The following is a 71,431-nucleotide window of genomic DNA, read 5'->3' on the forward strand; positions in this document are numbered from 1 at the left end:
CAGCAAACTCAGCATTCCTCAAAATGCCCCCGCTTTCCCATCTCCCTCTTCCTTTTTTTTTTTTTTTTAACTTCTTTTTACGTACGGAGGCCACGAGTTAACCCCGAGACCTGGTATATGGGAAGCTGGCACTCAACCACCGAGCCGCTGGTTTTTTCACTTGTTTTGCTTGCTGCTTGTGTTTTGGCTTTTGGTTTTTCTTGGCAGCACTGGGGACTGAACCCAGGACCTCCCAAATGGGAAGCAGGTGCCCAGCAGCTCGAGGCACATCCGCTCCCCTCCTTTCAGGTTTAGTCCTCTTTCTCCAACTTAAACCCCGAGGACCTCCTCAAATCCCAGCTTCTTCACGAAGCCTTTGTGGTCTGGTGGTTCCACACCCTGCATCACTTATCAGCCACATCTGTTGTCTGCGCAGACGTGGGTCTGGCTCCCCAGGTGGGGGGGATAATGGGTGAGTCGCTTTGCACAAGCTGGTAGGCGCAAAGCAGGGCAGCGGGTGCTCAATAACTGCTGAAGCTCCTCCCCAACTCTCCCTTGTACCTTGCTTACAGGAGATATTAAACTTTGGACCTGACCCCAGCACACACACCTGTAAGCACAGCTGCGCTATGAATTTTAGAACATGAAAATGCATAGTATAGGAATGTGTTGGCATAAAGACAAATATATTGATATTATATGTTGATATTTTCTTTCAGCCTCAAAGTTCATTTTTCTGATTTTAGAAGAAGCAAAAACATTTTTAAGAGCCCCTACAAGTATTGTGGACCTGGGCACAGTGCATTTATACAAGGCTGCCACTTACTAGTTAAGTGGACTTGGGAAAGTGATTTAACATCTCGGGTTTAGTTTCCTCTTTTTTTTTTTTTACATTTTATTTTTTTAAAGATTTCTATTTCTTTCTTTCTTCCCCCTCCTCCATTGTCTATACTCTCTGCCCATTTGCTGTGTGTTCTTCTGTGTCTGCTCGTATTCTTATTAGGCAGCTCCAGGAACCGATCCTTCTGGACCTTCTGGAGTGGGGGAGAGGCGATCATTCTCTTGCACCAACTCAGCTCTGTGACCTATTGCATGTCTCTTGTCTCTCCTCTGTGTCTCTTTTTGTTGCGTCATCTTGTTGCACCAGCTCTCCGTGAGGGCCAGCTCCCCACACAGGCCAGCTTGCCTTCCCCAGGAGGCCCTGGGTATCAAACCCTGGACCTCCTATATGGTAGGCGGGAGCCCAGTTGTGTGAGCCACATCTGCTTCCTAGTTTCCTCTTTGCCAGACAGGGATGTCAAAGGGGCCTAACTCACAGGATTAAAGGTTAACCATTATTTCTTTGTATTGCTCATTTTAAAATAGGGAAACACAAAGGATAAAAACTTAATTTCTGTTCATGCTCAGATCCAACCTCAAATGTAGTTTTTTTGCTTAATTCTTGGCAAAAACGGACTTCCTACTTCAAAAGAAAGGCATGACAAAAAGCAAATGAAACGAAACCAAGTTCTCTTCCGAGACATCCGAGGACTCTTGCCAAACACCAACTTGATGAGTTCACAGTAAGTGAATCAGAGGCCTACGGGTTAGATTCTCCTCTTAGAACCTGGAGAGAGAAACAGGAAGGCTGGAGGGACTCCAGAGAGCCACTGAGCCACTGTGCCAGCCCCACCCCTTCAGCAGAGTGAGGGTTTAGGTTGTCCCAGAGCCCTTCAGCACCTCCTGTCTGTTCCTTCCACCTGGGCTCCATTCACGATTCTCCTTTGAATAAGTCCTCCCCAGAGAGTAAATGCCATCAAGGGGGTTCTGACTGGAAATCAGACTAGCCAGACCCAAATATTTTGTTATTGCTAATTTTTTTTTTTTTAGGCTCTGCGGCTGGGGTTTGAACCTGGGACCATGTATGTGGGAAGCTGGTGCTCAACCCCTGAGCCACAGTGGCTCCCCAGAGTTGGGTTTTCGTTTGGTTTACTGGTTGTTTGTTTGTTTAGGAGGCACAGGGGACTGAACCTGGGGCCTCCCATGTGGAAGGAGGGTGCTCGACTGCTTGAGCCACATCTGCTCCCCAGTTATTGCTAAATTCTTCATCTCCCTTCCATTCCCAGCTGCAGACAAGTGGGGTTTCTAAGAAACAGCTGCTGGCAGATTTGCTCTCCGTGGATGGTGTTTTCCAGGAACTCGGCTTGCTTCCTGAGAGACGACACACATAGAAAGTTGCAGGTGGCAGCAGGACTCTGGAATGACTCATGATGTCCTGAGCCCGGAAAGGGTGAGTTACGACCTAAGACCACACCCTCCCTTCACTTTTCCAAACTACATCCGTTTCAATGACAGCGTCAGCCTCCCACCCCGACTCCAGCCGGGAAGCCTTCTCAGATGAGCCAGAGGCACCTTCCGCCACTCCCCCTCCCCCCTCCATCGCTCTCACTTGCATGTGTGGTCGCTGTTGAACGCTCTCCTAGTGATCCGTGAACAGCTTTTGCAGGGTTTTTTGATCTAATCTCATGAGTTAGACCGCAACTTCATTAAGGATCTGACGGAGGTCTATCTCAGTACAACCCCAAAGCCAACGTGCCAGGCCTTTGGTCAACACATGGGGACTGACTGTGTGCCATGAGCAAGGATTTCTGCCAGGGGCTGGGTAGTGCCATACAGAGGGAGCTGTTGAGGGACAACCCGGCTCTTGGAGAGGGAAGAGTCAGAGCAGATATTAAGCCCCAAGGAACTCCAGAGGTACACATCTGCAAACTGACTTGTTGACCTGTGGCGCTGGGGGGCAGCAGAGGCAAGAACCCCCACCGTCTTAATCTGGTCAAGACTAATGTTCTACCCTTGAGTGAAATAAACCAGACAGAAAAGGACAAATATTGTATGATCTCGCTGATGTGAAATAATTAGAATAAAATTCGTTGAGTCAAAAACTGGAAGACAGCTTCCTAGCGGCCAGGTTCAGGGTAGGGGATGGGGAGTTAATGCTTCATGGGTAGTTTCTGCTTGGGGCGATGGAAAAGTTTTGGTAATGGATGGTGGCAGCACGACATTGTGAACGTAATTAACACACTGAATTGTGTATCTTAATGTGATTAAAAGGGGGAATTGTATATTTATTATTAAAATAAAATTTTAAAATGCTAATGAAGGAAAAAGGTTAAATTATACCATATTAAACTTTAGTCCTTCTATCCACAAGAAGCCACAGTTAGAGAGTACAAAGGCAAGCTGACCAGGAAAAGATATTTATACATACGGATCCAGAGAAGGGTTCAGGGAGCAGATGTAGCTCAAGTGGTTGAGTGCCTGCTGCTCATGAACGAGGTGCTGAGTTCTATCTCCGGTACCTCCTAAAAACAAAACCAAAGAAACACACGAAAAAAACAACTCAGGGGAGCCGGTGTAACTCAGTGGTTGAGCACCATCTTCCCACATATGAGGTCCCGGGTTCAATCCCTGGCCTCGGGACCTGAAAAAAAAAAAAGTTCATTCAGCTGTCAGAAGATTTCCACATATCTCTCTAAAAAAAAACATGGACGGTTCTGTAGAACCACAGGAGAAACTACTGAAGACCCTCCTTACAAAGAGGGTGTCCAAACGGCAAGCAAAAGGCTGCCAAGACAAAGAAAAGTAAAACTTCAGCAAGCTACCACTACAGGCTCACCAGACTGGCCACAATGAAAAAGACAGAGATGCCATGTGGTTGTGTGAATTGGCATAAGCACTGTGGAAAACTGACATGGGCAAACACGACACATGCCCATTGTTAGCTACATTCCCAACAGAAACGTGTACATTCGTGTCACCAGAAGACAATGTATCAGAACTTCATTCCTTTTTTATGGCATTTGAAGACTATTCCATTGCAAGGCTGTACCACATTTTGTTTATCCATTTATTCAGTGATGGACACTTGGATTGTTTCCACTTTGGGGCTATTGTGAAAAATGCTGCAGTGGACTGTTCTGAGCAGCATTATTCACAATAGCCCCAAATTGAACCCACTGATGTCCATCAACTAAATAATGGATACTTAAGTTGTGTATATTCAAACCATAGAATGCCAGAGCAGGGACACGAACCATCCACATGCTTGCAATAATTCAGGTAAACCTCACCTAACGTTGAGGGAGAGAATTCTTGTGCAAAAAGAGATCCCTGCTCCTCAGTTAGTTGAACATGGGGTGGGGGGGATAAGGGTCTCCCAGCCTAGAGAAGAATAAAAGACCACTCAAATCTGTGGAGAGAAGGGAGGGCGCCCTCAGCACTGTCACTAGCATGTCTGTGCAAGAACCCCCCACCTGAGAGAAGAGAAGCTGGAGGCAGAACTGAGGTCAGAGGCTGTGGTTCGTGGTGGCCCCTCTGGCCCAGTCTAGTTGCTCTGCTCCAGGTGATGGCCTGTGCTGGGTGCTGCTGAGGACAGAATATATAAGACCCAGTCCTTGGGCTGTCAGTCGTCCTTTAAGAGAAGGCAACCAAGATACAAGGCTGCCTGTGTCGAATGCCAAATGGCTGGTGCACACACTGTTAGGTTATTCCATGGAGGAGAAGAAATAATAATGGTAACATTTATCAAGCAATTTCTAGGTGTCAAAGCATTATTCTAGATGTTTTCTATGTATTTAATTTTTCCCACAACCCCAAAAGGTGGGTACTACTATTATTCCTATTTTACAGGTGAGAAATGTGAAGCTCAAGGAAGATAAAGAATGTGCTCAGTGTCACGTAAATTTTAAGTTCAGTTCAGGATATGAACTAAGAATTCTGCCTCTCCAAACACACACACGCATACATCTTTTTAAATTATTGGAGGAAGTGGCGGCAAAAGGAATAGGACTCTCCCTATTTGCAACTAATTTTTAAAATTTATTTTAAAAGTTGTAGTAATAGATATATCATAAAATTAGCCAATTTTACCATTTTAAGTATACAGTTCAGTGGCATTAATTGCATTTGCAATGTTGTGCTACCATTACCACTGTCCATTGTCAAAACTTATTCATCACCCAAAACAGAAACTCTGTGCCCATGGAGCAATGATTCCCCATTTCCCCAACCCCCCAGGTCCTGGTATCCTGTAATCTATTTCCTGTCTCTATGAATTTGCATATGAAAGGTATTTCATAGAAGAGGAATCTTATAATATTTGTTATTTTGTGCCTGGCATATTCCAATTAACAGGACGTGCAACTTATTTTGGGTACAAAAAAGGCACTGGGAGGACGGAGTTTTAAGGCACAAGCATGCCTTGGAGCCAAAAGTTCATTTCTGACGTCCAGTTTTGCAAAGTTTAAAGTCTTCAAATCGTGAGCGCGCTAAACCCTAACATGGGAGAGCAGTGGGCTGGGAAGGGCCGGCTGGCAGGGGTGGCACCTGCGGGGAAAGCGGGAGGGGAGGGAAGGGCAACTGCAGAAGTTCTCCCGGGGCGCAGCCAGGGGGTGCTGGGGAGGTCCAGCCCGCGGCGCCCGCGGCGCGCTTCCTTCTGCCTCCACCTCCACAAAGCCGCTGGGCGAGGGAGGAGAAGGAGCGATGAGGGATGCCGCTGGGGAGTGGGAGAGCGCCCTCGGGGTCGAGGCCTTTGCGGGCAGCTCTGTCCTTGGGGACCCTGTTCGACCGGGGTGCTGGGACCGAAAGGGTGTCCGAGGCCTCCTGGAGTCTCCTGGATCGCAGCGCCACCTTGTGGCCGCTGCTGGGTCTACCCTGTGCTCCTCTGCGCAGGTTAGAACCCGGCGCAGCCCAGCAGCGGCTCGCGCCCCCGCGTGCCCAACCGCCTGCCCAACCGATCCGAGTTTCCTTCTCCTGGGCAGGAGGCCCAGAGGGGAAGTGGGCACGGGGGCTGGTTTCCGCGGCCAGGACCCAACTGTCCCTGCCCTGAGATGCAGCAAAAGCTGTCTCGAGCTAATATCCGTTCACGTTAATGAGCGTTAATGGAAGGTCTTCTCTCCGTTTCTCCTTATGCTTGGTTGGATAGAGCGGCACTCACACGTCAAGAGCATCCTTCTGTGCTCTTGACAACCCCGAGGCGTATCATGATCAGTCCTGTTTTACAGATGTGCAGGAAGGGGCTCTCAGAAAGGTCGAGTGGGGTGGGACGGCGGGGCTGGGAGGGGCCGCGGTGGATGGGGCTGGACGCGGAAGCGGAGCAAACTGGAAGGGATCCACGAGGCAGGGAGGGAGACGCATCTGGACAGGGAGAGCATCTGGGAAGAAGCCCGTCTGAGGATGAGGGGCCATGTCTGGGACGAAAACACATATCTGGGGAGGATGGTGGCCCCTCCAGAACGGGGCCCCAGCTGCACCCATCTGGGGAGGGCGCCTCTAGGGAAGAGAGGGGTCACAGATGAAATGTTGGTGGCACTTTTGAGAATTGGCCACAAGTGGACGGGACACGCACCTGTGGGCAAAGGGGCCCTAACAATGTGGCAAGCACCCCCGGAGCGTCTCTGGGAAGCAGGAGCTGCAGCTGCAGTAGGGGTCGCAGGGGACAGGCACCAGCTGCACTTTGGCGGCTTGTCTGGGGAGGAAGCTACAGGTGCATGAGGAACCTGATTGGGAATAAGCGGTCCGTGGCCGGATGGGGGGCGCAGGTATATATGGATGTGGAATATCTTTAGAAGGGGGCATGGCTCAGTGTGAGGCACGGGAGTCAGAAGGGGGAGCCCCAGATGAATGGGGAACACCAAGTGTAGGAAACACACCTGCAGAGGAGGAGACCTTCGATGGTAGTTGGGAACATGCTTGAGCCATATTTTGAGAGAGGGAACCCACCTGGCCCCAGGGTTCACTTCTAGGAGGAAACTAGAGCTGGAATTAGGGTTCAGGATCACAGGCCCCACCCGTCCCGGGGTTAGCTGCAGGATGAGTGTATCACAGATGGCCCAAGACAGATCATATCAGGAGATAGACGGGCGTTTCCAGCCTGGTCCCCACTGGGGTCGAGGCACCAGCACCCAGGGGCAGGCCAAGAGTGGTGGATGTAGGATATCCCAGGTGGGCAATAAAAAAAAGGAAAGGTCAAGTGATAAGCTCACGAGGGTTCGGGCACAGACTTAGTTGGAGTCTACTGACTGATCGGGGCCCTTTTCACAGCAGCAAGCTACCTCTCAGACCCCTGAGCACATTTTGCACGTGGGAGTGGGCAGATGGCAGGTGGAAATCAGCCTGGGCCTTGCCAAGGGCTTTGAATTGCCTGCCAGTTGCACTCACTCAGCCTTTGGCATCAACCACTGAATGGTGTCACCTTGCTGGACTCCTGGCTCTGCACACACCTCTGGCACATTGGTCCATCCGGAGCACAGGTTGTGTCCTGACCTCCAGCTGTTTGCTATGAGACCTCAGCAAAGGAGGAGACCCACCCTAAGGGGCCAGACCCCACCCAGTCCCTCGTGGTCGCAGGCACAGGAGATTCCCCTGTCCTGGGCAGCTCGGAGGGTACAAACTGAGCGGTTTCAGAATTGGATCCCACCCCCAGCTCTGACCTTGACTGAGAGGCCACCAGCTGCCACTCAGTTCTACCCTCTGCCTCTTGCCCACTTCACCCCAGCCCTGGGGGGAAAGGGGCAGGGAAGTGATGAGGAGCACTAACTCCTTCCTCCATGCCCCAAATTTGGGTTTTTATGGTTGGTGGAGAGAACATGGCCTTTGGAGTAAGACGACCTATTTTGAACTGTGGGTCTCTATTACCAACAGCTGTGTGGCCTTTGGGACATCTCAAACCTTTTCACATTAGTTTCTTCACTTGTAAAAATAAGCAGAGGAGAACCCACTGCTCAGAACTGTGCAGCCTGAATGACCCTATGTGTTAAGGTTTCTGGCACCTGAAGAGCAGTTAATAACTCTAGTTTCCTTGCTTTGACATTTCCCAGGGTCACATCTTTTTCCATATTCATTTGCATTTGTTTTTGCATAAATTAGCATGGTAGCAAGTCCTTAGTTCTGAGTCAAACCAACCCAGGGAATGAATGCAAACAGTTTCAAGCTTTTGTGCCCCTGGAAAGTGGGGGACTGGAAGGCAGCTTCAGCCTCAGGAGAGCAGCCCTGACTAGTAGTCAGGAGATCTGGTCTTCTACTGGGTCTGCAGCCCCTCATCATCTCGGGCAGCCTGAAAATCTCTCAGGGTCCTCTTGTTTCCTGGACACTCAAGCTTCAGCCTCGGAGTCTATGCGTTGGGGCTTCAAGTCACGTCATGGGGGTGGGAGGTTGTGCTTGCTGGGACACGAGCTGGGGTGAGGAAGGGATCCTCAGATCTGAGAATAAAGGTCAGCAAAGAGCAAGGCAGGGCAGGGAATTGGAGGAAAGGGTGTGGGAGCGAATCTGGGAGAAAGGGAGTGATGCTGGGGACAGGGCAGGAGCAGCTGTGGAAGGCAGGAGAGAGAGAGAACAACTGGAGAATGGGACCGCCCTGGGGAGGGGTGAGTGGAGGGCAAGCATTGCATGCGGGGATTTGAGAAAGAAGAGGGGATGGGGTTATCTGGGAAGTTAATGATCAAAGTCCTTCAAGAGCGTGTGGCCAGGAGGCCAGCTCCTATCCTCTCTTGCCAGGCAGGGTTGGACTGGCATTTCTTGCAGAGTCCTGGAAAGTCAGACCTTTGGCAGTGCAAAGAGCCCCAAAGTGCCACTCACAGATTTTAAGGTGGTTCTGGGCGAGGCAGATGACAGCAGAGTGGGATTCTGGGTTGTTTTCCCAGAAGAAGGAACACGCCCTACCACCCACACAGGCAGCTCTTTCCTCCAGTGGCCAGGACTCTCCTGAACCTGACTGACGGTATAGCCTGTGGCCTAGGAGGAGAGGGAAAGGAAGGGATCCTCCCAGCGTGGGGAGTGGGCCCTGGCATGGTGCCCCGGTGCTGGGAGCCGTGGTGTCTGTTGACCTCTGGCTGGCAACTGGCCATTGTCAAGGTGGAGGGTCAGTTGCCTTTGAAGGCCACACATTCTACTGAGTCAGCCCACGGTGGGGTCAGGGGTGTGGGGGCTCCAGTCACAGCCTTGAGGATTGAATCCTGGCTCCACCCGTGTGGGCCTTGGGTATGTCATTTTACCACCTCTGTGCCTCAGTTTCCTAATCTTTAAAATGGGAGCAGCAATACCTACTTCTCAGAATTGTGGAGAAGGAACTAAGCACACTAATCCCCAAAGAGTTCTCAGAAGAGTGGCTGCCAGAAGCGAAACACTCAACAGAAGCTATGTCCTTACAAGAGGCAGCCTTGAGTTTTAAAGGCAGTGAAAAGACCACGGAGCTTGGCCCTGAGTGCAGAGAGGCCACGGCTCATACAGTTCCAGCTCACATTGCTGCTGCAACAGCAGCAGGCTGAGCGGACAGGGGACAGGCATGTGTGCTGGTCACTGACAGGTGGGAAATCACACTGCTAGCTCCTGATGTTTTTTTTGGTTTAGTGGTTTTTCTTTATTTCCCTTTCATTTTTTTTTTCTCCCCAGAAAGGGAATATTTGTTTGGCAGGAAGAAGCCAATGGCGGCAGGGAGGGACCCCAGCAAGAGCCACGGCCCGGGACCCTGCTCCGAGGGCAAGGAAGGGCTGGACTCAGCAGCAGCCTCTCCGTGTCCTAAGCCAGGCAGAGCCCCCCGAGGACTTGGGGACTGTGAGGGCTGCTGGAAGGAGCGGGGGAGGCGGGGCCTTAGGGACAGCTGGGGCACCTTGACCAGATGGCGCCTGGAGGCAGGGGAATGGCTTGTGACCATGGCCAGCCTTCATAAATGTCAAGGCAGCTCAAGAAGAAATGAAAAAAAATCATGTAGACCGGGGTTCTGGGGATCAGATTAAACGCCACTGACAAGTTTGTTGTACAAAATAGTATTTGTACAATTCCAAACAATGCTCTGTTTAGCAAAAAGGCCGTAGCAACACTTTAATTACACACTTGGCAGACGCTATGCACACTGATCTTAACATGTACCTACACAATGAGGAACAAGAAGTCACTGCCTCCTTTCACTGACTCCTTTCCAAGCCATTTATTTCCATGCCAACTGCAAACATTTCTGTTTAAAGTAGTCATGTCAAGTATCCCAGCATGCTTCATGCTGGCTAATACTCCAACAATAACGAACACTTACAGAGCTCCTGATACCTGCCATTATGTTCCACCTCTGTGCTAGGCCCCGGGACGGCCTTTCCCCTAACGGAGGAAGTAGGCTTTATCAACGCAATCATTTCTCAATCCCTTCTTATCAACCTGGTCCTCAGGTCCTCACAGATGCCCTTCCTGCCCCTGCCCCAGTCACACAGATGGCCTTAGGGACTCTCACTGTTGCTCCAAAGTGACCGCCCTGACAGCGCACCATGTCACAGCCTAAACGTATCACCAACTGGCAGAACTGCAATATCGGGGCCCAAAGCACTGAGCTGCTGGATTAAAAATATTCTGAGAGGATTCTTAGCAGGTTATTCCCCACATCCTTAATTATTCGGATCCCTGAACAATTGTGCCAGCACTGGCACTTTCTCTAGCCTGTGCTCTTCCCCCCAAGATCTAGCCCCTGATGCTCTGGAATGTCTGGTGGCCCAGCCTGGGAACCCCTCTCACAGTCCCCTCCTCTTTGGACCTTGTTTCTTGGGACTGGCTATCAAGTTGTGTCTTCTCAGCCTATGTCACCTCAGATGCATCCAACTTCAGTCATCAACAGCCTGAATTAAATTCACCACCCCCAGATGCCCAGAAACTTTCAAAATTGATCTTCGGGCAGCCGGTAGATACTAGAGCTCAGAGAATCCTTGGACTGCAGCATCAGAAAGAAGCTACTGGCTTCAGGGTTGCACTGGGGTTTCACCGATCCTGAGGTGCTCCACCTGCAGCCCCCATCCATCTCTGAAATTCGGGACCAGGGCCAGAGCCTGAGGTCATTGGTTTCACCCCTTGACCAAGCAGGTCAAGAGGAACTTGAAATGGTGAGGCAGTGAATGTGAAACAGAAACAAGTGGCATTCGTTTCAGACAGGCAGAACTGGAAAGCACACTGCTGGCATCGTTGAGAGCCCACCGCAAGCTCCGTTCCGGCCTGTGCTGAGCAGAACCCGGATGCTTACTCCAAGGAGGACCTTGGGAAAATCCCCTCTCCTCTCTGGGCCTCAAGTTCCTCATATGTAAAGTACACGAGGACTAGTCAAGACCCTTCCAGGCCGAGCTGTTAGGGTTTGAGGTGTCCAGTGACCTCTCACTCAGGAGCTGGAGTGTCTGAAGATGTGCGGGGAAGGGAGGGCAAGGAAGGGACTACGTAATGTCCAGTGGGAGCCCGTGTGAGTTTAGTCAGCTGAAAGGGGAGGAGAGAGGGGAGTAAGAAAGTAAAGTGGAAAGGGGGAGGAGGGAGGAGTGTAAGAATGGGAGATGAGGAGAGGGAAAGTAGGAAAGATCCATCTGTGGATACCACCACGACCACCTCAGCCCAAAGCGTGCCACCCCACATGCTCTGTTACAATGTGACCTTGCCATTTCTCTCCCTTTAAATCTGGGCTGGCCTGATGACTTGCTTGTAACCAACCAAATGTGATAGAAGTCACACTGGGTGACCTTGGAGGCTGGGTGAGAAGCAGTTTCCACTCGTTATCTTAGGACGCTTGCCCTGAGGCCAGTCTATATCATGTTGGAGAAGCCTCGTCTAGACATTAATGTAGGCCATCCCAGCTGAACCCTGCCTTCCAGCCATTCCCCCGGCTGGCAGCAGACAGGGCAATAAAGCTAACTCAGATCCCCCAGACCAGCCCAAGCTCCAGAGAAGTGTGACTGATCAACCTCAGTTGGCCTTTGAGGAGCAGAAGGACCCGGATGAGCCTGCCCAAATTCCTAACATAGAAGAATTTATGAGATAAAAGAAAATGGTTGTTTTAGGTCACAAAGTTTTGAGGTAGTTTGTTATAAAGCAAATGATTCTGGAATATGATAGCAGGAGAGGTTTAAGAAAATAATCTCTCTTACCTCAGAACCTATCTTTAATTTTTCCCGTTAAGGACATCACTACAAAACTGCCTTCTATAGGTCACCATGTTATAATTTTTAAAGTATATTTTATCAACTTAGAGAAAGAAAAGGCACTATATCTCAACAGAATGATTAAAATCAAAGAGATGAACAATATCAAATATCGGTACGGACATGGAACAACCAGAACTTTCATATTTTGCTGGTGGGAGTTTAAAATGGCAAAACCACTTCAGAAAAGAGCTTGATAATATCTGCTAAAGCTGAGCATATGCATATGTTCCATTCCGTTCTTAAATATATGTCCCCCATCCCAAATTTCTGTACATTTCACTAAGAGATCTGTATAAAAATGTTCAAAGCGGAAATATTCTTAACAGTTCCAAATTTTAAAAAAAACAAATATCCACCAACAGTAGAATGAATATTGTCATATAGTCACACAATGGCATGCTGTATAGTCATGAGGATGAATGGACTATGGCCACAAAATCGTGTACAAATCTCATAAACATGTTGAGTAAAAGAAACCAGGTTCAAAAGAACATGCCTTGTGGTTCCATTTACATAAGGTTGAAAAGGAGGCAAATGTCATCTGCGGTGTTAGAAGGCAGGGTAGGAGTTATTCCCATGAGGGCCCCTTCTAGGTGTGGTCCTAGTGACCTGATGTTCCTCATTTTATGAAATGTCATCAAGCAGTGTATTGATGATAGCATCAATTTTCTCCAAGCAGGTTACACTTCATAATAAAACATTAAAAACCGGAAAAAGGATCTGATCTTGGAACAAAGGACAGATCTCTAAACAGCTTACTATATTTTCCTTATCCTTCTTATTTTTCCTTGAAGCAGTGTAAACTGCATTCTGACAGGATTCTGGGGCTCCTGAACTACAGAGTGCGACTGGGACAATGTCGAGGGGAAAAGAGAGCAGTGGTGAGAGGGCCAGTATCAGCTGAAGCTGTGGGGAGCAGCCAGCTCTCCAAGGAAGGTGCTTCTCAGGTGCCTCTTTCTGGCTGCACTCATAGTCCTTGCCCTAACTGCATGACGTGCATGTGTGTGCATGTCCAGAATGATGCTTCCAACCATTTGTAGATTGTGGCACACTTAGAAAATGACATTGAAATGGCCGAGGGATACCAGGTGGCGCTCTGGCAGTCCAAGTCAGCTGGCCCCAACCTCCAGCCAGGCCCAGGCTGAGCAGCGGCGTCAGCACGTCAGGGCACCTCGGCACACCTGTGGAGGTCCTGTTTAGAGAGCATGTGGGAGGAAACCGGCAAAGGGGAAGAGTCTGGGCTCTCCTTGTGCTTTTGCTCCTGGAAAACCCAGCTCTGCCTATCCCTCAAACTCCTCGATTACAAGTCCCATGTGCAGTCATGAAGGTCATGGGGTTCGGGGGAGATATGCAGCATTCCAGATCTCTTCTCTAGCTCCCCAGATGCCTGGTTGTGCCCACACAGCTTCTACACAGTGCCCCGAAAGCCCCCCACCACACTCTTCGATTTACATTCCCATTGATCATGGCCCCTGACTTGCTTCTTGACCATAGTGGGTGCTCAACAACTGTTTCCCGAATGACTTCCAGGCCCCAGAGGGTCCCTGACACTAACGCCAAGTCCACCCCCATTCTTGGAGTCATTCATCCTCCCCTTGGAAAGGAAACTGCGGCCTCCCGGGGGACCTTTCTTGTGGCCACCCCACATTCTCCCCGCCAGGGGGCTGGAGCCATGGAGCCCCGACCCCCTACCCCCAACTGCTCACACCTCTGGCTGCTCTCAGCTGCAGGGACAGCTGCCCCTTGAGGGACTGGGCTGACTGCCAGGGAGGCAGCAGGAGGCTGATTGTGGTGTGACAAAGGGAAAAGGCAACTGTGACTCAGCCTCAGTCCGGGCTCCTCTTTCAAGTGCCGACCTGCAGTAACAGCGAGTGGCCACAAGGGGCTCTCCGGGGCAAGGTGGAGAAGTGGACCTGGGGGCGCATGGCGGAGAGATGGGGTGAAGAAGCATTCAAGCGGTCTCTCCTCTCAGAGATCTCGAGGTGCAGAAACCCCCAGTACCCCATGGCTGCCTTATCCCGGTGTTTTACCCGTTAGCAGTCTACAAGCTGCTGGTTTTTACCTAACACATTCTTCTTGCTTTCCCGTGAGCCTCTCTCCTTGCTTACATACCAGCAGTCCACCATAAGGGAAAAGCACCTCCACTTCCCTTAGCTCCCCTCCTTTAGTACTCGGCCTCAACCTTGAGCTCCCTGTCTCCCAGGATGTGGGAAAGAGTATTGTCCTGTTTCACCTCCAGTCTCCTGGCCTGCCCCCTCATGCTCCTGCCCCTACCCAGGGTCACGTGGAGCATCTCTTCCTGGAGCACCCCTTGCCCTTCAGGGCTCCACGCTGCAGCCAGAGAGAGCTCACTCCACCCGGCGCTGGCCGTCAGTGTTCCCAAAGTCCCAGCCTTTCGCACAGCACCCAGACGCCCCCAGATCCAGCCGCCTGATCCTCAGCCTCGTGGCCTTCCTTTTCTTTTGTCCTCTGACCAGCTCTACTGAAACACTTGTAACTGTCCTAAACAAGCCGTGATGTGTCAAGCCTTTGTGCTGTGGGCTGGGACCCTCCCCCCATCCCTCCCCCAGTACCTTTCAAACTTACCCCCTCCCCACACTTCCTTCACCTGGAAAAGCCCTATTCATCCTTGAAAACTGTCCTCCTGTGAAGCATTTCCTGACCCACAACTCCTTTTCCACGCCCCAGAATCTCTCCTCTGAGCGACTCCTTTTCCCTGAACATGCCCCTCTCATTGATATCCAGGAGTTTTAATAAGTGCTGGCACGCCTGTCCTATCTCCGCCACCAGCTCCGGCTCCCTGTGGTCCCAGGGCAGCCATGCAGGAAGTGCTTCCTGAGGGAAAGGTGTGGAACTGGAGTTGCTCCCTCTTGGGTTTCTTGGCCCAGAGGCGCCTCCTGAAGGCTTGCCCACCAGTGCATTTCTCTCATGCCTGTGCCTTGGGGCCATTGCTCCAGCTTCATCATCTGGTGAAGTTCTCTCCCCCAGAAAAGTACAAGGAGGTGAGCTGGGCAGGAGCGCTGACTCCAGTACCAGCGGGTTCTGTACCATCACCTCCCACCTTGGCTAAGTCCTTCCAAAGCTCTCAACTCCATTTGCTAATCTGCAAAATGGAGAGCTGTGGGAATCAGAAGTGAGCACATACATTAAAAAATGTCATAAACCGCCAAGAGCTATGCAGATGTTTTTATTGCATTTTTTTCTTCCAGACTAGGGTTTACTTACATTTACCTCTGTGGAAATCATAAGATCAAAGGAATACGATGTGGTCGTTTTGTAATTTCCCTACCTTGAGTCAAGGGAAAAACTGGTCAAGAGTAAACCATTAATTCTGTCTCCCAGCAGGCCCCCGACTTCTCCCAAGCCCTGGGTTAATGATTCTAAGGTTGTTTTCCTCCCAGGGCCAATTCCCATCTAATCTTTGGCATGTTGCCTCTTTATTAAGAGCTTGTCTCGCTCTGATAATTCTCCTTCTTAGGATCAGGTCTCAAGCCCTCTTATCTACAGTGCCCTTCCCATGCCCACAATTCCTTCCACCAGCAGGAGAGCATTCCCCAAACTCTCTTGAATTAGTCTGAGGCTTTACCCCAAAGTGGCTTTAGGAATTACTTGTGAAGGTCCAAGCAACAAGCATGTTGGACAAGATCCTACCTCAGAATCTTCTCCCTGACAGGGGCTATAAGGAATTGATGGAACCACAAAAGAAAGTTCCTGAAGCTTTGGTGTGGAGAAACCATTCTTAGCCTGGCTGTCAAAGGCTGAATTAGTGGCTGGGGGAGGACTGGGCTCTGTCAGGAGTGGTCCCTGGTGGGGAACAAGGCCCTGGAATTCCAGGTGGGAAGTTTGTTTATAACCGCAGTGTGCTCACACCTGTGGGAACTCCTTAGATAAGGTAGCTGAGGACTTTGTGCTCACCCAGGTTAGAAAACCAAGAGCAGTGGCTCACTGCCAGGAGTCTCCTCAGCTGCCCAGCTCCTCTCCATCCCGACAATATTAATAGCTGGCATTTTGGCATGCATTTCTCTGTAGTTTTCTGGATCATGGTGGTGAGAACACAGATGTCTGGTTCCTATGGTGCGCCCCGTCTCCTTAGTTTGCTTTGCCTACCCCAATGCCTTAGGCAGGGCTTTGCATAAGGCGATGGGCCGGTGCCTCACTGCTCTGCCGACATCCCTCTGTGTGACCCCAGCAAGGCACCTTCTCTGAGCCTCAGTGTCCTCATTTATGAAAAGAGATTGTAATCAAAAATGGTAAATATTATTTACCATTTTTCAAAACCTCAGTTTTTCTCATATATCCCTTCTACATATATAGTCACTGGTGCATACATAATGGTGAAAACATAGGGAAAGACTATATCTGAGATAATAGGACCTTGCTTAAGAAATGTCACAGGTCAGCCCCCTTGAGGTCCTTGTGTGCCCCTCTCCTTGGCCACATCTCCTGCCTTCCATCCTAGAGCGAACCACTGTCCTGAATTTTGTGTTTACTATTCCATTGTTTTGGCATATGGTTCTCCTAAACATGTTCCTTCTACTGTGAATGTCCAAGCAACAAGCATGCTGGACAAGATTTAAATGCTCCATAAGTGAAATATATTTTTTTAGGATGTACCAGGATTGAAACCAGGTCCTTGCACATGGGAAGCAGGTGCTTAGCCACTTGAGCAACATTTGCTCCCCACAAGTGAAATTACATCATTCAAAATGATATAACTTTTTCTTAAAATATCTGTTTTATTTATTTCTACTCCCCATGCCTCCCACCCCCGTTGCCTGCTCTCTTGTGTCCATTTGCTGTGTGTTCTCTGTGTCTGCTTGCATTCTCAGCGACACCGAGACTCTGTGTCTCTGTTGTGCCATCTTTTTTTTTTTAAAGATTTATTTATTTATTTATTTCTCTCCCCTTCCACCCACCCAGTTGTCTGTTCTCTGTGTCTATTTGCTGCGTCTTCTTTGTCCACTTCTGTTGTCAGCGGCACCAGAATCTGTGTTTCTTTTTGTTGCGTCATCTTCTTGTGTCAGCTCTCCTTCTGTGTGGTGCCATTCCTGGGCAGGCCGAACTTTCTTTCATGCTGGATGGCTCTCCCTATGGGGCGCACTCCCTGCACACAGCAGCACTGTGCATGGGCCAGCTCCACACAGGTCAAGGAGGCCTGGGGTTTGAACCGCGGACCTCCCATGTGGTAGACGGATGCCCTAACCACTGGGCCAAGTCCGCTTCCTCTGTTGTGTCATGCTGCGTCAGCTCTCCGTGTGTGCGGCACCACTCCAGGGTGGGCTGCACTTGAGCATGAGGTGGCTCTCCTTGGGGGGCAGCACTGCACATAGGCCAGCTCACCACATGGGTCAGGAGGTCCTGGATTTGAACCTGGACCTCCTATATGGTAGATGAACTTTCTATCAGTTGTGCCACATCCACTTTGCACCACATCCACTTCCCTGACTTGCTGATTTTTAAACTCAACATTTGGGAATTCATCTATGCTAAATGTGTGTAGCTGTGATTTTCCACTGTTGTATTATAATATCTCACTATTCACATCCCACTGTCTTATCGATTCTGTTGATGGACAGTAACACAGTCCAACACATCCTTTTGTCACAACCACTCTCATAGTCATCTCCTAGGACACGTGTGTGACAGTTTCTCCATGGTATATACCTAGAAGTGGAATTGCTAGTCTTCCCTTCTGATTGCAACAAATGCTGCTGCCCAGCCCCCCACCCCGGAATATCTGAGGAAGTCTGAGGGCTGCTGTTGCCTTGCTGTGGACCTACCTTCAGGAGGAACAAAAGCTTGTATCAAGGAGAGGGAGACAGTGGTGGAGCTTGCCAGCCCCCAGCCTGACTTTCAGCCATAGCCTTGAGCAGCCAATACCAGAAAGGGGGTGGCAATCTGGAGAACTCCCAAGTGCACCCCGTGGTTCTGCTGAACCTGGGCCAAGCGGGGCTCCTGGACGCTGCTGCAGCACAGGGGACATCACCGCCCACTGCAAGGTCACCCCCGGGCCGCGGGGCATGGGCGATCAATCCCACAGCACACAGCAGGCCATTCTGAGATCGTATGGCTCTTTATTTAAAGTGCACTAAGGAAAGGTGGCATAGGCTCTCTGGGGCTACCCCCCAGAGCCCCAGTCTTCTTTACAGCTTCTGGCTCTTAGTTAATGGGCTTCAAAGGTCACCGACTCCACTGTCGCCGACGTCACAGCTCCAATAATCGCCTCCTGGTCACACTCCGCCGCCTCCAGGATGGCCTTCCTGCTGCTCCTCTCCACCCTCCTGGACGCGATGTCCACATCCCTGGGGCAGAGTTCGGCTGCTGACTTGGAACTAAGGCTGGCTTTTACTTTCCTCAGGAAAAAGCTAATTCTGCTGAGCCTCTTGCTGGTGGAGCTCGAACTGACCGTGGACAGGCTCCTGCCCGACCTGGGAGACGCGCGATGGGTGAGCGGCTGACGCCTTTGTGCGCCGAGCTGCGCCTGCTGTTCCCTCGGGTGCTGCGGCCTTTTTCCTTTTTCTCCCCTTTTGGGGATCTGCAACTGGTTAAGGAGGGGCGCGAGGATTTTTCTCCGACCTTGCGGGGCCCTGACTTGCTACTACTCTCCCCTGTCCGCGTCGGCGCGAGCTCCTCCGGCTGGGAGCACAATCTTGCCCCGCGTTCCCGCCTCTCCCTCCTCTCCTTCCGGGCCTCCTGCTGGGTCTTGCGGTCCTCGGGCGGCCCCGCCGCCCAGTCCTGAGCGGTCCCTGCCGCAGGCTGGTCGGCCGCTGCTGCGCCCGCGAGCGCCATGCTCAGGCTGCTCTCTGGAGAGGGAGCGGTGGCGCCCCCGGTGCGGGCAGTGCGCGCCGTGGTCTGGCTGGCAGCGCCTGCCACCGCCACCTTGATGTTCTTCCAGGGCACGTTGGTGACACCGACTGCCAGGCTGCTTTTGCTGTCCCCTTGGTGGCCGCTCCTACCACGGCTGTGCTGTGCTCGGTGTCTGCCATGCTTATGGCGCCTGCCAGGTGCCCTTGGCCGCTGCCCCCCAGCTATGGCCCCAGCCGCAGCCCCTTTGGCAGGAGGTGTGGGTTTGGCGGTGTCCGGCTTGGTCGTGGGTTTGTGGGGGGGCATATTTGATCCCCTTCCCCCTAGCATAAGCGGAAGAGGAGGCCCCGGACACCTCGGAGACGATGTGGAGGCTCCTGATGCTCACCCGGTCCTGGTCCCCCTGGGCCCTGGCAGGCGGCAGTGACTGGGCTCGTCCCGGCCTCTTCCTCCAACCTGGGCATGCACAGCATGTTCCCAGTGGGAATGGCGTGAGTGCTGCTGATACTGTCCACCAGCGCGCACGGGAAACAAATGCACTTTTCCCAGTAGGATAGGAGGCCTTCCTTGGCATCGATGGGAGGACACAGCTGCAGGTAGCAAGATCGGCCGGTGGCAAACTTCAGGTGCAGCTGCTGTTTCTCGCAGTCGTGAACAGAGATCCTTACAAACTTCAAGGGCAGGAGCCTGGTGAGCTCCAAGGTCTTGGTAGCCTTGTGGCCTCTTCCCTTGGTGGCCTGGCCCCATCTGATGTGGTCCTCACAGCCGGTGGCCGGGCGGGCCAGCAGCATGATGTCGGGGAACAGGAGGATGGGGCTGGTGCAGGCGATGCCCACAGTCACCACGCACACGCCGCTGTGCACGTCAATCACCTCCCCCCTTTTGAAGATCTGGATAAAGTCGCTCTCAAAGATGGGCGCGTACTTGAAGATGTCGTATTCTCCCTTGTACAGCTGGCACTGCAGCTTCCCCGTGGTGGTGCTGAACATGCCCATGGCAGAGCCGCTCTGCGCCATGTAATACGGTAATAAGCAGTCAGTGCCCATAGCCAGCTGGGGTTGCGACGACGGCGGCGCCGGCAAGGCGGGTCGCTGGGTCTTCCCCGGTCAGCTGGCAGGTGAGGGAGCAGCAGTGCTGGGTCACTGAGGTGGCTCCCCAGCGGCTCGACACTGCTCCACTCCACAAGCCCCCATATGCCTCAGAGCCTCCCAGAGAGGAGGGCAGCCGCCAGCAGGGGGTATGCCTGGGGAGTCTGGACCCCAGACCAAACCTCTTCCAAGTTGTAGAGATGGAGGTTGAGCTCCTGACAGGCCTTCAACAGTCCCAGCAGAGGAGTAACCACTCTGAGCCCACACCCCCTGCGCAGCCCTATTTATCCTCTGCTGCCCTTTGAGAGCTGTCAGCGTCACAAATCCCTTTGTCCTCCTCCCCCAGCTGCCCCCTCAGGGCAGGGCCACCGTCCTCCCCGACCCCCCAGACACCCCATTGCCTCCACAGGGGGCAGGCTCACCCTGCCGGGGATAGGTGCAGGTTGGTGCCAAAACAAAATGGGAAAATTTTGTGTGGGTGCTTTTTTCTTTTCTCCCAAATTCAAAAGATTCAGCAACTAAACAAAGGCTTTAGGAACACAAGATGAGGGGACACATTTGAAGCATTCGAGCTCATGGTTTCTTTTATTGAAGAACCTAGAGTTGGCAGGCTTGGCCCCTAGCCCGTCCTTACATAAAATCTCAATGATGACCTCAAATAAAAATAACATGAAAAGTTGCTTCTCCCAGGCACCACTATCTAGGGTCTTCACTATATAAAAACCCATTGGGTTTGACGCTGTCATCACTGCCCCCACTTTACAGGTAAAGAAACTGAGGGGCTATCACTTGCCTAGAGTCACAGAACTAACAGGGGGTGCAGGCAGTGTGTGAATTCCGGCCTAGGGGCTCTAAAGCCCGTGCTCTAAACCGGTGTAGTGCTTGGCCTGGCAAAGACTTGGGCCATCCGAATGTTCTCAAACTGGACTGAGGGTGAACTGTCTTCAAGAAAACCAACTCGACGTATTACGGGGAGTCATATAATGAATTCTCTCCCTGTGTGTCTGAGGACCCAGGACAACCCCTTCAGACAGCCTCTCTCCTCAGTGGCTGGGCTGAATTAGGATTAAATTTTCCTGGCAACCACCTCTGATTCCTCCGTTCTATTTTGCTTGTACAAAGAGCGTGTGTGTGTGACACTAGTTAGTGTTGTACAAGGCCCCAGTTTTCAGTGGAATCGGAGGACACCTGTCAAATGCCCCCCCCTCCAGGCAGCAGTGGTATGGGAGCCATTTACATTTGGGGGGGCATGTGCAAGTACACCTCCTGCTTGTCCCTCCCACAACCACAGAATAAATGATTTTCAAATAGTTGCTTGAAAGTTCTGAGGAGGCCCCCCTGTTCCCAAGTCTTGCTTCTTTCAGTTTTGGTGTTATACCTAAAATCGCACCTGAGAGATTCATTCCTTGAGGGTAAACACTGTCAAAATACACATACCTGTTCATCAACAGGTGAATAGATAACAAGATGGGTAACCATACAATGGAATATCATTCAACCATGAAAAAGAACGAGGTATTGATATATACAACAACGTGGATGAACCTAGAAGCCAACATGCTAAGTGGAAGAAGACAGTCACAGAAGACCTCATATTGTGTGATTCCATTTATATGAAATATGCAGAGTAGGCAAATCCATACAGACAGCAGGCCAGTGGTTGCCAGGGGCTACAGGATGTGGGGATTAGGGAGTGACTGCTGACAGGGGATCTCATTTGGGGTCATGAAAATGTTCTCGAACCAGACGGTGGTGATGGTTGCCCAAAATTGTGAATGTATTTAATGCACTGAATGGTCCTTTAAAATGATTTAAATGGTAACTTTAATGTTAAGTATATTTACTTAACACACAAAGTATGCACACCTGCTTGGAAATATTTTGGTTAAAAAACATCTTCAAAAAAATACAACTGACAAAAATGATGGGAGTGTGTGTGGGGGGGTGGGGAGTGGGTTATATTGATGTGGGCTATGGGTGGGAGGCTGTTGGTCTCTTTGTGTCCTGACTTATGGGTGTGGGACAGTAAGAGGCTGCAGTCCTGCCCTTGGTGACCATGGCAATGACCCCAGTCCCAGGAGGCAATTTAGCAATGCAAACTCTATATTCATACCAGTCAGTCCAGGGAAACTCTGATGGTGGTGATGCCGAAGCTTAAGGGAACTTGGACTTGGCCTCGAATGGGAAATATAATACAGCCTGTACATAAATTCAAAATCATCTAATTCTGTATCCAAGTGTGCCTAGTCTCTAGGAATCCAGTCAAGTGATACAGGCCCCTTCAGCTCCTACACTTTGATTTATTGGACTTACCCCACTCAGCTAACATGGAGTTGAAGAAGGTCAACCACCACACCATGGAGCCTAGAGTGTCTACAACTGAAAGCAGGAGGAGTGCATCCAGTATCCATGTGGAATCTAAGCCCCCACTTGACATAGATGTGCAATGGACACAACCAATCCAATGTCCACAGAGAAAATGTGGAATGGGTGTGGGAAGGGTAGCCATGGTGGCTGCTGGGTTTGGGGAATGGGAGGAAGAGATGAGATGTGGAGGCGTTTTCCGGACGTGGAGTTGTCCTGGGTGGTGCTTCACGGACAATTACGGGACATTGTAGATCCCCCCAGGGCCCACTGGATGGAACTTGGGAGAGTGTGGGCTATGATGTGGACCATTGACTATGGGGTGCAGTGATGCTTAGAGATGTACTTACCAGGTGCAATGGATGTGTCACGATGATGGGAGAGAGTGTTGCTGTGGGGGGAGTGGGGGGTGGGGGCGGTGGGGTTGAATGGGACCTCATATTTTTTTAATGTAATTTTTAAAAATAAATAAAAAAATAAAAAATTTTTTTAAAAAAAGTGATACAGGCCCTATGGGCTTTGACTGTTCAGAAAGGATGTGAGACTGAATGTGTATTCAAAGTTGCATGCACACAGAATGTGGGCAAGATGCTAATTCAAGCTTACCTGAAATGGGGGTGATAGGTTAATTCAAAACCTATCTGGTACTCAGGCAAACACTTAACTAACAAAGTAGTTTTCTTAGGAAAAAGCATTTGACTCCCCACCCTGTATAAAAGGAACTTAAAAATTTTGCTCGAGGTTTGAAACTGGAAGCTCCCAAGTCTGGCTGGCCATCAGTAAATCATTTTTTCCTTCTCAAAATCATTCCTGAGCCCTGGCCTTTCTATATGCAAATCATTGAACCTCTCTCATCTTCTACAACACTATGGGAACCTATTATGTTTTTTAATGTAACGTTCTTTGTGATCTATTAACTTTTTAAAAAGTGTCAAAAAAACTAACACAGATCTCAAGGCAGCTCCTCACCCCCCACTTCCTCATCTGTAAGATGGGGATAGTAATGGAGGCCACGAGGCGGCGATGAGATAATGCCTGTGGGGTGCTTGCGTTGTTCCTGACTGATAAATGTTAACTGTTACTAGCACTAATCAACAACTCCTTTTAATCTCAGTGTGTGTTCATTCCTGAGACTAGTTTCTGAAAAGAGAACATAGGGAAGCTTCCGGGGTTAGAGCCTCCAGGAGAACACAGAAGGCTGCTCAATGGGCGAACTTGGCCTCCTCAGGTGGACCTTGACTGGAAAGCCCTGTTCAGTCTACAGAAAACAGTGCTCGGAGAACCCAAACCAGAGAATATGCGACCAGGAGAAGAGAACGCTTGATATGGGTTGGGGTGTCCAAGACCCCTGAAGAGAAATTAGGATCAAGGTGGAAAACATTCAGCATGTTAGTTCTGGGTGGAAGGAAAGGATTCCATTCTAGAAACCGTCCTGGGCCAGAACCCTTCAAAATTCTTCATTCTGAAATATGTGTCAGGGAAGGTGGCAGGGTGAGGGCAGGAGAGGGGAGAGAGGATGGAGTCTCCAGCCTTGCAAATGAGGACTCACCACCCCAGCAGGGGACCGCGCAAAGAAAAGACATGTCAAACTGGATGCTTGACCCTCCAAAACCCCATCCAAGTTCATTCCCTTGGACTCCCATGCTCCCTGTTCCTTCAAATGTGAAGCAAGAAATTGAAACAATAGTAAATACATTATTTAGCCTTTTGTATTTTATTGAAGTATAAAAACATAAACTTTACTACAGAAAATAAAACTATTTTAATGCGTTTTTAAAAGAATTTGCACTAACCTAACACAGTGCATTATTCAGGTCAAAATAATCTTGCCACCTTGGCCCCCCTCCATGCTTCCCCCCCACTTCTTCATCCACTGGTGTCCATGGCAGCTTAAACATTGTTTCATAATGGCTGATTGGTGGCACCTGTACACAGTCAGAGGGTAAGTTATTCAAGGGAGGTTTTCCCCTCCACCAAGACAAGGGTAACAGACCATCTCCTGAAAGAAGTGGTGAATGGTACCAACAGCAGATGGCCTCTACAGATTAGGAAGTATCCCTGACATGTAATTAAAGTAGCAAAATTAGGACACCTATGCCACGGGTGATAGAGTTTAAAGTGACCATATATAAGCTCAAAAGGGCACAGAGCCCACTGGTCTGGAGGACTAACATTCAGGGAAGCCTGCATCTGTGAAGAACAGCACTGGGAGGAGAGGGGCCCATTTCGACTTCTGGCTTCTGAGCATCATCTTTAGGCACAGGCAAACAGCAAGGAGCCTGGTTCTATTCCAGACCAAAAGAATCGTATGCCTTGGAAATTCCAGAAAAGTGAGCAGAATGTCTTTCATTGAATTATCACACCCTTCCTGTCTAAAATTTCTTTCTCCCTGCCTCCTAATTCTCTTCTGCTATTTGAAATATGTATTTACAATAATGAGACACACAGTCGGACACAAAAACTGATTTAAATCAAGCAAATAATACTTTCAGAGGACTTGTGTGGTAGAACATCAGGTGTCAAAAGCTTCAGTGGTATAGGTGCACATTTTAGGTGTTTGTATAGTCAGAGAAACTGAGAGTCGAGGTAGTTAGCAATTCAGATTTTATAACAAAATCCCACCCTAACACTTCACAAGAGGCCCATGGGATATACTTGGCACTGTGCTGCAGGGTTTGTCAATGAGAAACTGAGCAATTAGGGGCCATAGCCTGAGGAACAGGATTCAAGGTCAACTAACCTACCTAACAGCATCCCAAAGAACAAAGCATGACACTTTGAGGCTATTTGAACACCCCCAAATCAGACTGGGGGCGGGGAGCAGGGAATGACTAGATCTCAACAATTAAGAGATTGAAAAGAACAGAAACCAGCACAACACTTAGGTTTACAATATCTTGGTTCCAATATTTATTATATGGACAGGTTAAAGACATTAGGATAAATAAGTAATATTTTCCCTTACAGAAAAATTGTGATGATAATATGGAATAGGATTAAACACTCTGAAGATTTCACAGAAACATCAGAAGTTAGACAGTGGCCAAAGTCCTTGTGACTAGGGCATTTTCTCATTGCTGCAAATACTCTGGGCCAGGTTTTAAAAAATGATCTAAATGGCAAAAATGGGGCCACTAGTACCCAATAATGCTAAAGCCTTGACATCACCAGGCTTCAAGTGCGTGTCTCCACTGACTGTGCTTTTCAGTCACAAGGAAAGGAAAATGGAATTCCCTGGCCCTTCCAGCCTAGAAATAACTCCTGACCTAAGTCACTGAACAGAGTCGGACCCCCTTGAAAGGTGGATTTTTCCTTCTGCTTTCTTCCTGAGTTTGCAACAGAGGACCTGCAGGCATGCCGGAGGAGCTGGCGTCAACACCTGGGTGCCGAGGGAAAGCGGCTTTCGGTCTACACGAAGCCCGCCTCCGCCCCCCGGGGCTGACAAGCCGGCTGCTGCACATGATGACAGCTCCCCAGACTCTCCAAAACCAGGTCTGAGAACAGTCCTAGAACGGTCACACCAGTGTTGAATGAAACAAACATCAAAAGAGCACAGTGCCTAGTTTTGAAATGAAAGCCTTGCAAAACACACGTCCGGTACCTAACGGCACCTTTGCTAGAGGCCAACACACAACGCCGCTGAGGCTATTCTCACTCCATTTCCCCTCTGAGTGGTGGTGGCAGCAGCGATGAAGGAAGCGGCCCCTTCCACCCAAAGTGCAGCCCTTCTTCTGTGTGAATTCCAGTGGTGAGAGGACTGGGCAAAGGCTAGCAGGACCCTCCCCGGGGCCAGCGGAGCAACTAGGCATGGCCAGTGTGGTAAGGCCTGAACCTGGAGTGGAGGCAAAAGGTGCACTGGTCCAGGTCCACAGCCCACTCCGAGGCAGAGCAGAAGGGCCCAGCTGAGTCCCCGTGGGCCTCCCTCCTCGGGGGGTCTCTGCAGCTGGGATGGTAGAGATGGACAGGAAGTCAGACCTCCAGTGGCATCAAGGCGTTGGGTGTAGAAGGATTCAGCGAGGACTCTCCAGGTGCCCCCAGACCACAGCTGCTCAGCTCTGCAGCGCTCCTTCTTTCAGCTGTTGGATAAAGAGGTTTCTCTCATCCTCCGGAGTCCGCCCATTCTGAGCCCGGACGATACACGTGGGCCGGTGGAGGTTGAGCATGTAGATCAAGTGCTGCTTCTCATTCTTGAGCTCCTCGATCTGGGCCTTGAGTTCAGCGTTCACACTCTCCAGCTTCTCTGACTCCTGGGGGACGCGAGCAGGGGTGTCAGAAAGGGAGCCAAAGGGCAGCAAGGAGGGGGTGGCCTGAGGGAGCACCTGGGACACCCGGGCTCCTCAGGCTGGGAAAGGTTTGGCTCCCGACACAAGGCCCCACAGAGCTCAGAGAGCAGCCCCAGGTTTGGGACGACACAGGCCCTGGAAAAACCTTTGAACTTGGGGGCTGCTTCAGGGTGGCCTTGAGTTTCCACAAGGAGGCTGTGACCTTCCAAGGGCTCAGAGAGCTCCACCTCCAGCTCACAACCCACCTGCAGGGCTTCTGGACCTGCAAGGGCCCCGGGGCGGGGGAGAAACCCAGACTCGTGGTCCTTATCCTTTGTGGGTCACTGCCTGGTGGCTGCCCCCTGGTGCCCCCCGCCTGCCTGCAGATGCTGTTCCCCTGGTGCACCCCTCCCGCTGGACTTAGCCGGGGGCTCAGGCTGTCGCGTGAGCAGGAATAAGAGCTGAGAAACCAAGAACTTGACAGCAGCGTGAAAAAAGTGCAACCACTGCTTGTGAATTAAGGAAATAACTTGTTTGAGGAGATTAATTAAAGGCGTTTCATAGTGAGCCAAACGAGAGCTGGCAGCTTCCTTTCCCTGGGAAATGGATGAGTGGAGCCTCTTTAGCTGGGCTGATGTACCCTGCAGTCTGGAAGCTGCTGGACATGTTTGGACTGGCCGAGGCTGCTGGGAATCTGGGCATCAGACGCCTGTGGTTTTTAATGCCCACACCTGCCATTTACACATCCAGAGTTGCATTCATTGTGTCAACGGATTTAGCACCTCTTCATTCTGCAAATGGCATTTCTACTACCAACTACTATGTACATCTTAGGAATTGTTCAGGTAGGGGACTGCCGTTTGATATTGTTTATGAAGTCCAAAGAACAGATATTGGGTTATGTTTGTGAACTGGTCTTTTCCTCTGGGCATATTCGATTTTCTTGGATTCAGAGGTTTCACTTTTACTTGATTAAACAATGATTAAGGCTTTGATAGGTCGATATCAGTAGTACAAGGGGGTGGGGACTCACAGAGAAAACTACACAGCAGAGAAGGGAGGTTGGAGTTTTGATCCTGGAGCCTGGGAAGTAAACACCTAGAGCAGCAGATAAGGGAGGAAGGATAGAAGGCTCAATTGGACACAGCAGAGGCCCCGGGAAGAGAAGAGCCATTTGCCTGATACTTCTACACTGGCCTTGTGGAGCGAGCAGAGGAACTGAGCCCAGAGAGGAACGAGTCCCGGGAAGAGAGGATCCCAGGAAGCCTGAGCCCAGGCACATGTCGGCAGCCTTCTTGCTCCACCACCGGGCAACAGCTTCTAGCCCAAATAAATGCCCTTTATAAAAGCTCACAGATCCCTGGTGTTCTGCATAGCACCCCTTTGGCTGGCTAATACAGGGGCTCTTTAACTCCCTTTCTGCTGGGCCACGAGGGTGGGGTAGGTGAGGAGGGGAGGCCTGGGCGAGCTGGAGGGCTGGAAGGCACTCACTTTCTGCAGGCACTCCGTCTTCTCCTTCTTCTTATTTCGGCACTTGGCCGCTGCAATCTTATTCCTTTCCCGTCGCCTCTTTTTCCTTTCATCTTCTTCAGGGGCTGCCTACAAAATCCAAAAGGTGCACACTTAATGGAAGGCAAAGAACACCAACCACCAGCTGCCACGTCAAACCCACTGCATTTTACTACCAAAGAAACTGGCAATGGGGCAGCCCTAGCGCTAAGGGACCTGGAGGCGGGGTGGGTAGCTCTAGACTTTTGTGTGCAACCCTTCTGCACACACGTCGTACACGCTGGAGAATGAATAATGAAGATATCAAAGAACTGTTAGTTGAAATTACATTGGTGGGAGTGAAAGTGGCTCAAGTGCCTCCCACACAGGAGGGTTCAGTTCATGGTGCCTCCTAAGGAAGACGAGCTGACAACAAGGAGGCAGATGAGGGAACCATCGGAGTGGCAGGGGGCAGGGGGGCTTAAAAATAATAATTTTTAAAAAATTCTTTTAAAAAATTACATTGGTGATATAGTCGATCAAAATTTAGCTTATTCTAAAAATGCCTTTGGATGTTGAAATGAGTTTGATGATTCAAACTGATGACTATTGGTACTAACTGTGATCACTTAGAGCAGGAAACAATCTGTGTGTAAACATGTCCTTGCCCCAGAACCAGGAATGTCCTCCGGAGCATCCCTTAGCCGGCCTCCCCCTGCCCCTTGGTTGGCTGAGGTTTCTGCTGTGAGCCGAGGACAACGCTGTTCGCCGCTCTCCTCCCCTGGCCTGTCACGGCACCTTCACCTCCAATTCTGGTGAAGCCCAAGCAGCTCCTGAGGACCAGAAACCCAAGCCCATCCCCAGCCCAGGGCCTGGGCGCCACCTGTAGTGGTAAAGTCCACCACCCATTGTCTCGTCTAACAATAGAGTGATCCCCTCCCCAGTGTCTCCACCTGAGGATTCCTGGAAGTCCTCAGAGAACAAAACCCTGTCCTGCTTTAGGATCTGGTCCTCCACGGAAGTGAATCGGGGCCTGAACTCCCCTGAGGACTGATGGGGACTCAGATACCACCACCACCTCCGGAAGGACTGTTTTCCTTCTCTTTTGAATTAGTCAGTGACGCTGTCTTTACCTGGAGGGAGGTGGAAGGCCTCACAGTTTCGAGGCCTAGGAGTCTAGAACCATACAAGGCGTACGTCTGGGACTGAGACTCAGCTGGCCTTGACTCTCAGCCTCACTACTCACTAGGCACCGAGGCGGCAAGTTCCCAGACTCTTCTTGGTCTGTTTCCTCCTCTCTAAAATGGGAATCGATAACGTGACCTACATCATTCGGCTATTGTGAGGATCAAATCCGTTAGCCTGCTTTGAACCATGTCTAGCCTACGGTGAGTGCAATAGAAGGGTTAGTCATTATTATTATTAACATCACCACCAACATCTTCATCAAGAATTCAATGCCAGCATTTCCTTTGCAGCCCTACAGATATTTCGGAGAGGAGGAAGACGACATAGGGTTTTCTCACGTGAGAAAGTGCTTGAACATAGAGCAAATCTCAGAGTCACAGACTGTCAGATTTGGAAAAGGCTTTCTGAAGACCATCAAGTTCAACTTCCTGATTTTATGGGTGAGAAAACTGAGGCACAGAGTAGACAGTGGTAGTGTGCCAGGGATGCCCCAGGAGGCACCAGCCGATGGCCACCAGGCCAGCAGGCTACAAAACCAGGATGTACAGCCAGGCCTTCGGATCCTCGTCCTGTGTTGTCCCCACTCACCACTCCCTCAGCCACCCTCCCCCTTCGTAGCTAGCCCCTCCATCCTGTCAGCTTCCTAGAGGTGACTGGAACCTGGGAAACTGGCTCGTGTGGCCCAAATGGCCGCTGATGGGTTTCATGGCTCAGTGTTTTACTTTATTTATTTTTTTATTTCTCTCCCCTTTCCTGCCCTCCCCCTCCCACCCCCCACCCCAGTTGTCTGCTCTGTGTGTCCATTCGCTGTGTGCGCTTATGTGTCCACTTATATTCTTGTCAGTGGCACCGGGAATCTGTGTCTTTTTTGGTTGCATCATCTTGCTGCATCAGCTCTCCGTGAGTGCAGCGCCATTCCTGTGCAGGCTGCACTTTTTTCGCACTGAGTGGCTCTCCTTACGGGTTGCACTCTGTGCACGTGGGGCTCCCCTACATGGGGGATACCCTTGCATGGCACAGCACTCTTTGCGCACATCAGCACTGCACGTGGGCCAGCTCATCGCATGGGTCAGGAGGCCCTGGGTTTGAACCCTGGACCTCCCATGTGGTAGGTGGATGCTCTATCCATGGAGCCAAATCTGCTTCCCTCAATGTTTTACTTTAAAATGAGAATTATGGCAACCAAGGCGACAAGAATATTCAAGTAGGTCAGTAGTTATGTTCTCTTTCCAATAGGAAACTTTGCTTATTAAACTCACTTAAAATCACAAGATCACGGGAGTAGATGTGGCTCAAGAGATTGAGCTCCCACCTCCCACATGGGAGGCCCCAGGTTTGGTTCCTGGTGCCTCCTGGAAAAACAACAAAAACTGGACAATAAGCAAAAAAAAAAAACCAACTCAGGGAAGCTGATGTGGTTCAGTGGTTGAATGCCAGCTTCCCACATACAAGGTCCCAGGTTCAATCCCTAGACTTGGATATCGCAAAAAAAATCAATAAAAAAATTACAAGGTCACTTTGGTGAACACAGAATCAGAGCTAATGGGTTGGATGGCTTTAAGGAGTTTTTCCATGAAGTGGGCTACCCACTTCTTCTTCTAGAGAACCCTTGTTATCCTTCCAAAATGCTTTCCCTCCTTCTATGAGAACTTTCTATTTCCAATGGTCCTGTTATCTCAGCACATTCAATTAGAAAATTGAAATCTGAGTGCACCATGGTATGTTCCTACTGGACATTTTGTAGGGAAGTCTGTCTCCTCCATGATCTCCTCTGAAGTTAGATGGGACATAGCTAATGCCCATAATGATGCCTTATGGATATGGCATCATTTAGGTCACCCCAGCCACCACACATCGAGTGCTAACTACCAACCAACCCCTTTGCTAGACTCTTAACAAATATCATCTCACTTAACCCTCAGGTCGATCCAATGCTGGAATCCTTACTACCGCCCCCCACCCCCAGGATCATGAAGACGTGTAACGACTCTCCTCTTAAACTCAGTTCTGTTTGGCCATTACACTTCCCCTTGTCCAAAATACACCTGTCTTTGAACCATCTTATATGGATTTTCAAGTTGAAATCATTAAGGAAAGTCCAACAAAATGACTGACAGCTCAGCTCCTGCCACCCTTGAGACGATAGCATCGCCAGCAGCCACCTCCCTGACTCTGTTACTCCCGGAGGTCTTAGGAAAGGTGCCGAGTGGGAAGACTGCAGCACCGGACATGGAACAGAAGGTGGAGCAGCAACGGCACTGAGGCCGTGGGCATCGCTGCAGGGCGAGCGGGGCTGCTGGGCTCTGCTCCACTGTGGGCACCCGGGTCCTGGTAGTGATGAAATCCTCACCACGCTCCTGCTGCTTCAGAACCAGGCCCAGAAGGGGGTCTCATCCAGCGCCCTGGCTCCACGTACACGCTGATGGCCTCCAGCTTTCCATCTCGGGCCCTGACTCTCCTCTGAACTGCACACCCACATATCCAGCTGCGCCCTGACACCCCTCCTGAGGAGCTGGACAGATGGACTAGGATGGCTCTCCTGCTGCAGCCCCCACCCAACTTCCCACACCCTCCCAAGCTCAGCAGCAAATGGGCTTCATCCTTACTGTTGCTCAGGCCGACAACTTGGCAGTCACCCTTGAGCCCTCCCTTTCCCATACCCTATGTCCAATCTATCAGTAAATCAGCTTTACCTGCAAGAGCTCCAAATCCACCCCTTCTCAGCACCCTACTGCTCCCCTCCCGATCCACAGCCCTCTTGTCTCCTGCCTGGATCACTGCGATGTCTCTGTGCACTCCCCGCCGTCTATTCTCAACACGCCAGCCAGGGCAACCCGTTCAAAACATCATCAGACCACGCCACCGCTCCTCTCCAAAATGCTGCAATGGCGTCCTGTCTCGCTCTGAGTAAAGGGTCGCGTCTTTACAGCCTACAAGATCCAGCCTGATTGACCACCACTCACAACCTCAACTCATATGTGGTTGCCCACCCTATGCTCCCCCAGCCACCTGCTGCCCTCCGTCTGCTCCACCCCCACCCCGCCTCACTGCCTTAGTTTCACTCTTCTGCCAGGCACCCACCTGGATCCTTCCCTCTCTTTGCTCAGATCATAGGTCACTGTCAGTGAAGCCTTCCCTGGCCTCCTGCCTCACCTCTACCCCACTCTCCCTGCCCCTCCCCTGCTTTATTTTTCTCCTGTGCACTGGTCTCTCATATCATGCGTTTACTTACCTCCCATATTGTCTGTCTCCTCCCAGTAGAAGGCAAGCTTCCAGAGGGCATCGATTTAATTTTATTCACCAGTACCTCCCCCCACCTGGCACGTGGTGGGTGTGCACGTGGTAAGTGTGCAATCGATACGTGCGGAAAGATCGGACCCCGGTGGTGGAACCGACCTCAGCCTTCGTGACGGACATCTCGAGGGGCCTGTCGCTGACGGTGACCGACTCCAGCTCAGAGGACATCCGGTGGCAGAGGTGCTTGCTCTGGATGGCGAACCTCAGCTCTTCCTTGACAAAGGGTGTCAGGCTTGCAAAATCCTCAAATACCAGTGACCCAGGAGGGGACAGGCAGGGCACGATGGCAGAGGCACTGACTTCCAAGGCAGAGACCTGGCCTGGGTGTTGAGGCATCATTTTGCTGAAAGACACATCAAAACCCAAACTGCTTCAGGGGTTCTGAGGCATGGGCTCAGGTCCCCCTGCCACCCCCAGGGAAAGTGCCATCAGCCCCCAGCGCTGGTTTGTTTCCTCATTTCATGCCATCCTCATCTTGAGGGAAACAGGGTCTTAAAACACTCAGCTCAGCCACATGGATAAAATGCCTAATTGAAGTTGTTGAGGGTTGGCATTTTACACTGCTGAGCTCACAAGCACTGTTAGTTTTGACTGGAGAGCATTTATGTAAATGTAACCTCAAACCGTCTCAAAAGAGGTAGTTATTTTTGTCCCCTCATCAGTGAGACCATTACGCAACCCCACTTTTGTCTCTTTTTCAAGAAGAAACTTGGAAGGTATCTAAAATCAAGTTGAATCTATCAGTGAGTGGAAGACAAGGAGAAGGGGATCCTTGAGTTTAGCAAATACAAAACTGAAGCTTCTCTCTTAGGAAGTTGGACCTAACTAAATGAGCATGAGGGAGATAACTGCAGCATGTTCCCTCCCCCCAGGCCTTGGGGGAAGTTGAGGGGACATAAGGGAAGTAATAGCCCTTTTTAAGGTTAAGGTTGGTAAAGAAAAGACTTCAGAGTAAGAAAAATAAGGAGCCAAGGATTGGCATTTTGGGGGGTATTTTTCAGCCAGGGGTGCACGGAGAGGATTAGACTGGGAACAGAAGGGATACCCAAACCTGGTTCTGCCACTAGGAGAGGTGTGACTTAGACCAGCTACCCCAGCGCCCTGAGACTTGGAAGTCCCTGTTAGATGGCCGAGAGCTCCTTCAGCATCAGGCTCAAGTCTCCTCCAACACCGTATCGCAGAGCCTGGCCCATCCCCAGCTCATAGTACCTACTGGGCCTGGAGACAGGCTGACCAAACCAAGTGGAGAGGGGGGTGGTCCAGTCACACGGGCTCCAAGCTCCCAACTACCTCTATCGAGGAACCCAAAGAGACAATAAAAGGAAAGGAAGGGTAGAGATTGCAGCAGTTCTATGCTATCTGTTTGAAAGAGAGACCCAAAAATTTCCCCCTGCCAGGTACACCTTCAAAATGAAGAGGTGCTTATTTTGGGGACACTGGAATTGTCCTGCATGGCATTGCAATGATGGATAAAGGCCATTATACATTTTGTCAAAACCATAAAATTGTGCAAAGCAAAGTGTAAACTATAATGTAAACTATAGTCCTTGGTTAGTACAATGCTTCAGTATGTGTCATCAATTGTAACAAACGTACCACACTAATGAAGGATGTTGTTAAAAAAAAAAAAGTGTGGGAGGGGGAGGGGTGGGGTATATGGGAATCCCCCATACTTTTGAAGTAACATTTATGCAATATAAAGCTTCTTTAAAAATCAATATATATACGCATATATATACACATATATACATACATATATATACATACACACACATACATATATAAAGTGAGGCCAGCAGTGACCAATTCCCTTAATGCCTATAGTTCTCAAGAGGCAATGAGTGAGGGGACTGCCCAGGCAGACAGTCCACTGGAGAGACACTCTTACCTGGGGACCTGCATTCCATTAGCTAAATCTGGCCATTCAGGAAGCCCTCTGGCAAGTCGCTGACATTTGCCTCCTTTGCAGCAGAAACCTCACGTGCATTATCTTGTTTAATCCTCACACCAGCCCACTGACTTAGGTCCTCGCCCCATTTTATAGATGAGGTGACAAGTTTAGACAAGCTGAATAATTTGCCCAAAGCCATACAGCTAATATGAAGCAGTGCCAGGATTGGGAATTAGGTCTGTCTGACTCTAATGTTTAAGCCCTTAACTGTGGAACTGACTCCATGGGGGAGAGAGGGAAGGTGAAACAGAGATCCCCAAGGAAACGTGACTTCTGTTTAATGACTCGCCGGCCTTCATGTCAGGTGCACTCTCAGGCTGCTGCCTGCATTCCGGGCTGTGCTGAAGCGGGTCTTTCACCCACAGGGTTCCTAGACTGGGGTTAGGAGACCCAGCTCTGAGGCCCACTTCCTCACTATGTGTCCAAGCACCCAGGATCTTACCCTTCACTGGCTTCTCTTTTTCCTCTGTTAACGACAGCTAATAGCAACCATCCGATTTTCCCAGAGAGTTGAGGGAGAGTTGAAATAACAATGAATGTGCTCTAGAAAGCCTTGTGCCAATAGGAGGAGTGTTCTTACTGGCCCTCCCAGGGATCTTTCCAGCCTAGCGCCAGACTCCCTGACACAGGCTCGTGGCTCCAGGCAGGAGGGTGGCCAGTCACCCACTTTGGTCTCCAGAGCTTCCAAAGAGAATGTCTGACCTCAAAGTCCCCTTAAGATCTGAGATACACTGAGGGAGGCAAGAATTCCAGGCCAGTGAATGCCAGTGACCATTCAAATAACCCAGAAAATACCTGCAGTTCTCTTCCCAAAGCCTCATGTTGAGTCAGCTGAAGTTCTTCTATCAATTTAATCCTATAATTTTAGGATGCTGGGCAGATATTCATCTCTGCTAGGTGATAAATTCCTCAGAGAAACCAGCCTTCTAAAGCCAGAGTCTTATGGCTCTTCTCTGCTTTCATGTTTTCCTTCCCATCTCCACTTTATTCAAAACCAAATGTGCAGAGATGGAATTCAAGCTACCACTGGGCTGGCCTTTGCTTGGAGGACTGGCTGGCTGCCTTCCACATAGGTAACTTGAGTTCCACTATAGTCAAGTATAGTTCCGTTTCTCCCAGCTAATAGTAACTAAAATGCTATCTGGGTTTGGGGTTTACTGACTGGGATATTTTTCCCCCCTTCTCAGTGTAAAGTCTACAGTCCTGATGAAAGAAATTGAAAAATATCAGCATATGCAATGTTGTTATGAGAAGCATCAGGTATGCTTATTTAGAGACAGAAATGGATTGTAAAACTGTTAAAAAGCCTTTCAGAAAATACAGCAGTTGTACCTAAGATTTGGGCTTTCTCTGCACTAGGCCAAAGCTTAGCCTTTTGGGATACTTTCTAGTTACTTCTTTTCTCTTAAAATATGATTCAGACCAAACTCAGACTATATCTTCACATGGAAAACAAAGTCAAACATTTAGACAATTTTTCAGAAAATTGAGGCCATCCAACATCCCCAAACACTGAAGAAATAAACCAGTGTTTGGGAATCTTAGATTTTGTGAATTGACTTTTTTTTTTAAGGAATTGCAGGGAATGAAAAAGAAAATCAGCTAATATATCAAAACACTATCCCACTTCACACTGAAATTAGCTGTTTAAGAATTTCTCTTACGTTGACTTTCTACATTGATCTTAAAGTTGCTCAGACCTGCTACAAAGAACCTGCATTTTACTTCCACTTTATTATCTCCAATCAGAAATGGTGTCATACCATTGGCAGTTTCATCATTTTTAAGAAAGTGAAACTTACTCATGCATTTCTTTAACTGGAAATCCAGCTCCCAAATGTTATTTCCTAGTGGCTACAGCTACATTGAATTTTCACTTTTAATTTCCATCCCTTTCCACTAAGCACTACTCATGAAACATCTTACAGTTCTGGGAAACCAATGGCGGGCCTGCACTCACCCCATAACCCGGCCTTTCTCCCAGGCCACTGGAAGGCTGGAGGAGTAAGGCTTCCGGACCAGAGATGCTGGCAGGCCTCTCACCACCACGCAAACCCAGTGCCCACCAACAGGGGACTCACCCTTCCTGGGCCTCAGTCTCCTCAAGTATAAAATAGACCAGTAATGCCTGGCCCAGCTCCCCCCAGGCCGTCATGAGGCTCATGTGAGATTTGTGAAGGTGGATTCTCACCCGCACACTGGCAGCCATTATTACTGTGGTTCTACTTTCCCCGCTTAGGGGAACGCATTCTTTTGGTTTCAATGCAATTTAGTCCCGTTAGTCAAAATTTAACTGGAACCTTCAAGAAATCCTGGTCATTTCACAGCCTCTTTTGCTCTTCGATTGTCTCTGGGTTCCTGGCACACCAGGTTAATCCCCACTCCACCCCCACCACCTGCACGTTTCCCTCATGTTACCTACTTGAGAAAGAACCCCTTTCTCACCCAGTAAACCAGTTCTCCCTTGAAAAGTTTCTACGGTGTCCCTGCTATGTCCTTCCTCCTCCCCTACCCTCCTCCTCTGCCCTCCTCCCCTGCCTGGGCAACACTTGAAGTCAGTGACTCTGTGCCAAGTTCAGCCAATTGTAAAAGAAGGAATCACGGTGTCGATCCTACAGTCATCTAGGGCAGATCCTAGGTCAGATCCGTAAACTGAGGCCTGAGGCAGAGACTGGCCCCAGGCCCTAAAGCTGGTGAGTGGCCCAGCCCAGGCTGAGCAGCTAACTACAGTCTTTCCTTTCACCCACTAGCAAGGACCCACATGGTGAGTGATCCACCAGCAAGGCAACCGGGCAACAGAGCCACTGGCCAGGTAGATGCGGGTCCACAACCCTCGTCACCCAGTGCCCACCACAGGGGACACTTTGGCAGCACTAAGGGACCATGGAAAGACAGGGAGTTTAATAGTGGCTCAGAGGGAGGGGGGAGAACAGAAAAATGACAGGGAGGGTCCAAAGGCTCCCACAGGCACACTTGGTCCTGGCTGTATCTTGTGCCGCTGGGGGCCTGGTGCTACCTTCCATGCTATGTCTGAAGCCATCCAGGTAACAAGTGCAAGCCTCCCAGACACCCCCCACTCCCTCCCCGCCACCCTCCACTCCCCTTGGTCTAGGAAAGCATCAAAGTAAGAGACTATAAGTTGTAGCATTCCTCTACAACAAATGGTAAATGTTTAAAACAAGGGAGACAGTAATTCCAATTTCGCCTTCATTTCAAGTTGGGGAGACAGAGGCCCCAAACAGGTGAGGTGCTTTTCACCCACACTGAAATAAGGTGCGTTGGGACCCTACCCAGATTTTCTAGCTCCCAGTTATGTTTTGTTTCTCTGGCTCTATCAGGGATTTAGCACATCTTTATTTGTAAGGAAGCAGATGTCATTTAGGCAATGAAATTAGGGAAAAGAAACCGGTTAAGGGGGAGGGAATTCAGTAGATGGGAGATGGAAATGGAGAGAGGCGGGGAAGGAGAGAAGGAGCAGATGGGTGGGGAACCAATCCAAAGGAAGGAAAGGGAGAAGGGAAGAGATGCTCTACAGAGACGTCCCCTCTCCCCACTGCCTCTGAGGCTGGCCAGTGCCATCAGATAGAGATCCCCAATTCTAGTCCCCTCATGGCCCCCTTTCTTTCCCTGACACCTCTCTGGAACCTGAGCATCTTCAGATAGAAAGGACCTTCGTGGCGATCCCGCCCATCAGCACATCGTACTCGCCGACAGGCAGAGGGGGTCGGCAGAGTATTATGTACCCACATTTCCCAGCCGGAGATATGAGGGTTCGAGAACATCAAAGGCAGTACAAGCTCGCAGGGTTCTGGCCACTGGACCATAAAGTCCTTCCCTCAATTATCTGAACAGGCGGCCCCACACAGTCTATTTCCCTTGGTGGGCTCCATGGGCACAAGGCCAAGAAATACGCGGACCCATGAGAGGGAAACCCAGAACGAGAGTCACCAGTAAGAGAGAAAAGCGTTCGAGAGACTTGGGAAAGGAAGTCCCAGGCCCAGGGAGCCCGACCCGAGCCCGTCCCGGGAGCCCTCTCCGCCTTCCTCCGGGAAAGCGACTCGAGCGCGCGCCACCTTCGACAGGATCCGACTAACTTTCTCTCCCGGCTTCCCCGAGGTCCTGCCGCCCATCGCTCCGGGGTACTCAAGGAGACCCCCAGCGGCTGCGTCCGCGGCCCCCGCCGGCTCGCGCCTTCCAGGTTCATTCCGCTCGGCGCCTGCGGACGCGCTCGCGCGAAGCCCTGGCCCCCGCGCCCGTCTCCCAGCCCGGACAGCATCCGCGCCGGAGCGGCGGGGCTCCGGCACGCCCCGAGGGATGGAGCCGCCCCGGGGATCCGAGGAGCCTCGGCTACACCCGCGCACCCACCTGCCCTCGCCAGCAACCAGCCCGGGAGGTGCACCCCGAAGCCCGCTGCAGCGCGGGCGCCCGCCCTCCCCGTCACCAGGAACCTCTCGCACCTCAAGTCAAAAGAGAAAGTTCTTTCACTTTTCGAGAAACTTTCGGAAGCTCGGAGAAGCGGCCACGGCTGGGAAAAGTACCGCCAGCGTTCTTCCCAAGCCGGAAGCGGGGGCCGCGGGGCAGGGGTGGGCGGCGGGGTGGCGGGGTGCCGGGCAGGTTCCCAGAGGGGTGCGGGCAGGTGCCCAGGGGGCGCGCCACGCTCTCCGCGCTTGCTGTGGGCGTTCACCTGCTGCCTCCACTCGGGGCGGCTGGGCTCCGGGGGGCGGGCGGCTGTCTGTCCCGCCGGCGACGGCCGAGGAGGCACCACCCGCGCGCTGCCCGCCTGGTGCGCTCCGGCAGCGGCCCGGGGAGAGCGCTGTGCTGCGCGCGCCTCGCTGCGTGCGACAGTGGCTTGGAGCGCGTTGCATCACCCCTTTTATAGCCAGGGCCTGGCAGCGCGCCCCTTTACTCTGAGTTACCAGGCCCCGGCTGACGTCATGCTATTAATAGTCGTCGTCGTCGTCGCCCCCCCCCTCTCCCCAGCAGAAAGCATCAGAGCCAAGGAGGTCGGGCTCGGGCTGGGGGAGGGGGGAGGGTGCGGCCTGGTGATGCAAGCGGCAGGAGGAGCCGCCCAGCGCCTGGGACTCCCGCGCACCCGCCCGCCTGCCCTCCCTCTCCATATCAGGCCCGGAGCCGCCCGGGCCCGCCGCCAGAGGTGCGTACTCGCCGCTGCGTGTTCCAGGCATGAGCCAATGGTGCCCAAGCCAGCGGCATGACTCCACCGCGCTGGCATCTCTCCCTCCGCCAGGACCCCGGGGCAGGCGCGGCGGGGCATGGGGGGATCGGGGCCCGGCAGCCGTCCGGCCGAGGGGAGGCCGGGAAGGGGGCGCCCCCTTTCCCTCCAACGCGGGCTGGCTTTCTGGAGCTTCCCGGAAACGCCCCTCTGCCGCAGGCCCTCTCCTTCTCAATAGTGCGTGGGACAGGTGCCCGAATTCACCACGCAGTGACCCTGCACCGTTACTGGTGTGACCTGGTGACAGAGACCGCGGGAAGCCAGCCGGTTCTCACAAACACTGAAGGTAGCTCGCCAGCCCCTGGGCGTCGCCAGGCCCCGCACACTCCACGCAAGTTCACTAGCAGAAACGCCTCGGGGCTCACTGCGGACACGATTCCGAGGTGATGGCGAGTGATAGGATGTGGTCGTCAGGATTTTTATTTTTTACCCACAAAGTGATTGAAACAGACTGGGAGATTCTTGGGTGAAAATTACAGGAGCGTAGATAGCTAAGGGACCAGGCAGAGGGGAGAAGGAGAAGGTGCCTCGGGTCCCCGCGGGCCGGGCCAGGCGGGGGTGGGTGTCACCCCGCAGGGGGCCAGCGATTAGGGAAAACTCACTGTCACCTTTCTAGGGGGGTTCTGCGCCCAGAGCGGCTCGGGAAGGGACCCTCCCGGAAGCACTGGCCGCAGTCAGAGTGGGCCCGCGGGATGCCGGGCCGGGACTCAGGCCAAGACCTCCCCATAACTGTGTCTGAACCTTGAAACAGTTTCCCGGTTCCGATTCCCCAGCCCAGCCTTCTCCGATCCGAGCGCGGAAGGACCAGGGACCTTCTCGACCCTCACAGACCACCAGCTGTGGATGCGCATGGGGCCTGGGACTTTCCGAACGTGCCCTGCAGGGAGACCAAGCCAGGACGGTGGGTTGGGGGCACGGTGGAGGACAGAGAGAGCTGCTTGCACCTGCCCCCGGGCGGGAGGCGGTCGCGGGCCGGAGCTTGGTAGTTTGAGGTACGAACTGGAGAGGTCTCGGAGCTGGGGCTCGCCCGCAGCCCCCACCCGCCCGGCCTGCACACGCTCGGCTGTTATGGTCCTGGTGGACCCGGAATTCCGGCGTTGGGGTGCACGAGGGCCAGGCATGTCACCCACGCACACAGCCACACGCACATCCCCCATCGCCCCGTCCCCCGGGAATCAGCGCCCCTCTTCCCGGCCCCGCTGACTGCGGAGCAGCCCGTCGCAGAGACCCCCTAGAGCTGCAAATAAAACCGAATACCCTGCACCCGGGTTCCTCGCCTCCACACGCAAGTCTCGCCCCAAGTCCTCCCACTTCCCCAGAGCATCGTCGAGCTGGAGACCACGCAGAGGGGGGCCTTGGGAGACTCCCGGGCCCCGCCGCCAGTGTGTCTCGCAACCCTGAGTTTCCACGTAGGAACTCCGGAGATTATGCCCTGGAGGTGATCCAGTTTCCAGCCGCATCGCGCTGGAAGCATAAAACCCGTGTATTTGCTGGACTCTTCGTCGGGGTAACTGCGCTCCCGGCCCCATCCTCCGCCCACACCCCCACACGCCCCCTGCGCCACCACCACCCCCGCACCCCGCCCTCCCGCCGACACACAGGCAGGCGAGCCCTGGGCATGTCAGTGCAACCTCGAGAGCGCTGAGCGAGATTCGATGGAAGTGCGTGTGTACGTCTCAGTGGAAGTTAGCTGGGAGTCTCTACTTACCAGACTAACCTACCCTGGAATATATAGCGCCATTATAAAGTGCAACAAGGAGGTGGGGAGTCCACGTGAGAGCTTACTTCTCCATCGCTGCGAAACGCCTGCAGAGCTCTTTAACCAGATTACATTTTCAACTATGATTCCACTAAGACACCCAAGCCGGGGCTGTTGGAGGTTTGGGAATTCAGTTTAGAGGCAGAGAACACAAACAGACCAGGGTTCACAAAACAATGCGAAACAAGGGCAATTACCGCGGGAGAAGTTGGCCACGCACTGTTGGTTATTTTTTACTACCGTCTTGTTTCATTCTAATAATTCTTGCTTTAGACTCTCCAAGTTACACCTGGACAGAAGTGCTGTTAGGGCCCACAGAAGCCTGAGCCAGACTTTCTCTGCCTCTCCTACTGAAAAAAGCGATAAGAATCTTGACAGAGAAGCCCATTGCCACATGAATGAAACTCTTATCCAAGGAAAACAAAACCTATACCCGGCTACCTCCCTCCCCGGGTTCCCAGGAGATTAGCAAATGCCTGCTGAATTGTAGAGAAACTGGAAAAGAGCACCCAAAGGGAAAACTCACCCCACCCCACCCCCAAGCTCTCTGCTATGTGGAGGGATGCTTGATACCTGGGTCCTGTGCATCCTCATTTCACACTGATTTGATTTAATGCCACCAGTGGCCACAGTGCACTTATCACACACGCAGGCCATCCCATCCTCTACAGGAGCGGCAAGAATGCTTCTCCACGCAAAAGCAAAGAATGCCTGCCCTGCCTTAGAAGGGAGCGCTGGCCAGAATTATTTCAGGGGTTAATCCTGAGTGAAAGAGGGTTAAGCAGAGACTTGAAAATTGCTGAGGTTTTACCAGGGAACACCGCCTGGGGAATCCGCGTTCACTTCAGCCTGGGTATGTTCTGCTTGAGTGAGATCAGAACTGGAGACTTCATGCTGGGTTATGTACAAAAGGAAGGGGAAAAGATTAAAAGGGAGGGGAAAGAACTAGGCTAAAAACTAGGCTAAAAACAGTCCACTCGTGGCAACCATGTCTAAACACCAAAACATTGCAGGGAACCAAAAGCAAATGAAAAAAGAAAAAAGTTCTAGGGATATTTAAAGGTGTTAGCAGTTTTTTCTCAGCCCAGGGCACACTCCCTTCCCACTTGCTCCCCAACTCCCATTATCCTGTTTTCCAAACACAGAAGATTGTATTTGCTCACCATGTTCTAGAAAGGCAAGGTAAACACAAGTTAAAATTAGTCAGGGAAGCAGTAGGGAGCCGGCCTCCCTGTCCATCTGGTTCAACCCGCTTCTTCATCTCAGAGCAGGGCTGGGGTGGATTGGTTGCTCTAGTTTGCCTTCCAAAGTTCACACTCTCTGTGAAGTCGGTTTGAATGTGGGATTACAGTCTTCTCAGTGAGGTGCTGATTGAGCACCTAGTGGCTTTGTCACTTGGATAAGTCATTTCACTTTCTGAGCTTAAGTTTTCTTGTCTGAAAAATGACACTGATAATGGCACCAGCGTAGGAAGGTAGTTGTGAGGAAATTCTTGAGAATGGGACACACTGCCCTAAGTAGCAGTGTCTTTAATTATGAATCCAGAAGGGCTTTCTGGGGCACCCCTGGAGGTCTCCCAGAGTTCACTCTGTCCCCCCATCAGTGGCCAACAATTGTGGGCAAAATTGAGCAATATCTAGGAATGGTGATCTTCAGAGGAGTGTGGATAAGATCTCAGGAATAAAAACAGTGAGAGCAATTGCCATTTGCCACCCACAGCGACGGGGCCACACACCTGGGGCTCTCCTCACCGCTGGGCAGACTGATGCTTCCTGCTCCCAAGGTCCAGAGCACGGCGCTCTCAGCTGGGAGCAGGGGATTTGGGTTCTGGTCTGGTTCTGCCTCTGGTATCCTTGAGCAAGGCACCCCTTTCTCTGAAGCCCCCTCCCTTTCTCTGGACTGAGCTTGAGTCAGGGTCCTGAAAACCTGTGCTGAAGCTGCCCTGTGGGCTCCTGGAGATTCCTCCTAACACAGTTGGGGGGACGCGACGGCGGGAAGGCATTGAACGGCACATGGGCAGATCCATTTGCATGATTTCCCTTCTCTTCCGAAAACTAGAGTTGAGAAATGTTGCCCGACTCAAATCTCAACACCGCCTGTGATCCCAGCAGCCTATCTCCTTCCTCTTTGAACATTCTAAGAAGTTTACATGAGCTTGGTGCCTTATTAGAGGGCAGCAGTTGCACCTTTGGAAAGCTTTTTGTGAGAGTCCATCATCAACAGCCAGGCACCCACCTTGGATCACAGAACCTAAGCCCAGGTAGCAGCTACTGCCTTTTAGGAGAAACTTCAGGAACCCTGAGTATCCAAGATGAAATCCCAATGGGCGGGGGGGACGGGCTAGCAAGAGCCAAGAGACCTGGGACCCATCTGCAGCTTTTCCTGGAGGCAGCCAAGTGACTTCGCGCAAATTGTGAACACTGTGTCTTAATTTTCTAGTCTATAAAATGTAACTAATGAACTGCTCACAGGGCAGTTGCAAGAATCAAATGAGATAATAGATGGAAAAGTATGGGCCATGATGTGAACCAATGTATATGAGGTGCAGAGGTGCCCAAAGATGTACTTACCAAATCCAATGGATGTGTCATGATGATGGGAACGAGTGTTGTTGGGGGGGGGGGGAGAGGGGGGGTGGGGGGGGGGGGGTTGAATGGGACCTCACATATATATTTTTAATGTAATATTATTACAAATTCAATAAAAAATAAAAAAATTAAAAAAAAAAAAAATAGATGGGAAAGTGGTTTGAAAATAATTAAAAAGAACCCTATTTTTAGGAATTCCTTTGAGGAAATTTTTCTTAGTATAATCATTTTAACCGGTATGAAAATTTGGAAAATAGGCAGGAGAAAAAAATTACCAATAATTTCTACACCATCAGCATTTCCAATCTTTTTAAAAACATGCACACCCTCTCTGACATACATAATGGCGATTTTAGATTACATGCAATTTTTAAATTTGCTCTTTTTCTTATTACTCTTAATTGTATACGGTTTTTATGATGATAATTTTTTCTTCCTCAAAATGTTCTGTTCCTTTTATTGTGAAATGTAGTATATATCAGATAATTACATAGAACATATATATGAATATAATATACACAGTCAATTTAATAATAAAACCATGTTAAGAAGTAGCCAGCACCTCTGGTACTTAAAAGCCCCCATGAGTCTCCTCCTGATCACATCTGCCCCCCTTCCTCCCAGAGGCGACCACTATTCTATCGTTAGCATAATATTTAGTGGCCAATAGATGTGCTATAATTTACTAATAATTTCCCCTATTTTTAGCATTTAAAGTGTTAGCCAATATATTGCTAGAGTACTAGGCAAATTTAAATCTTTATTATGGGGAAGGGGTATGAAATACCATCACTGCCCAGGTGACTTCAATGGGGTGAGAAAAAGGGCCTTGATGTTTACCCTCAAGTGCTACACAGGGTATAGTGGAAGGACCCTCAAAGACTGTGGCTACCTGTGCATTTTCCTTGTTGCTTAACATCCCAAACAAACAAAAAATCCTTCAGGGGCTTTTCCATGTGGAGGTCTCCCTTAATCCCTCCCCCCTCTGCTTTCCCACCTGCCTTGATCTTGATTTTCCACACTGGAAGAGAAAACCCAGTCTGCAGCATGGGTGACTGGTGCAGGAACAGCTGGAGCAGGGCTTCCGCCTGCACTGCCAGGCAAAGTGCTCACAGGGGCTCTACGGCCCCTCGGCCGTCGCATCCCTGTGCCATCTCTACCTGGACGGCCTGGGTGCTACCATGGAGGCATCACCTCATTCTGCAGCAGAGCAGCTGCCTGGAGCCTGCTGGTGAGTATTCCCAGAGCCACAAGCCCTCAGCGCCAGAGGGACCCCGGAAGCATCTACTTCTGTCTTCCCCAAGCTGGGCATGAGGACACACCTGGGGACACCATTGCACACCAGAGTCACAGGGGCACAGAGGGGATCTTGCTGGAGTGTCTGTATTAAAATGTGTTTAAAATGATTGTTTTAGATTATGCAAATATGGATCTATCCAATGAGAATATAAAAGGTTCTCAAAAACTTTTAATGGAAGAGAAAATTTCAAATACATTTTGGATTCAAAAGTTATATTCCTAGGACCCTTGGGGGCAAGGACAGTAGTTCTCTCTCTTCTGCCTGTAAGTATAACAACAGTAACAACAAATGTCTTTGTAGCACCCATTGTCCCACACTCTGTGCCAAGCCCCTTACATGTAGTTGATGCCTCGAATCCTCATGACATCTCCACTTTATAGATGAGGAAACTGAGGCACAGGAAGGGTAAATAACTTGCCAGCGAGGGGCAGAGCAGGAGTCAAGCCCCAGCAGCCTGGCTCCTGAGTCTGGGTACTTCACCCTGATACCATAATGCCTCTCAGCAAGTGCTCACAGAAAAACTTGTGAAACTCTGATGCAGTCCAGTGCCCTCATTTGATGGATGGGAAATTGAGCTCAGAGAGGAAAGGCAGCTCTTCACAGTATCAGCACAGCCCATTCTCGCCCGGGGAGGAGCCCTAGCAACCCTCTGCTCTCCTGAGCCTCTGTCTCCCGCACAGCAAGATGCTCCATTTGCCCAGAATCGGGCCAAGGTAAAGAAAAGCTGATTTTAAGAAGAGGTCCAGCAGCATTCCAGGTCCCTTCACTAGTGACTGGCTGTGGCTTGCATCCTAGGGGTTGAAAAGTGGGGAGGTGGAGGGGAAAGAGCCAGGAATTGCTGCACTCGAGGACTCAGCTCAGGCGAGCAGATGTAGCTCAAGTGGTTGAGCACCTGGTTCCCAAGTACGAGGTCCTGGGTTCAATCTCAGGTGCCTCCTTAAAAAAAAAAAGAACTGAGCTCAAATCCAGTGCTGCTACCTCCTCTATGGCTTTGGACAGGTTCTTGTTTGTTTGTTTGTTTTGTTTTTTTAAAGATTTATTTTATTTTTCTCCCCTTCCCCCCCATTGTCTGCTCTCTCTGTCCACTTGCTATGAGTTCTTCTGTGTCTGCTGGCATTCTTCTCATGCAGCACCTGGGAGCTGTGTCACTTTTGTTGTTGTTGTTGTGTCATCTTGCTGCATCAGCTCTCTGTGTGTGCGGCACCACTCCTGGGCGGGTTGTGCTTTTTTCGCGCGGGGCAGCTCTCCTTGCTTGGTGCACTCCTGGCACGTGAGGCACCTCTACGTGGGTGACACCCCCGTGTGGCACGGCAGCACTATGCATGGGCCAGCTCACCACATGGATCAGGAGCCCTGGGTATCGAACCCTGGACCCTCCATATGGTAGGCAGATGCTCTACCAGTTGAGCCACAACTGTTTCCCTGAACAGGTTCTTAAACCTCTTACAAGACAGAATTGAGGATTAATGAGCAATAAAGCACCTCAAGGCTCCCACATAGTAGGCATTCAATAAATGTTACTTTTCTTCCTCTTCCTGTCTTAACCGTGAAGCTAACAGGTCACACAGAACCCTGAGGTAGCGGAAATGTCTAGAGCCCAGTGGAAAGTTTGGTCTCTCAGGCTAACTTACCGATTAAAAGATTTTTTTTTTTATTAGAGCAGTTTTTATCATGCAGAAAGTAGAGTTCCCATATAACCCCCCCCCGCACATATACACACAGTTTCCCCTATGTTAACATTTTGCATTAGTGCGGGACCTTTGTTACAATTGATGAAACAATATTATTATAATTATATTGTTATCTATACTCCGGAGTTTATATTATAGCTTGCTGATTTTAAATACACATGGTCAAAAAAATCAATGTGTGGCCAGGTTATATTTAGCAATTACTATTTACTGAGCACACAGTACATTCCAGGTACAGTAGTAAGCACTTTTAAAAACACCCATTATCTTATTTTATCCTTGTGATAACCCTGAGGTAGGTATTACTATTTAATTTTATAGGTGAGGAAACCAAGGCTCAGAAAAGTTAAGAAAATTGTTCATAGGTGCTTGATTCGCACACAGGTCTGACATACCTCAAAGCTGTTATTAAGCTATACTGCCCCCCAAACCTTAGACAGCTTTCCATGTGCTCATTTTTCTTTAGCCTCACCTCCCTTGTTGAAAACAGGCACCCCTGCTTTACCAAAGTCAGGTTAATTATATGGGCCCTTCTAGGGTTGACCTTACTAGAAAATTCATGCTTCTGAAGTCCCAGATGATTCTTACTTGACAGATTCCAGATCCTCGTGCCCTCTGGGATACTGTCCCCTCTGCCAAATTTGCAATTATTCCATAATCTGTTTTAACCACAAACAAAAGCCCTGCTATTGACTGAGTCAACTGAGGAGGGCTTTTGGAACATTTATTCTGTTTCCCAAAATATGATGAACTGAAATCATCATCTGATGAAGTTGTATTTGAAATGTGAGTGTCTGAGGGTAGAGTGAGTCACTCTGGTGAGTTCATGTCTATCAAGTCAACTCACCAAAATGTGTCCTACAGCCAGATATGCTCTCAGCAAGAGGCTCAGACACCTTGGGGTTCCATGGTCTATATAAGAGAATCCCTTGCCTTTGAAGAGTTTGAAATCTGATTTACATGGCAAATCAAAACACATGAAACAGCATCTTGCACAAAGTAGGTATTCAATATATATGTTTATTCAGAAATTTTTAATGAGCTGCTACTGGGTCAGGAACTTACGCAATGATGCACCCCTGCCTCCAGATGCTCACAGCTCGTGAGGTCACAGATCCAGCGAGAGGCCATTAGAGCCAGGTATCAGAGGAGCTCAAGTGAGGTGGGACAAGCTGTGCCCATGACAGCTGGCCAAGTCTGGAGGATGAGGTGACCTTGGAGCTGGATGATGAGGGCTAAGCATTTTCCAGGCAGAGGAGAGGGAAGGCTTTCCAGGCACGGAGAAAGGCCAAGACAGCGGCCATGGGTGCCAGGAAGACAGGGCTGTGCCTTACTCATCTTTGCTTATCGTAGCTTCTGGCCCAGGTCCAGGTGCATGGCAGGCCCTCAATAAATGTGCATTGATTGGATGACGGTCCGAATTGGAAACCCCCATGCTGTGCTTGGAGAGTGTGGAGGGCTTGCTGAGCAGGAGTGTGCTTGGAGCAGGGTGGGGGTCAAGCAGACTGTAATAACCCCTTTGAGCTGTGCCCCGGGGGAAAAGGGAGGTCATGGGATCTTCCGGCTGCAAATGGCCACACACAGATGTTTTTCAGGAAGACCGCTGGTGCAAGGCTGAGGGTGAACTGGTTGGGAAAGGAGGTGCAGGTGGAAGCAAATGGGAGGCAGTGCTCATCAGATGAGGGGATGGAATTCAAAGCCAGATGAATGGAGGAGTGGGTGGCACCCCCACCCCCACATGTCCTTAATTCAAAATAAAAATTTTCCACAAATGCAATACTCTTATGTGTGCTGAAATTAAAATAGCTTTTTCCCCCTAGACCTTTTCATTGCAAAATTTAGGATTCCTTCACTAATGCTGAGCTTCTCCCACTTTTTTGGGGGGTGCTCCCCGCTCCTTATTGGCACCTTAAGCAGGTGCCTGGTCTGCTTTGGGAGTGAAGCAGCAGTGCCTGAACTGAGGCCAGGGCAGTGGGGGGAAGGGGAAGGGATGAGCTGGGGAAGCTTCCAGGCAGAGGCCTTTGGATTTTGGTGCCACTTGGTCTGAGGTCAGATGAGATGGGGGCACTCTCCCATGTTAGGTGGTATGGGTCTACAGTTGGGAGACAGGGGAGGGGAGCCAATTGGCATTGTAGGGACCAGAGGTGCGGGGAGACTAATGGGTTCATTAGGGTGTAGCAGCTGGATGTCAAGGAAGGGCCTGGCCCCTGGGCATCAGCACACTGGGGACATCATAGAAGGTGGGAGACTGGGGGGGGGGGTCAGAGAGCGAGGAAGGGTGGCCAGCCGGGCGCTAGGGTGCAATGTAGTTGGCTATTGGAAAATTACTGTTAATTACCAAGTGCCATCATAATCTGCCCCCACTGGTTCTCAGCTGGATCTGTTTTTCCCCTCAGGCTTATTGAACTAATATTGACCCCAATCAGCTTTTGGATGAAGTGGTTAAGGAGCAATGGAATGGTCACCCAGTGTGACAGTTTCGAGTTCTTTTATGAATCCCCAGAAGAAAAGGATTATGTCTTTGAACTAATCCATTCTTGTAGGACACAGAGAGCAGATAACTGGATGGTGCCTTGATTTGGATATTTCACGGCCTCAAAACTGTATGATTTTTTTTTAAGATTTCTTATTTATTTCTCTCCCTTTCCCTCTCCACTCCCCCCCCCCCCCCCCCCCCAGTTATCTGCTCTCTGTGTCCATTCGCTGTGTGTTCTTTTGTGTCCACTTATATTCTTGTCAGCAGCACCAGGAATCTGTGTCTCTTGTTGTTGCATCATCTTGCTGCATCAGCTCTCCATGTGTGCGGCCTCAGTCCTGGGCAGGCTGCACTTCTTTTGTGCGGGATGGCTCTCCTTAAGGGGCACACTCCTTATGCGTAGGGCTCCCTTATGAAGGAGACACCCCTGCATGGCATGGCACTCCTTGTGCACATTAGCACTGCACCCAGGCCAGTTCATCACATGGGTCAGGAGGGTTTGAACCCTGGACCTCCCATGTGGTAGGTGCACATTTTATCCATTGAGCCAAATCCATTTCCCAGAACTGTAAGATTTATGCTCAAAAAATCCCCACTATAAAAGCAACCCATTTCTAATACTTTGCATTGGTAGCCTTTTGGCAAACTAAGACATCCAGGTACCAGGAGAAGTTAATGATCCTATTCCTGGGATAATGAGACTTAGCATAGTAGATACTCATTCAAAGGATAGAATAATTTTTAGTATTATGCCATTATTTTAAAAGATGTTTATAATGAACTTATAACACAGAGGAGGCTTATAGAGATAATGTCAGATCAAAAAAAGCAGGATATGTATGTTGTTAACAAAACAATCACAACTAAATAAAAATTGGAAATAAACAAAAAATTACATGAATTACATGAAAAAGAAATTTCCATAAAATATTAAAAATGTTAAATTTTATCTGGTGGAAACATGGGTGACTTTTTTCTTCTAAGTATGTTTCTGAATTTTCCAGTTTTTCTATAATGAGAGCATGTTAATTCTTAAAAAACAAAAGTATAAAACTTTAGATTATTATGAAGGTAAAAACTGATATTGCCCTGTGTCTTTCAAAGGATATAACTAGCTGCTCATAAGGAATACTAACAACTGAGATTCTATTGAAATCAAATCTTGGCTTAATTTAATGTATCAAGTATTTACTGAATGCCCACCATGTGCCAGGCACTGAGCTGAGATACAGGAAGGAACGAGATCACCTCTGTCCTTAAGAACCTCATGGAAACCCTCAGGGATGGAGTTGTGAATTCAGGTCAGGAATGGAATCAGCTACTCGATCCTTCATAAATCAAATGATTTTTGTCTTCCTAAACCTGACATTGACTGGCATGAGCTAGACAGAAATAACTCCAATGGGTATTCATCTAGAATCAAGATTGCCATGGTCAAGTGGAAATAACACAGCACATGGGTTCAAATCTTGGTCTGTGCTGAGTAACCTCAGGTCCCTCTCGGAGTTCGGATTTCTCCTGTGTGAATCAACGAGCTTGGCTCTAGGAGGCAGTGAGGGTCCCAGCTCTGCCACTTGATGGCTCGGAATGTCGGATAATTTACTAATCCTTCCCTCTACCTCCTGACATCCAATTACTTCATCTGTAAAATGAGCTAGAAAGACCTACCTTGTGGGGTTGATAGGCGAAAGAACTATGTAGATATAGTGTAAATTAGTGCCTGGAGCTGCTACTGTCAGAACCTCTGAATTCCTTACAGTTCTTCAAGTCTACGATTTTCAGTCAATGACGTTGGTTGGATGATGACCGTGATGGTAATGCCACAATTCAAGAGTCCCTTTCTCCTGTCATCATTCCCTTCTGGACCAGGGTCCTACAGCAGAGACGTACCTGGTCACGTGGAAGTCAGTCACCGAGGAGGCCTGTTGTGTCTCTGAGTTGGACATACCTGACTGGACATAGCACCTCTTCCCCTCAATTCCCAGCACCTAGCTCCTGCTTCCTGATCTGAAAAGTGACCACCACATAAGGTTCCTTCATGTCTTCATCAAATGTTTGCTGAGGGCCCACTACATGCCATGCACTGCTGGAGATGCTGGAAGACAAGAATGAACAATGCAGACAAAGGCTTGACGGCTGCCACTGAGCAGATACCCTAATACTAATTTCTCCTCCTGTGTTTAGTTGAAATAAGATTGTGGTGGAAGCTGAGCTTCTCAAATCAGAAGAAGCAGTGTTGTCTCTTCAGGATTCCTTGAAAGCGTCCAGCAACACGATACTGGCCCTGAGCAGCTCGCCGTCCAATGCTGGAGGGAAGCCACCATCTTTCCCCTTCATGCTGACCATTATGAAGGGGAGAGCGTGGGGAGAGGGGCCGAGTCCTTCCTTCCCACATGCAAAGCCTGGGCTGTAACTTCCACATTCTCCACAGCCACTTCCGCACTGGCTCTTTTACATGTCCGACATGTCAAACCGGAGGAAACATAAAATGAAAAGGAAACAGATGTTCCACCTGACTCACTGTCTGTTTCTCCTTTATCACCAAAGCAATGAACTCCCACACAATTGAGGCATGTTCTATTTAGGTTTTAAGACCTCATCCTCGTAATTAAGGCACACTGTTATTGTTGTAAACAATGGGAAAACATGTTCTTAGAAACATCTCTCTGATTCATAAATACCTGGATGCTGAAGTCACTGAGCTGGAATGCTGACCTTGCCAACCCGCCAGTGAGCCAGACCCACAGACACTAAATTTACACAGGAGGGAGTTACCCTTAGCTTGCAGCAGAAAAATGGGGCAGGAGACTGAGCAGCTCTTGGGTAATGGTCTTTTTGAATAATCTAGGTATTAAAAAGTCCTCTTTTCTCAATGTTGTCATTCATTTGAATTACTTCAAGAAATACTTATTTACTGAGTGCGGACCATCTCTCTCCACACAAGACCCTTCCCAGACTGCCCTGGCCTTCCCCACCTCAGCAGGGCTGCTCCCCAGGTGCCTTGAGCCCCAGCCGTGCTTGTTGCCCGTGGTTCCAGTTTCTCAGAGCCTTTCACATCACTACATTTTTGCCTGTGCTGATCCCTCTGCCTGGAACTTTCTCTTCCTCCTCAGCCCCATTTCCTCCTTCTACACTTGGAAAATTCCTATTTCTCTCTCATAATTCAGCTCCAGTCACTTTCTTACCCAGGTAACGTTAATCATAGTCAGAATTAACTACATAATTTGTGGGGCCCAGAGCAAAATGTGAACGTGAGGTCCCTAGATTAAAAACTAAGGATCTCGGGGAACGGATGTGACTCAAGCAGTTGAGCACCCATCTCCCACATGGGAGGTCCTGGGTTTGGGCTGCAGTGCCTCCTGAAAAAAAACAAAACAAACAACAAGCAAAATGAACAACAACAAAAAAAATACAATTCAGGGAAGCAGATGTGTCTCAGTGGTTAAGTGCCAGCTTCCCACATATGAGGTCCTGGGTTCAATCCCCGGCCCCCAGTACTTAAAAAAAGAAAAAGGATTTCAAATAGCGACGGGAGCATCAAACCAGGTGGGTGGCCTTTCAAAGGCGGGGGCTTTGTGTGACACATCCAGGAAGACAGACCTGAACACATCTTTTCTCTGTTCCTGTAGTGGATACCATTGTGTTTTGGACATTGGCAATTCAGGTAAGGGTTTTCCCATTTTCCTCTGGGGAAGCCTCCTGGGGCATGTGCTCTGGGTAACCAGCCAGCGCCAGCCATCCCACGGGCCACAGAGAGGAATCCCAGAACAGGTTCTAGGCCCGTCCAGTGCCCCCGAGCTGCTGGGAGGATCCGGCCGGGGCTGCTGACAGGCACACTCACCCTCTCTCCTGCTGGTCTTGAACTTGGGGCCGTGAGCCTGGGCTGCTGAGGGTGCCACGTGGAGGTGGAGACAAAGGGCAGAGCTGAGAGATGAGAGGCGCTGCGTGCAGCTGGACTGGCAGCCCCACCTACCATGAGGTTTTTAGTTAGGTGAGCCAGTGAATTCCCCTTTTTTGCTAAGCCATCCTGATACTTTGCAAGCCAAAGAGTCCTAGTGGGTGCATGTCAACTTGGCCCTATATGATACCTTTTTAAGTGATGTGTTCTCTCATTGTTCTATAAGCAACCTGGGGACAAGAAGCCTGTTTTGTTCATCTTTGCATCCCCAGTGCCTGGAATTTTCACTTTTAAAAAATAGAGTGGAGGGAATGCAGCTCAGTGATTGAGTGCATGCTTCACCTGTGTGAGGGCCCGGGTTCAATCCCCGGTACATCTAAATAAAAAATAAAATGATTGTGACAGCGGATGGCAAAACAACAGTTGACCACCTCATCTCCGTTACCCCGAGTTTTGTGGTGAAATTTAACTGGTCTGTAAAATTGAGGTGTCTGTGAGCTGAAGCCACTCTCCCAGGTTCAATATATGCAAAGGCCAGGTGGCCAGGCAGGTTACTGAGCCACTAATTCTGCTCACAGGTGCTGACAACGCTCTCTCCTGTCCCCGGGGGTGGGGGCCTGTGAGGGGCCCAATAGCATGAGCTGACCAAGCACACTCATGAACTCCTATGCATCTCACACAACCCTATGAAGGGGTCAGGGCAGAGAGAGTGGCTCTTTTTATAGACTAGAAATTGAAACTACAGGGCTGAGCAGTTTGGGTGAGCTCTAGAGCACACTCCCCAAAACGGTGGCTTCTCTCCACACGGGGCCACTGAGCACTTGAAGTGTGGCTAGTCTGTACCGAGATGTGCTGTAAATGTAAAATACTTGTTTTCTGAAGACTTAGTATGGGAAAAAAAGAAAATAAAATAGCACATTAATAATGTTCATGTTACTCACATCTTGAAATGTTTTTTTTGTTTTGTTTTGTTTTTTTAAAGATTTATTTGTTTATTTATTTAACCCCCACCCCCACCCTGGTTATCTTTTCTGTGTCTCTTTGCTGCGTCTTCTTTTTTGTCTGCTTCTGTTGTTGTCAGCGGCACAGGAATCTGTGTTTCTTTTAGTTGCGTCACCTTGTTGTGTCAGCTCTCCGTGTGGGCGGCACCATTCCTGGGCAGGCTGCACTTTCTTTCACACTGGGCGCCTCTCCTTACGGGCCATACTCCTTGCGCGTGAGGCTCCCCTACGCGGGGGACACCCCTGCGTGGCAGGGCACTCCTTGCACGCATCAGCACTGCGCATGGGCCAGCTCCACACAGGTCAAGGAGGCCCGGGGTTTTGAACCGGGGACTTCCCATGTGGTAGACGGACGACGCCCTAACCACTGGGCCAAGTCCACCGCCCTTGAAATGTTAATATTCTGAATATAATGGATTAAATAAAATATATTATTAAAATGAATTTCACTGATTTCTTTGGTTTCTTTCTACTTGTACTCATTTGGCTACTAGAAAATTTAAAATGACAGATGTGGCTCACATTTGTGGCTTGCATTCTGCTCCTAGTGTCTAGCACTGATCTAGAGTCTAGAAGCCTTATTCGTGGTTCTGCTTCTACCCACAGACTGAGGCACTCCTTTCCCTTCTTGCCATCCTTGTCTGAGGTGCTTACCACCACTGTCCCCGATGTTCCTTCTCTCTCCTTGCTCCCTGCTCCTTCCTCTCTAATAAAGCAGCATATACAAGAATTGGTTTGACTTTTAAAGTCTAGCACTTGTAGGTCTCTGCTAATATATTAAGGGCACCAAATAAGCACAACACCAACTCTTGTCTTTGGCATGTTACCAGGTTAATTTTTAGATCATAGTCTCTGGACATTTACTGTAAAAAAATTTTTTTTTCTATACTTAAGTTTAAAAGAAAAATAAGAACTCCAGCTGGGAAGTTACAATAAAACACTTTCTAGTCCTTGCCAATCTTCAATAAATTTCTGAAGCATGTAGACTACTTGGCTTTGTCTCATCCTCAGGCATCATTTACTGAGTCTATATCTGCAGGGTCTGCTGGTCAGCTGCTCTTCAGCCCCACTGAGTCCCAAACTAGAGGAGATGGAATTCAACTCCAGGAGGGGGGCTACACTAGGCAGAAGGAAGGACCTGCTGCTCTCTGTGAGAGCTTAGCCATTAGAACAGGCTACCAATGCAGGATTCCCATAGGGTGCCTCTGAACTGGCACCCAATTGTAGGCAACTCAAAGACCAACTTGAAATTGGGAGCCGGCAGGGTGAAATCTAAGGGCCCAAGGATTCTGGGAGTGCCTATTCAGCATCATAGATTGAGTGGGAAAGTTTGAGAAAGTACAGAACAAATAGAGGACACTCCTAGGGCTAAGAATGGCGATGATATAAATATATATCCAGAGAGACAGAGACACACACATATGCTAAGATCATTTTCAAAGCATTTAAAAACATGTAACTTTAAAACACCCTATTATCCATGGATGGATCCAGCTGACAATACTGAAACCCACTGATCTCTTTTATACCCTACCGTTGGGACCACCAGACCCCACAGGTCTCTTGTGATGCAATAGGAAGTACACAGCCCCTCCAAGGGCACTGAACCTGAATGTAATCAAGCCTCTAAATCTAACTACCCCTTTTCAGGAAGTGTAGGGGATAGAGGAACTGGTTAAACAACACTATGAGAGTAAAATCAGCCAAATTCAGAAGGAAAAATTAATACAGGACAAATTACAACTATCATAGACTATAAAAGAAATGTAAACACACCAACCAAACACAATACCCAGACCTAGTTTAGGTCCTGATTTGATCAGACTCATTGTACAATGACAGTTAAAGAGATAATTTTGGAATTAGGAACATAGACTGGTTAATTAGATGATATTAGGAAATTATGGTTAATTTTGTAAGGTATATTGTGATTATTATTTTAAAAGTACTTACGTGTTAGGGACATAACCTGTGATGGGGCTAAAAGTACATGATGTCTGTGATTTAAAAATATTCCCACAGAAGAAGAAGAAGATGGTGGGGGGAGGGGGAGGAAGAGGGAAGAGAAGGAAAAGAAGGAGGAGCAGGTGTTGAGAAGGATAGTTGAGAAAAGACTGGCAGATGTTGATAATTATTGAAGCTGGCTTAGGGGTACATGAGCATTTATTATACTATTCTCATTTACTTCGTGTATGTTTGAAAATTTCCATAATAAAAACTTTAAGCATGACTACAGAATGCCATGATATCAAAGATAATGAAGAAATGTGAATCTGTCCATCGCTGTGCCCAGGAGGTTGACCAGCACACTCACTGGCCTCAGAGCGGGGCAATGGAGCGCCTTTCCTACACACTCCCCATGACTAATCAACAGCCCAGCTGTGTCTAAAGAGTCCTTACCTTTCCAAAGCTGCATCCTCAGGGACAGGGTTTTCCTGACCTTGCCCATATGGGAACACCAAATGTCCTCTTCGATCAGTTTGATAAATTTCTGGGTTATATTTTCCCCACAGGCATGAAGTTAGATATCACTTTAGATTTTCCTTGCAATAGATGCCTGGAGGCAACATCTGTCTGTAGTTAATGAACTTCTCCTGAGAGACAGGATGATGCAGGTGGCCAGGAACACACGGGATGGAGTCCTACCTGCCCGAGGAGCCTGGGCAGGCAGGGGTGGGGGAGGCTTCTTTAGAGAAGATGGGTCTGAAAGAACATCCCCTTGGAAAGGGGGGGAGGCTTCCGTTGTGACATGCAAAAGCCTGAAGCACGAGGGAGCCTGCCTTCCCCAGAAATGGAGAGGAGCCACATGTCCCTGATGTAGGGACGCATAAGGGAAGATGAGGCTGGAAAAGTTAGCTGGGGTCAGACTGTGCATGGTCTAGCCATAAATTTCATTCTTTCAACAAACTGAGATCCTACTCAGGGTCATATTCTTTGCCAAGATGGACAATGTCCTTTTGCCCCTAAGAAGTCTGACCAGGAGTAGGGCTGACAGAGGAAGTGTGTTACCAGCTTCATGGCATGGAAGACCCGCCTGAGCGACCCAATGCTATTTGTTACAGCCTGAATCCCTAATTCTGCTCTAAGCCCAGGTTTATAGGCATGGAAAGGACCTATGTAAGAAAGAGAGGTCTGCCTAGATAATAAAAAAGACTAAAAGTAGGACTTGGTACAGAAACCAGGTACATCGTCAAGGAACATTTCTCACTTCTGTGCAGTGTCTCCTCTTTATCTAAGTGGTTGGCACACTTACCTTGTAGCAACAGTAAGTGCAATGAAAATACATTATCCCATTATCCTGCTCCTCTTATGTTGCCCACATTCAATGCTAACTTTGTAAGTCTCTCAACAAAAGACTCATGAAGCTCACATTACCATTTAAAGAAGTACTTGAAAAAATGTGCAATTCTTGAAGGAATAATAATGCAGATTGTTGTTGCTAAGTGAACCTTTGTCTTATGGCTCTTGTGTTCCCACTGAATTCAACTTTTAAAAATGTGTGCTTTTTAGACTCATTTTCCCCTTTTACATTTTTAAAAATTTTAAATAATACATGCACAAGGTGAATAAAACAAATAGGGAAGTGTTTGTAATGGAAACCATCTATGCTCAAGCACAGTCATCTCATTTTTCAGTGGCTACTACTTCCAACTGTCTTGTCAAAAAATTATCCAGGTAGTGAACCTCCTAAGTCTAAATCATACGATTATATGAGTTTTGTTTTGTTTTTACTTCTTGGTCAGTGTTTTAGTTTGCCAAAAGACTGAGGAGGCAAAGTACCAGAAATGGGTTGGCTTTTATAAAGGGTATTTACTTGGGGTAAGAGCTCACAGTTTCAAGGCTGTGAAGAGCCCACCTGAAGGCACTGTAAGGGGTGCTTTTTCACCAAAGTCAGCTGCTCTTGGTCCTGGGGTTGCAGCCACATGGTGAAGCAAGATGGCCACCAATCCCAGCGGAAGTCCCTGCCTTCCCTTACAGAATACACCGACTCTCGGGGCTCAGTGTTTAACAACCACTCATAGGGCTTGCCTCTTTCTGGGCCTCCTACAGCAGTCTTGGCTGCTGGCTCTCTTCCCAAGTTCAGCTGTGAGCAATCCGGCCTATAGCAGGGCTGGTCTCCTCTTGAGCTGCTCTGTGGGCCCAGCCCCGTGGGAGCACCATGCTCAAGCGATCCTCTCTCTCACACTGCAGGATGGAATTCGTAGGCTCCCTTTTCCCTTGGACTGGCTGAGTCTCTGCGTCTCCCTTTATATCAGATCCAGCAAGAGGGTGGAGACTCAACATGAATCACACCCCCCTGATGTAATCCAGTCAAATAGGTCTCACACCTACAGGAATGGATTAGTTTAAAACATAATATTTCTCTTTTGGGGATTCATGAAATAGTTTCAAGCTGTCACAGTCAGTGCAAGACATTCTCTATTCACTCAACACCATAATAACTCCCTAATTTCCTCCACCCCTCCCACTCTTTGATTTATAATTTATTCTGTTGGTTGCCTCTGTACATCTTTCTAATATACTTATTCTTTATTTCTTCTTCCAGCTACGCAGTACCTTTTAACTCCCCATAAATTACTCAAGGATTTTAGCACAGTACACTTCCTTCCATCTCCCTGCCTCCACTTCCCATTATCTGTTATTTTCCTTTTTACAAGACCAAGTCAAGAATGTTAATATCCACAATCAGTTCTGTCACCATAATCCAGTCTTGCCTCGTGGGGAGGTTGATTTGAACAGTGGAAAACTAATAGAGTTTGCATTATTATGACTGTAAACTTGGATTCCTTAGATGCCCAGGAGCACACTGGAACCACACTTCCTTCTCTACAGGGCCACCTCTATGCCACTGAAGGAGAATATATCTAAAAAAATCAGCTAATGGATTCTCTCTCTTATTATACTCCGTCAAATACTTGAAATGATGCCATATCTTAGTAGCATTAAAAATACAGGTATGCCTGCATATTCACAGGAAAAACATCATATATATTGGGAGGAAGTAAGGATTGAACCCAGGAGCTCATACATGGGAAGCAGGCACCCATCCACTGAGTACATCCACTCCCCAATGAAAGTTGGTTTTTTCATTTGTTTTTCGGAGGTGCTAGGGATCAAACCCAGGACCTTGTACATGGGAACCAGATGCTCAACCACTGAGCTAAATCTACTGCCCACCTATATTTTTAAAAGAAAGTTATTGCCCAAATATGAAGACAACTAAAAATGTGGCACCATTCTGAGCCTTTGAAAGAGGGATTATGTGGAGAGTAGAAGAGATCTAATCCAAAACATCCAAAGCTAGAAGTCAGTATTTAACATCCAAAATGGAAAAATTGGGAAATAGCAGTATGAGCACATTATTTATAGACATAGAGAAGAAACAGCTGGAAGAATTGAAAGTACTTGCCTCCAGGGAGTGGGATTCACGCCTGGGGTTGCATGGGCTGGGAGACGGCTGTTTTCATTATGAGCTTGGTGTAACTGTTTGACTTTTAAATCTCTGTACACGTATCACAATGATGTAAACTAAAATTAACTTTAAAAAGAGAGTAGATGTCCCTTCTCTTCCTACCCCACAGGATCATCACTGCTGACGGGTTGTGATTTAAGAGCAAGGAGCTAAAAGAGGATGGGAGGCTGTCTCTGTCTGGACGACAAAGCCCTGCAGAGGTGATGGTGCAGCATGATGAGATGTCCAGCTGGATTCTTCACTGGTGGAGCCCCGGTGCCAGCAACCCTGTCTTTCCTTTCAAGGTGGCTTTTCTCTCTTCCTGCCCGAGGTAAGGCCGGGGTGAGGTGCCCACTTAAGGGCCGGCTGTGAGCAGGGTGGGAAGACTGTGCGAGTTTCCCACAGTTCAGAAGGTGCACCCTCAGTGAACCCCCTTGCTTCCATCTCAGCCCTTGCCCTGCCTGGAATCCTCCATTCCTAAGCCTCTCCGGTTTCAATTTCTCCTCAAAAGAAGATTCTCCAGGTGGAAAGAGAACTCAGCTAAAGGTGGTAGAGGTACTTAGGGGTCACTCCCCTGGTTTCAGACTTATACCTAGTGGCCTCTGATGGTGAGTCTTGCAGGGATCTGCAGAGGGCACGGCCCCTTCTCTGCTGCAGCCACCACCACCACAAACCCGTCACTTGGACTCCCACCTTCCACGATTCTGTTGACCTCTTGTTTGCTGTTATGATCCTCCTAGCCTCTGCCCTTATGACTTAATACATTTTTTTATCCCTTTAGTATTGTTTTTGAGGAGTTTGGAGAAAGAGAGGAGATAACACCTTTGTTTGGAAGAGCACACCATCAAGTAAATGAATGGCTGATGCTCCATTTTAAACAAGAAGATTGGTTTTTATTTAGCATTTTCTGCCCTCCGCTTAGTGAGGTCACATGCCAGCGATGCTGTGTTCCTTGGCGAATGCCTGGTTCCTGAGCCCAGCTGATGTGCTACTGGATGTGTGAGTTGGCCACAAAAGGCGGGCCAGGTTAGACTGGGGTTTGCACCAGGTAACCTACCTCCATGAAAGCAGCCCCAACTTCCGCAAAAGCCCACCTGTAACTCAGTTTCTGGGGATGCAAAACGTATTTTCACTTAGGAACAATATAATAAAGGAATATTTTTCTTCCCAGTCTATCTTTCAAAAGCCTCTTTAACTCAGATAAAGCTTATATTCCTTACTAATGTATCCATCTCCAAATATTTATTGACCACCACTTAGGTGTAATTTATGCATTGTTACTATTGTAAGATCCTATCAAAAATGATCTTTTATATACATCACTTTCCTCCACGTTTAGCTTCCATTGTTCCATTTAACTTCTAAATGTTCATCTCTTCCAAAATGTAATCCCTTTCTTCTCCCCTTCACCCTAACTCACCCACCCCACCTTCAGAGAAAAAGAGGAAAAAGTAAAGCTCATGTCAATGTCAGTATAAGTGTTCATTTGTCAGAAAGAAAAAGCTGATGATGCCTCTCTGTGCCCAGAGGACTCCTTTGCTGTGGAGGGCCCAACAAAGGGCCTCCCTGAGGAGCTGCTCATTATGCTTTCCCCAGGGTACTGACTTGAGCAAACTTGGGGATTAGCTCTTCATCAACTATATTAGGAATTCCTGAGCCTTAGGACTGACATGAACAAAAAGCCACTTTTTAATCTTAACACTGATAAGTGTTGGTTATTTTTGTCTTCCCATCAAAATCAAAGGTGATTGGAGCATGTCGCCAGGTCAGCACTTCACATGTTTATTTTTCACACATCGATTTGTGCCGGGCTTGCAGAGAGAATGCTTTCACTCCCTGAAAAGAGGATGACTATTTTGCAGTGGAGCTCTTCAACTCTCATGAAATTAGGTTCTTTGGCACTTTCTTGAAGGTTGTCCTGGGCAGGAGTCCCAACCAAGATGGCACCCTCAAACTAACATACTCATTCATTCATTCACCAAATTCTCATTGTGTGCTTTCAGTGTGCCAGGCACCGCGCTTGGGGCTCAGGATGCGCTCGTGGAGTTCCACTTTGAGCAGCAGAGAGAAAGGAAGCATGATGGCACAGGAAGAGCAGTCCCTTCCACTGTCCCCTCCTCCACCACCCAATACAGTTCTAGCAGCTTGGGAGAGAAGGGAGAATGGGGAGGAGGAAAAATGGGGGGACTGCCAATCTCTGGGGTGGAAGATAATGGAAACTCCAGGAAAAACTGGGGAGCCCCAGAACAGAGGAAGTTTGCACTCCCAGAGAAGCCTAAGTGTGAGGGGAGAGGCTGGGCTGAGTGAGGCATCCAGGTGAAGGCATCTGGGCAACCTGACAGTGTGGTGCAGAAATGGGAGCCAAGACCTCGCCTGCCCAGAGGCAGGCCACAGGAGAACCAGGAGAGGCTGGAGGCCCAAGAGCTTGGGAAAGGAGACTACAGGGGGCCTCGGAGGTCATGGCTGGACCTGGTCGTCCAGGAGGAAGCCAGGGGAAGGGATGCCAGCGGACAGCAGTCAAGGGGATCCCGCATCTCCACCCCAGTGAAGCTGCCGTGCACAATTATCAACAGCCACAGAGCAGGCACCTCTCTCTTGGCACCAGGAAAAATGTACCCTCTTTCTATGGCACCCCCAGGACCAAGGGCCCCTCCAGGAAGACAGGGAGATGGAGACCCAAGGAGAGAATGCGGAGCTGGTCTGAGCTGGTAACCTGAAATGACTCTAATCATTAATTTGGCTGTGTTTATTGGGACAAAACAAGATTTCTGTTCCCTGGGATAGAGGGAGGGTTCAGAAATGAAGAGTCACAAAATGTAGTCTACTCCATCTGGCTCATAGGAGCATGTGAAATTTGCTCCCGCTTCAGAAAAAAAAAAATTTTTTTTAAGCAGCACACACCCTTATAAATTCTCTGACAAACAGGTGGTGAGATAGAGGATGAGAAGGACTCATTTTGGAGGGGGCGGATTGAAGAGGGCCCCCTAAACCAAAGCTGGAAGGATGGCAGGAGCCAGCCATACAAAGCTGTGACAAGCCCTGGGCAGAAGGAGCAGCAGGAGCCAAGGCCCTGGGGCAGGGAGGAGCTCGGCTGGCTGAGGAACTAGGGGAGTTCAGGTGATGGTGGAACACTCTCCATCCAGGGAGGAGGAGAGAGCACAGGTGAGCGTGGAGAGGCAGCTCGGCAGGCAGAGTCGGGAGGGGCCCCTGCTGCCCCTTCCATCCTGAACTTGTTCAAAAACCTTCCTCTCTTCTCAGCGGCGCTTGTGGCCGCAGCACTGATGAGGCCCTGCTTCCCTGTGTCTCTGGAGACCCCCCTGGCCCTCAGAACAGACCCTTCTTGTAAAGTTTCTCTTCACCTCCTCCTGTTGGTGTCTGGCAGGGTAGAGATGGGGAAGCCACGAGGTGACTGGAGGGCTTGAAGATGGGCGGCCACAGGCCGTGCTCCATGGGCAGGTGCTGGTCCTCCCCCAGGCATTCGTGAGCAGGACCCCGCAAGCCGCACGGGGACGCAGCTCCCGCAGGACTGGGAGGCAGGTGCCCCGGGAGCCCAGGCCGAGGAACCTAGGTTAAAGGAGAGGTCGTCCATATTTAACAGATGGGAAAAGAGGGGCCGTGAAGGCAGCAACAGCTGTTCTCCCTCCAGGAAGCTCAGAACTTTGAAGCTGAGTGGGGGAAACTGTGCTGACAGTAAAGGTTGCTAATAAATTTTGGTACAAGGCATTGAGAAATCTCTTGGTTAGACTTTAAAAACCAATAAGAGTCACGATTTATGAGTACCTTCTGTGTGAGAGATGACATTTTCCCCTCCTCTCCCTTGTAACCCCTAGCTTCCTTGCAGCTATAATCTCCATGAGCGCAGAGTTACTGTGGTTTGGGTCGTCACCGCGTGTGTGGCTGATACGAGGGCGGCACGAGGCAGACGCCTGGTAAATACTTGAGCGAGTCGGTCAATTTATTTCTGATCTCCTCAGCACCACAATAGGTACTATAACTCCCATTTAGAAGAGCAAAACTGGGGCGCTGCTTGAGAGTTATTCTCTGTTCACCGTGTCCTGCCCATTCCCTCCATTCTCTGCCTGGCTCTGGGCCCTGCAGGGCTGGCCCCAGCAGACCCTGTCGCCTGGGCTCCCGGGCAAGGAGAAGAGGGAGGTCAGGGAGGACCTCCGTGCTGGGGCATGGCTCTGACAGTGCTGGCTTCCTCCACACCACATCTCCTGTCCAGGGCTTCTCCACCAGGCTCCAGCTCCCAACAGGGTCCTGTAAAATATTCCCTCCTCTTGCATATCATGCTTCCTGCTATTATTATTAGTGTCTCAGCAGCCCTTCTTGGTTCCCTAAATCATGCCAAACCCTCGGTTAATAGCCCCGGTATTAAGCTCTCATCAGTTAACCCCCGTGCTTATCAGTTTCCTGGTGGCACCCTGGCTGAAGAAGATAAACTCAGTAACAGCCACACAGCCAAAAGGTGGTGGAGGCAGGGTTCAACCCAGGTGCGTCTAGCTCTGAAGCCCTCTTTCATTCAGCTACACCTCAGGACTTTTTCTCTTCTCTCAGAAAATGATAAGTGCACCTAACCCATAGGCAGGTGGCCCAGGAGCCCACGTAGAGGAACCCAGGTTAAAAGGAGAGGTCGTACATACTTAACAGATGGGAAAAGAGGGGCCGTGAAGACAGCAACAGCCGTTCTTTCTCCAGGAAGCTCAGAACTTTGAAGCTGAGTGGGGAAAACAGCCTATGATCTCTTCTAGAACATTCTACAACTCTGGCATTCTCTAGCACTACCTCCCAGATGTAAAGAGCTCTGTGGCTCTGAGCAAGGGATTTAATTTCTCTGAGCCTCAGTTTTGTGGTTTGGAAAAATGGGGCTCCTACCACAGCAGGCGGTAGTGAGGATTAACTAAACCGATGTATCCACCGCAAGAGCTCAGTAACCTTGGCGCTCCCGCCCTTTCCTCGTAAGGATGCCTGAATACCTGACTGACATTACTGTTTCCTTTCTTTAAAAATGCTGCCCTATCTCTGTGCAGGGGCAGATGTCAGGGGTTTTGATTGCTTTGGAAAAACTGTGAGCATATTTCAGAAGAGGGTTTGCAAGGTCCTCAGCTCAGAGGGCAGATCTTTTCTCCCACGCTTTTTTTTTTTCGGCCTTCAGTTTTACCAGCTCTCTAGTGACATGGCAGAAGGCGACTCTCCTGACCAGCGTGGTTCTGAGCCAGCACTAATGACTGTGACTACACTAGGGCTTTCTGGGGGAGAGTCCACCCAGCCCTCTGCTGGGAGAAGTTCTAAAGGCCCTGATATCAGGGTGCAATAAGTTTCAGAGCCACTGGTTGGTGGACCTGGTCTCTTCATATGTCTCACAGTGTGTAAGTGAAAACTCATTGGTGCAAGCTCACTAAAACAGCCTCTACAGGGCTTGAAGACTCCTTCCCAAGGAGGGTGCAAAATGTGTTATATTAGCTGAGTAGTGTTGCAGGATGAAGTACAGGAAACCCAGAGAACTTTGAATTTCAGATAACAGCAAATAATTTTTAATATAACTATGTCCCATGCAATATTCAGAATTTACTTAGACAAAAATTATTTGTTGTTATCTGAAATTCACATTTTTATTTGCTAAATCTAGCAATCCTATAGGTGAGGAAAGGGAGATGTTTCATTGACTTAAGAGAACGTTTTTTTCCCGGCATTTTAGAAGCTCCCTGTTATTCAGAAATCAACATATTTTTAATAAATTGCCTTTTCATATTCATTACAAGAGGGCTCTAAATAATCTTTTGTTAGCTGAGTTCTAATATCTATGTTCTAGAAAATAATAAAACTATTTCCTTAGAATGTTTAACTACATCCCTTACATAGAAGCCATGTATCTGGCAACTTTAAATATCAAAATTCAGCCAAGTTTTTATTTTACATAAGTGTCAGATATTTCATCTGTATATATTAAATGTGCCTCAGAGTACTGAGTGATTGATTTATGATTTGGATTTTTTATGGTTTGCATTTTCATAGTAAAAGCCATATTTTACTTAATGTTCTTCATTGCTTGTCAAACCACAATAATTATAATATAAAGTATAATTTTTATAGAACTGCAAATGTCTAAGGAACCACAAATATCTGCATTATAAATTCAATAATCCATGCTTTCATTGGAGGAAAAAAAGTCACCTCCTATGAACCCATAAGCGATTCCATGGGGTCCAAGAACTTTAGTCAGGGCACTACTGAACTGTTCTTAGATGTCCACTCAAAACTGATTTTTCTAGTCATAACCCCACTGACCTCTTGATTTTCAGGTTTTCCACTGCAAGGGGAGATGCAAATCAAGAAGGGGCTGCTGTTCCATTGAGGACAAACACACCAAGAGCAGAGGGCAGTGTGAGTAAGAGAAGAGCAGAAGCCCACAAACACAGGACTAACTGCAAAGAGTATCACAATCAAGGGCATGTCCAAGGGGGCAGCAGTATCAGCCCCTATAGGAACCACTGCATTACTGAGGAATGTTGTAACTACTGTTAGTTTGCAAAAATTAAATTACGTTCTGGTCAGAAGTTTTGTCTCCCCATCCCTTTCCAGAAAGGTCACCAAGACACTTTCTTTTTGTTAGAGAAGCTGTGGGTTTATAGAAAAAAACATATAGAAAGCAGAGTTCCCATATCCCATCACTACCACCTCCATCCCACACAGAGAGTTTTCCCTATGATTAACACTTTCCATTAGCGTGCTATCTTTGTTACAATTGATGAAACAATAATTTGATAATTATACTATTAATTATAATCCATAGTTTACACAAGGGTTCACTGTTTGGTTGTACAGTCCTGGTTGTTTTTTTTAATTTACTCTGGTAATATATGTATGACCTAAAACTTCCCTTTTTAACCACATTCAAATATATAATTCAGTCTGTTACTTAAATTCACAATGTTGTGCTAATGTCACCACCATCCATTACCAAAACTTTTCCATCACCCCAAAGAGAAACTCTGCACCAGTTAGGCATCAATTACCCATTTCTTATGCCACCGTATGCCCTGGTAACATATATTCTAGTTTCTGACTCCATAAATTTGCTTGTTCTAATTATTTCATATCAGTGAGATCATACATTATGTGTCCTTTTTTGTCTGGCTTATTTCACATAGCATTATATCCTCAAGGTTCACCCATGTTGCCTCATGTATCATAACTTCATTCCTTTTTATGGCTGAATAACATTCCACTGTGTGTATTACCACATTTTGTTTATCTCTTCATCAATTAATGGACATTTGGATTGCTTCCATTTTTTAGGAATTGGAAATAATGCCGCTATGGACATTGGTGTGCAAATATCTTTTTAAGTCCCTTTTTCCAATTCTTTGGGTTGCCATGTCATATTGTTAATTCTATAGTTAACTGTTTGAGGACCACCATGTTTTCTTCCACAGTACGTGCACCATTTTACATTCCCTTTAACAATGAATGAGTATTCCTCTTTCTCCACCTCCTCCCCAATTAATAGTAACCAATCTAGTGGGTGTGCAATGGTATCTCATTATGGTTTGATTGTTTTTTTTAAGATTTATTTTATTTCTCTCCCCTTCCCCCACTCCCCCTTCTGCTCTCTGTGTCCATTCGCTGTGTGTTCTTCTGTGTCCACTTGCAGTCTTGTCATGTGGCACTGGGAAACGGTGTCGCTTTTTTGTTGTTGTTTCGTCATCTTGCTGCATCAGTTCTCTGTGTGTGCAGTGCCTCTCCTGGGCAGATTGTGCTTCTTTTGCGTGGGGCAGCTCTTCTTGTGGGGTGCACTCCTTGTGCATGGGGCACCCCTACACAGGGGACATCCCTGTGTGGCATTGCACTCCTTGCATGCATCAGCACTGTGCATGGGCCAGGAGGCCCTGGGTGTCGAACCCTGGACCCTCCATATGGTAGGTGAATGCTCTGTCAGTTGAGCCACAATCACTTCCCTCTCTTTGTGGTTTTGATTTTCATGTTCCTAATGGCTAATAATATTGATCACTTTTTAATGTGCTTTTTGGTCATTTACATATTTTCTTTGTCCATTTAAAATTTGGGTTGTTTTTGATGTTGAGTTGTAGGACTTCTTTATATATTCTGGATATTAAACCCTTATCAGATATGTGGTTTCCAAATGTTTTCTCCCATTCTGTAGGTTTTTTTACTTTCATGATGAAGTTTTTTGATGCACAAAAGTTCTTCATTTTAATGAAGTTCCACTTACCTATTTTTTCTTTCGTTGCTCATGATTTTGGTATAAAGTCCAAGAAACCATTGCTCAACACAAGTTTCTGAAGATACTTTCCTATATTTTATTCTAGGAATTTTATAGTTTTGGTTCTTATATTTAGGCCTTTGGTTCATCTTGAGTTAATGTTTGTATATGGTGTGAGGAAGGTGTGTACCTTCATCTTTTTCATACGGATATCCAGTTTTCCTAGCACCATTTGTTGAAGAGACTATGTTTTCCCAGTTGGGTGAACTTGACACCCTTTATCAAAATTAATCAGCCATAAATGTGAAAGATGATTTCTAAACTCTAAATTTGATTCCATTGGTTAATAGGTCTGTCCTTGTGGCAATATCCTGCTGTTTTGCTAACTGTAGCTATAAGTTTTAAAAGTGGGAAGTGTGAGTCCTCCACTCCACTCTGCTTTTTCAGTGACTGTTCAGGTCACTTACCCTACAATGTAAATTTGATTATTGGTCTTTCCATTTCTGCAAATAAGGCTGTTGGAATTTTGATTGGGATTATGTTGAATCTATAAATTGCTTTTGGTAAAATTGACATCTTAACAATATTTATTTTTTATTTTATTAAAGTTAATAGATCACAAGAAATGTTACATTGGAAAACATAAAAAAACAAAAAACATAAGAGGTTCCCATATAACCCACTCCCCACCCCTCACCTCATCAGTTTTGTAAATTGTATTTTTGAGAAATATACATCACCAAAAAAATTACATTAAAAAATGTAAGAGGTTCCCATATACCCTCCAGCCCCCACCCCACTCCTCCTACATACACCAACAACCTCTCCCATCATTATGGCACATTCATCGCACTCGGTGTAAACAAGATTTAGTCTTCAAATCCTTCTGTTTGTTTATTAGCAATGTTTCTTTGATTATTATTAGCAATGTTTTGTAGTTTTCCATGTATAAGTCCATTGGTCAAATTTATTCCTAGATATTTGTTTCTTCGAGTTGCTATTGTAAGTGGAATTTTTTTCTTGACTTCCCCTTCAGATTGGTAATTACTAGCCTATAGAAAAACTGTTGAACTTGTACCCTGTCACTTTGCTGAATTCCTTTATTGTAGTTCTAGAAGTTTTGTTGTTAATTTTTCAGAATTTTCTATATATAGGGCCATGCAATCTTTCCAATTGTATACCTTTTATTACTTTTATTTGCCTTAGTGTTCAGCTAGCACTTCCAGTAAAGTGTTAAATAGCAAAAGTGATAGCAAGCATTCTCGAGTTGTTCCAGATCTTGGGAGAAAGCTTTCAGTCTTTTAATAGTGCATTTGTGGGTTTTTAAAATATATGCCCTTTATTGTGTTGAGGAAGTTTCTTTCTGGGTGTTTTTATTAAGAGGAGATGCTGGATTTTGTCAAATGCCTTTTCTGTGTTTCTTGAGATGATCATGTGGTCTTTTTCCTTAATTCTGTTAATGTGGCATATGACATTAATTGATTTCTTTTTTTTTTTAGGTTGAACCATTCTTGCATTCCTGGGATAAATCCCATTTGATCATGGTACATAATTATTTTAATCTGATGTTGGATTCAGTTCACTAGTATTTGTTGAGGATCTTTGCATCTATATTCATAAGGGATATTGGTCTGTAATTTTCTTGTTATATCTTTATCTGGCTTCAGTATTAAGGTGATGTTGGCCTCACTGAATGAGTCAGGAAATGTTGCCTCCTATTCAATTTTTTGGAAGAGTTAGAATAGGACTGGTGTTAATTCTTTTTGGAATGTTTGATAAAATTCCTTTAGTGAAGCCGTCTGGTCCTGGGCTTTTCATTGTTTGGAGGGTTTTGATTACTGATTCAATCTCTTTACTTGTTATTGTTCTGTTGATACCTTCTCTTTTTTCTTGAGTCAGTGTAGGCAGTTTGTGTGTTTCTAGAAACTTGTTCATCTCATCTGGGTTGTCTAAATTGTTGGCATATAGTTAGTTGTTCATAGTATCCTCTTCTAGTTTCTTTATATTTCTGTGGGGTCAATAGTAATGTCCTGTTTCATTTCTGACTTGAGCTATTTACTTCCTCTTTCTTTTTTTCTTTGTTAGTCTAACTAAAGGTTTGTTAATTTTATTGATCTTTTCAAAGAACCAACATTTAGCTTCATTGATTTTCTCTATTGTTTTTTACTCACTATTTCATTTATCTCTGCTCTATTTTTTGTTATTTCTTTCCTTCTGTTTGCTTTGGGTTTAGTTTTCTCTTCTTTTTTCTAGAACTTCCAGTTTTGTGATTAGGTCTCTGTATTGAGATCTTTTTAATATAATGATTTAGAGCTTTAAATTTTCCTCTCAGTCTGCCTTTGCTGCATCCCATGTTTTGGTATGCTGTGTTTTCATTTTCATCAAGATATTTACTAATTTCCCTTTAGATTTCTTCATTGGTTTGAACAAATGCCTTGTTTAGTTTCTACATATTTGTAGATATTCCATTCTCCTTCTGTTATTGATTGCTAGCTTCATTCCACTGTGGTTGGAGAAGAGACATTGTATGATAATCAATATTTTAAATTTATTGGTACTTGTTTTGTGATCTAATATATGTTCTACCTGGAGAATGATCCATGTGCACTGGAGAAAAAGTGTATTCTGTTCTTGTTGGGTGAAGTGTTCAATATACATCTGTTATGTCTAGTTGGTTTATAGTATCATTTGAATCTTCTATTGTTGTATTGATCTGTCTAGATGTTCTATCCATTATTGAAAGTAGTGTACTGAAGAACCCTATTATAGTAGAATAATCTATTTCTCCCTTTAAATCTGTCAATATTTGCTTCATATATTTCAGGACTCTGGCATTAGGCATATATATATGTAAAATTATTATGTCTTCTTATCTATTTTTCCTTTATTTTCTTTCTGGTAACTATGTGGCTTAAATCTTAAAACAATCTATAACAATCACATTTGATTTGATACAACTTGACTCCAATAGCATATGCATACACTGTTCCTATATTCCTCGGTCTCCTCACCTTTTACTTTTATTTGCCACAAATGATATCTTTATTCATTGTATTCCTAAAAAATAGATTTATCATTATTTTTATGCATTCGCATTTTAGTACCTTGAAGAGGTAAAAAGGGAGTTACATACCAAAGAATACAATGCAATAGTATAGTATTTTTAATTACCTGTATGGTTACCTTTACTGGTGGTCTTTATTTCTTTATGCCACTTCAGTCATCTGTCTAGTGTCCTTTCCTTTCAGTCTGAAGAACTCCTTCTAGCATTCTTTATTGGAAAGCCCTAGTGGTGACAAACTCCCACAACTTTTGTTTATCTGGAAATGTCTTAATCTCTCCCTCAGTTTTGAAAGACAGTCTTACCAGATATAAAATTCTTGGTTGGCAATTTTTTTTCCAGCAATTTAAATATT

The 71,431-nt window shown here is 48.3% G+C and overlaps 1 protein-coding gene and 1 pseudogene across 1 annotated transcript; both read right to left on the reverse strand.

Annotated features, from left to right (window-relative positions):
- Nucleotides 1-18,018: 18,018 nt before the first annotated feature.
- LOC101439727 (Golgi-associated RAB2 interactor protein 4-like) lies at nucleotides 18,019-19,804 on the reverse strand (annotated as a pseudogene).
- Nucleotides 19,805-23,901: 4,097 nt separating this feature from the next.
- On the reverse strand, nucleotides 23,902-39,223 carry LOC131273070 (cyclic AMP-dependent transcription factor ATF-3-like). The gene is made up of 4 exons (XM_058274943.2): nucleotides 39,081-39,223; nucleotides 32,541-32,788; nucleotides 27,964-28,067; nucleotides 23,902-26,457 (listed from the first exon to the last, which is right to left on the reverse strand). The coding sequence occupies exons 2-4, from the start codon at nucleotides 32,782-32,784 to the stop codon at nucleotides 26,260-26,262; spliced, it is 546 nt and encodes a 181-aa protein (XP_058130926.1). The 5' UTR covers nucleotides 32,785-32,788; nucleotides 39,081-39,223; the 3' UTR covers nucleotides 23,902-26,259.
- Between the last annotated feature and the right edge of the window lie 32,208 nt (nucleotides 39,224-71,431).

This window comes from Dasypus novemcinctus, chromosome 13 (genome assembly GCF_030445035.2).
Source record: "Dasypus novemcinctus isolate mDasNov1 chromosome 13, mDasNov1.1.hap2, whole genome shotgun sequence".
Classification (NCBI taxonomy): Eukaryota; Metazoa; Chordata; class Mammalia; order Cingulata; family Dasypodidae; genus Dasypus; species Dasypus novemcinctus.

Bases quoted from the DNA above. Each gene is read 5' to 3' on its own strand.
- LOC131273070 (XM_058274943.2), bottom strand. From the start codon at position 32,784: ATGATGCCTCAACACCCAGGCCAGGTCTCTGCCTTGGAAGTCAGTGCC. The intron at 28,068-32,540 runs GTTCCACCACCG...TTTTGTAGGCAG, and splicing joins CGTCACGAAGGCTGAGGTCG to CCCCTGAAGAAGATGAAAGG. The intron at 26,458-27,963 runs GTGAGTGCCTTC...CGCGTCCCCCAG, and splicing joins AGACGGAGTGCCTGCAGAAA to GAGTCAGAGAAGCTGGAGAG.